The 71,502-nt window shown below is 46.2% G+C and overlaps 1 protein-coding gene and 2 long non-coding RNA genes across 7 annotated transcripts; 1 reads left to right on the forward strand and 2 right to left on the reverse strand.

Annotated features, from left to right (window-relative positions):
• Positions 1-13,874: 13,874 nt before the first annotated feature.
• Positions 13,875-16,194, reverse strand: LOC117438961 (anillin-like). Of its 4 annotated transcripts, none has more exons than XR_004551110.1 (4): positions 15,675-15,792; positions 15,550-15,598; positions 15,414-15,464; positions 13,875-14,140 (listed from the first exon to the last, which is right to left on the reverse strand). XR_004551110.1 is itself a non-coding variant. In XM_034074309.1 (4 exons), exons 1-4 carry the CDS (start codon positions 16,026-16,028, stop codon positions 14,078-14,080), a joined length of 255 nt encoding a protein of 84 aa, XP_033930200.1. In that variant the 5' UTR covers positions 16,029-16,194; the 3' UTR covers positions 13,875-14,077. The 4 variants fall into 4 exon arrangements, 1 of the variants encoding a protein (XP_033930200.1); XR_004551109.1 differs by having other exon boundaries at positions 15,414-15,470; XM_034074309.1 differs by lacking the exon at positions 15,675-15,792 and adding an exon at positions 15,943-16,194 and having other exon boundaries at positions 15,414-15,470.
• A 7,573-nt stretch (positions 16,195-23,767) lies between these two features.
• On the forward strand, positions 23,768-29,956 carry LOC117438962 (uncharacterized). 2 transcript variants are annotated; one of them, XR_004551112.1, is made up of 4 exons: positions 23,768-24,553; positions 27,486-28,906; positions 29,554-29,614; positions 29,740-29,956. It is a non-coding gene; the product is annotated as an uncharacterized lncRNA (long non-coding RNA). The 2 variants fall into 2 exon arrangements; XR_004551111.1 differs by lacking the exon at positions 29,740-29,956 and having other exon boundaries at positions 29,554-29,716.
• A 20,441-nt stretch (positions 29,957-50,397) lies between these two features.
• LOC117438963 (uncharacterized) lies at positions 50,398-52,545 on the reverse strand. The gene is made up of 3 exons (XR_004551113.1): positions 51,264-52,545; positions 50,556-50,616; positions 50,398-50,430 (listed from the first exon to the last, which is right to left on the reverse strand). It is a non-coding gene; the product is annotated as an uncharacterized lncRNA (long non-coding RNA).
• Between the last annotated feature and the right edge of the window lie 18,957 nt (positions 52,546-71,502).

Below are 71,502 nucleotides of genomic sequence, written 5' to 3' on the forward strand. Positions count from 1 at the left end.
TTCTATTAGTTTCTCTGTTATTAAAGTGTACAGTGGCAGATCTTTTACTTTGTGATTTTAAAGAACAGCTGTTGTCACTCTGTCTGCTCAGGGAGTATTGTCTCTATTTTGACCACATTTAGGTTTGACCAGGTGCTCTGAATCAGTTCATTTTCTTGCAGCCAGGTGACTTGCTGTACTTCTGAAGAGGGACTATTCACTGAGCTGACACTCCTCCTGGGATCTCCTATTCTACACATGTGACCATCAGTACCTACCAAAACAAGTAAGTGTTCTTTAGCCTTTTTCTAGTATGGCTTTTCTGAAATGGTTTTCTGCCAGGTAATGTGTGTGCATAGTACAGACCTGAAATCAGTGCTTCTGAAATGTTCTGTTTCTTAAAATGAAAACCCCCTTATAATGAGCTCTGCTTAGCTCTTCCCTGTGTTCATTCTATTTAGCCCTTGTGGGGTTTGTTTTTCTGTAACACGGGGATAGGGCATGTTGCCTTTGCCCCAGAGATGTAAGGATACGAATATATGTTGGTACCCCCCATTACGTATGTGCCCTGGTGTTGGTTACAGAAGCTAAGCTAGTGTTCAGGTAGCAGTAATTGAAGGTTTGGCATTTGGGAGAAGGAGGGGTTTGTTTGAAGCCACCTGTTTACCAGGTTTGTTGTGCCACAAGCTCGATTGCGTTTTAATTTGATATTTGATGATTTACCAGAGGCAGACTTTAATGTGGCAGGTGATGTTACACCTGCAAACTCAACTGGTGTGTTTAAAAACCAACCAGCCCTCTAAAGTAGCATGCTGGAAATGGAGAGTGCTGAGAGAGGGCAAGAGCAGAGAGTGAAGCATGTGTTGGAGAACCTTGTCAAGCCAGTCCCTTCTCCCTTCCTTGTCAGGCCAGTCCCTTCTCTCTGTGCCACTGACCTGGAGCTAGTGAGAATGCACATACAGTTTAGAGTGAGCTACTGCATGGGGCTACAGAGTGGTAATGGAAGGGCTAGAAGCATGAAGCAGATTTGGAATTGGAGCCCTGTGTTTCCAGCCCTTGACATCAGTTGTCTGTTTTATTTCAGTGCAACTATTTCAGTAATTTTTTTTTTTTTATTAATTCCTGTCCTTCACCTCTTGGGGAGTTTACTTACTGGATGCACTTCCTGGCCTTGTGTTTGACACAGCAAAAGAAGATGTGGCACTGCGGACGAGCATACTGAGGAAGCTGCTTATGGTAAGTAGGTGGAACTAGAGAGAATAACAGTGCATTCAGCTGGAACTTCAGCACTGAGGCAAGCATGTATCTTGTTGATCTGCTTTGACAGCTCAGGGCAAAGGCACTACCTTGTCCAGCAGCACAATCACATTGACTCTTCAGAGGTCTGCTCCATCTGAAGCATTGTCTGCTTTTTTGCACTGCCTTTCTTTTGTATCACAGTGTCCTTGAATAGGTTGCTTCCTTATAAATGTAGTGGTGTTTGCTTTGGTTGCTTCCTTATAAATGTAATGGTGTTTGCTTTGGAACAGTCAGACAAGCTTAGCTCCTGTTGGGCCAAGCTTTTGCATCTTTAAAAGTCAGCTGAGCTGTAAATTGTTCTGCGATTTCCTTGTGATAGTCTGGTTGTGCTGCCGGTCAGCACACAAGTCTTTTAGCACAGCAGGGAGCTGTGGAGCAGGAGAAAATGAACGTCGGGTTTGGTGCGTGAATAGCTCTTGGGGAATGGGTAGAAGAAAGGGTTGTGTTGGGAGTAAATGTTAGGCTCTGCAAAGCTGAGGAATGTCCAGGTTTTTGCTGCGATACTGAACCTCTTTCTCTTTAGGCTAATCTATTTAGCTTGAATTCATGTGGGTAACTCTGTGCATGTTTAGCAGGTGAATGTAGCTGACTCAAGGAGAAAGCTGAGCAACCTTGGATGCTGAGCTCTAATTGGTGAGTCTAGAGGTTACTACTGTTTACAAAGCTAACGTTTATAACTTGTTTGTCCTTGTATTTGTAAAATTGCATTTGTGTATTTTGTAATACTGTATTTGTAAAAACACAGTGGGAAACTACAGCCTTGGCAGAGATCATTCTCTGCACGAAAACATGGGAAATTACAGAAGCATAACAAGACAATTGACCTTGCTTGTGCCTGCCAAGAATCTTCTTATGGTCCAGTAACAAGGCTCAGGGTATTGGGATGGCTCAGTACGTGGCCTTGGCTCTGCAAGAATTGCACGAGTACGGACTTGTAGAAATGCTTTTTGTTGTGTTAATAAAAAAATGGAGAGGGTGAGGGTGGATGGGAGGGACTATTGATTTTGTACTTGTATGGGTTGTTTCTGTACCCCTATGATGTTTTCCTCCCCGAATATAACTTGTTATAATTGTTGTCTTAACTGAAAAAGGAGAGGGAGAGGGTGGATGGGATGAATTATTGATCTTGTATGGGTTGTTTCTGTACCTCTATGATGTTTTCCTCCCTGACTATAACTTGTAATTGTTGTCTGAACTGAAAAAGGAGAGGGTGAGGGTGGATGGGATGAACTATTGATCTTGTATTGGTTGTTTCTGTACCCCTCTGGTGTTTTCCTCCCTGACTATAATTGTTATAATTGTCTCAATAAAAAAGGAGAGGGTAGGGGTGGATGGGACTGACTATTGATCTTGTACTTGTATGGGTTGTTTCTGTACCCCTATGATGTTTTCCTCCCTGGCTGTAACTTGTAATAATTGTTGTCTTAATAAAAAAAATTGAGTGGGTGTCTTATTCTTGTGAGGCTGTGTATGGTTTGGATATTGTTTCTGTTTTGCAGGTAAGTATTGCAGGTAAGTCGATTAGCTAGGTAGACAAATAGGCAGACAGATGTCATAGACAGACAGGTGATAGACAGATAATGATACATAGCTAGACAGATACATGACAGGTAGGTAGACAGCTGATAGATATGGAAACAAATAGGTAGATAGGTAGACAGATAGATGCTAGATGACAGATATATGATAGATGATAGATCTGATAGACAGATAGATGATAGACTGATAGATAATGATAGGTAGATGATAGATAGATAAGTAGACAGGTAGATGATAGATGATAGGTAGACAGATGATATCTGTGGAAACATATAGATAAGTAGATAGATGATAACTGAGTCCATGATGGATGATTGATAGCTGAGTCCAGGATAGATGATGATGATAGATGATGATGATGATAGATGAGTCCATGATAGATGCTGATGATAGCTGATGATAGCTGATGATAGCTGATGATAGCTGATGATAGCTGATGATAGCTGATGATAGATGATGATAGATGATAGATGGGTACACGATAGCTGATAGATGATAGATGGGTACACAATAGCTGACAGATAGATGATAGATGAGTCCATGATAGGTACACGATAGATGAGTCCATGATATATGATAGGTACATGATAGATATGGAGACAGACAGGTAGATGATAGATGACAGACATAGGTAGACAAATAGATGATAGATCTGATAGGTAGATTATAGATAGGTAGATTATAGATAAGTAGACAGATGAGGCAAGTATATAGTATATTATATAGTATATAGTGGTGTATATAATAGTATATATGGTATATATACTAGTAGTATATACAGTATAGTATATTTTTAGTAGTATATATAGTACAGTATATACTAGCATATAGTATACAGTAGTATATAGTATAGTAGTATACATACTACTATATATGTACTAGGAGAGAAGGTGAGGCGACGAGAGGCCACTTCAATTTTGGGGCGGTTCTAGGTTAGACTGCGAGTGCTGCGGACGGGGTCACATGGATTTTTGGGGCGGTTCTAGGTTTTGGGGCGGTTCTAGGTTTTTGGGGCGGTTCTAGGTTTGGGGGCGGTTCTAGATTTTGGGCTGGTTCTAGGTTGGACAGCGGACGGGGGCACTTGGATTTAGGGGCGGTTCTAGGTTTTGGGGCGGTTCTAGATTAGACCACGGACCGGGGCGCTTGGATTTTGGGGCGGTTCTAGGTTTTGGGGCGGTTCCAGGTTAGACCGCGGGGGCCACAGATGGGGGACACTTGGGTTTTGGGACGGTTCTAGGTTTTGGGGCGGTTCTAGGTTAGACCGGGAGGCCGGTTGGATTTTGGGGCTGTTCTAGGTTAGACTGCGAGGGGCCACGGACCTGGGCACTTGGATTTGGGGGGGTTCTATATAGGGAGGGCCTCAGATATCATGAGAAGTGTGGAAGATCAGAATGTGCTTGGTTTTCTGTGCCTTGCATATTTTCACGTTACGTTGCAGTGTTGGTGTACGGAGACTTTGAGCGATTGAAAGCATCTTTTTTATTGTGAGTCACAAAACATCAGTATTTAGTTTTAATAATTATTTAATAATTGTATTTATTATATTTTAATGATTTTTAATTAATATTGGAAAAAGCTTTATGAAAAAAACTCTATCATCTGTCTATCATCTATCTGTCTACCCATCTATCATCTCTCATCTATCTGTCTACCCATCTATCATCTCTATCATCTACCTATCATCTATCTGTTTAATTATCATCTATCTATTGATCATCTATCTGTCTACCTATCAATCACCTATCATTTATCTCTCTACCTATCTCTCTACCTACTTATCTGTTTACCTATCTATCATCTATCTCTGTATCAGATCTCTCTACCTATCAGTCTATATATCATCTGTCTACCTATCGTCTATCATCCATCTATCATCTATCTACCTGTCTACCTATCTGTCATCTACCTATCATCTATCTATCTACCTATCATCTGTCATCTATCATCTGTCATCTATCATCCCTCATCTATCTACCTACCTATCTGTCTACCTATCATCTATCATCTGTCACCTATCTATCATCTATGTATCATCAGTCATCTACCTATCATCTATCTATCATTTATCATCTATCTACCTATCATCTATCATTTATCATCTATATATCTATCAACTATCTCTCTACCTATCATCTATCTAGGTATCATCTATCTGTCTTCCTCTCTATCTACCCATCTATCATCTGTCTACCTATCTGTATACCTATCATTTATCTATTATCTCTCTACCTATTATCTATCATCTTCCTACCTATCATCTATCTGTCTACCTATCTACTCATCTGTCTACCTGTCTCCCTATCTGTTTACCTATCATCTGTCTACCTATCATCTAGCTATCTGTCTACCTGTCTCCATATCTATCATCTCTGTATCATCTGTCTACCTATCTCCATACCTATCATCTACCTGTTATCTATCATCTATCTATCATCTATCATTTATCTGTCTACCTATCATCTATCATAAATCCATATATCTGTCTAGCTAGTTATCATCTATCTTTCTATCATCTGTCTACCTATCATCTATCTGTCTACCTGTCTACTTATCTATCTGTCTCCATATCTATCTATCATCTACCTGTCATCTATCTATCATCTATCATTTATCTGTCTACCTATCATCTATCATAAACCTATCTATCATAAATCTATCTACCATCTATCTGTCTAGCTATCATCTATCAACTATCATCTATCTGTCTACCTATCATCTGTCTACCTGTCTATCAATCTATCATCTATCTATCATCTAGCAATCATCTACCTACCTATCATCTATCTGTCTACCTATCTATCTATCATTTGTCTATCATCTATCGTTTGTCTACCTATCATCTATCTGTCAACCTATCTGTCTCCATATCTATCATCTCTCATCTATCTACCTATCATCCGTCTGTCTACCCATCTATCATCTATCTGTCTACCTATTTGTCTGCCTACCTATCTGTCTCCATATCTATCATCTACCTGTCTATCTATCTATCATCTGTCTACCTATCTATCTACCTATCATCTTTTTATCATCTGTCTACCTACCCATCTGTCTCCATATCTATCTATCTATGATCTATCTATGTATCTATCATCTATCTATCATCTATCTGTTGGGCCTGAAACCCAAAGTAAAGCTCTTGGATCTGCCCAGTGGAATTGCTCTGTGCTTGGCAAAGGGTGCCTTAGGGACAATAAGAAAGAACAGGCTCGCCCCTGGCCAAAGGAACACAGACACAGCTTGTCCTCACACCTTGGAGGCTTTGCAGGAGCTTGATTTACCAATGCAGGAACTACGCACAAGTAAAGATGAATTTTGGGCATATTAAGCCATCAGCTTTTACAACCACTGCATCTCTTTAGTGCCTAAAGGGGCTGCAGGAAACCTGGAGAGGGGCTTGGGACAAGGGCCTGTAGGGACAGGCCAAGGGGAATGGCTTGAACCTGCCAGAACAGGGGAGACTGAGCTGAGCTCTTAGGCAGAAGCTGTTCCCTGGGAGGGTGCTGAAGCGCTGGCACAGGGTGCCCAGAGAAGCTGTGGCTGCCCCATCCCTGGCAGTGCTCTAGGCCAGGTTGGACACAGGGGCTTGGAGCAGCTGCTCCAGTGGAAGGGGTCCCTGCCCGTGGCAGGGGTTGGAGCTGGATGAGTTTTGAGGTGCCTTCCAACTCAGACCACTGAGGTATTTAAGTCACCTTTGACTTACTATTCAGGATTACAAACTGTTCAGCTGTTCTACAGGACAGTCAGGAGGCCAATCAGTTTAAAAGAAATCAGAAATGGATTTTAAAACATCTCTGGTGTGTGATTCTATGATGCTGTTTCAAAGAAAACAGAATTCAGCTGCAAAACCCAGCTGAATTTCTGCACCACAACCATCAATCATGTCCCAGTACCACTCTAAATATATAAGTCCTATACGTAAAGAAATGCCTCCAAAAACACTTATTATTATAAAAAGCAGCAACAAGCTCTGAATCCTGGTCTATGCCATTAGTTTTAAATGGCTCCTGGTGCTCAGACTGGTTGAAGTCAAACAAGGTTTTATGAAAGTCAAACATTGAGCAGTACAGATTTGTAGAAGGAATGGTATATGAGGGCCTTCCAGTTAGAGCAGGCGGATAAGTGAGGGATTATGTCACTGGCTGGTTCCAATGCACTGCACATGGGAGGGTTGTTTTATGCCATCCTGCTCATAGTCTTTTCCCAGACTGAAAGCTTGGTTTGAAATCACATGCTAAGAACTGTTTTTGAGGTATTGAGCATCTATAGGCACCTGAAGCTATGCAGTAGGATCTCTTTGAAGCCTCCACGTCAAAGTTTAAATAAGTGGGCAGTGTGCCCTGTATCCACTGTCCATGTTGTATTGCTGCTCCCAAGGCATCACATTTCCTTCACAATCAAGTAGTAGTTTTGAGTTTCACATTCTGAATGGGAGAGTCCTTTCTTAAACATTGTTTGGAGCCCAGCTTTTCTTCTTCAGCCTACCAATTAATAACCCAAATGCACAGAAGAAAGTGTCTTCTTTATTTGAGATGAATAAATCTCAATACGTAGGTTGGAAATATTTAAAGACATCAGAAAAAGTGAACTAAATGTAAGAGAAATGACATAAGTGGCAGGATGAAAACAGTAGAAGCAAACAGAGTTTAGTGTTTCAAGTGTGAATACATGACAGCAATAGCAATTATAAGTATTGCACTATTGCATTTGCAATTAATGAACTGGTATTTCACACAGCCCAGTGAAAAGCTGTGAAAATCCTAAGTTTTAACTGAGAAGTTCTGTTATTTTATGGATGCTCTGAAGTACTGCTGTTATCTGCGTTTATGGACGTGTCTGCGAGGGGGGAGAAGAGCCATCCTTCCACCCAGCAGAGCATTAGTTGGTATATAGCAGCTTTGTAGTGTCTCATAGTAAGAGAAAGCACTTTTACAACCTACTCCTGGTTCTCATATGGAGAACTCTAATTTGTAAAAGCCATAAGTCCCAGGAAATGTTGACATATACAACCCTAATATTATTTTTCTCTTTTTAATATAGCAGTCCTAACAAAAATAATCAAGACCTTTCGTTTTTATCAAAGTGCAATATAATGCATACATAATTCCACACCTGTAAACCACATAGTATACAAGCCATGCACCTTATGCTTGTCCTAGTTCACTAGTCCGGTCTAATGTCCTGTCCTGTCCTAATGGGTAAACCAAAAGAGTTCAAACCCAAGTTGCTAAATGTAACATAAAATGCAATTCCCGTAACTCCGAGAATAAAGGGTTTCCAATAACCAAGCCATACAGAAAATGAGAATTCTGCACTCAGTTCTGCTTAAGAACAACATTTATGCTGAAGAGCAAAGCAGGTACTTCTGAAGTTCATGCAGTCAAAGAGCAGGGCAATGCAACTGATAAGTTCTGCAAACTGTTCCAATAATCAAGTCTGCTTCTATCCACAAAAAGCAAAGCTTGTAAAAAGCAAACTGGGATTATTGTGATGTTTCTAATCTTATGCACAAGCAGCCAATTTGTTTTATGTCATCACTCAGCAAAAGCTATAACTGCAATACTACTATCATCACAATAAAACTTAACTGGCCAAGGAAAAAGTTTATTCTGCTGCTGTTTGGATAAACCTGTAATTTAGTACCACCGTAAGATGTAGTAGCTTCTGAATTTAAGTTAGCTTAAGATAGTTGCTGGTGTAAACACCTATTAAAATAGGTTTCAGGTATAAGATATTACATGGTCAGAGACTGTAATGGACATAAGATTGTATGTGTTTTTAATTTCCGATGGTAGAAGCCAAGAAGCATATGCTGTTCAGACAAGGAACTAATAGCATAAAACACAGTAACAGCTCTCAAGAATGAAAATAATTTGCTTCTACAAATTGAATTAGGATATGAAAGGAAACTCTTACTCCTCAGTATATTCAAATGGCAATTTTTAAGTAAATTAAATGCAGTCAATTTCAAATACTTCATTATCATTAAAATACAATGTCTTATTTAGGAGTAACTGCAAGACCAAGAGCAAGAAACAATGCGAAGACCCCATACAGGGACACCAACTGCATACAACAATTTTTCTTGTCAGTGAAAGGAAATCAGTAAATAAATGCCTTCTTTGTCTTTGCATAACCATACCTTACGTGGAGCTACAGAAAACCCCTGGCTTAATACATTAGTTTTCTTTTGTACCTCAAAATTACATTTCAGTCATATGAAATGAAATATGAACAATTAGACATAAATTCTATATATAAACAACATTTATATAAACTTATGTTTTAGTTCTAGGATGGTAATTTCACCTGAAAAATGTGAACCAGACTCATAGCTGTTATTCCAATAACATGCAATTACATTTGGATCACTAGCCAATAATTTCCCTTACCTTGTCCAATGCAAATTTGGCATTTCCTACAGAAGACAGTGACAGCTTGTGGGGTGAAATTAGTCCTGCGTATAGCATTAGGGCCACCTGGACACAAGTCAGGACACAACACGCAAGCAGGATGCTGCAAGGCATTGTAAAATGTTTTCTTGGTCCTGCTCAGCACTCCAGGAGGAGCACTCTTGCAGTGCGAGCCCAGCAGCACATCCAGGCAGGAGCTCAATGCACACCATTCCTCCTCAGTACATCCCTTCTTTCCGGAAGCAGTTTTGAATACTCACAAATGGAGAAGACAAAGCATTTCAAGAGGTTGCAGGGGAACAGAGAGCACTCTGGGTCACACTACAAAGTGCCTGTGCCCTGCGGTGGAAATGTGACTTGGAAATCTCTTAACCTCTTCTCATGGGAATGCTGCAGTCTTCCAGAATTTGTATGCAGAGGAATACAGGCACTTATATCAATAGAAACAAGCACGATAGCTCAGGCACAGGAGTCTGACTAGTTGCAGCAGCATGGTAAACATTACAGAGTCAATTTATGAGCCCCTTATTGGTGCACTTAAGTAGTAAGTACTTAAAGTAGCTCAAGTATCTCCCATTGTAGTCAGACAACTGTATAACACATTTCTATATAGTTAGAAAACACACTCAGGAATGCTGTTCTTCTCCCCCAAGAGTCAGAAATACATAAACATGTTAAAAATACTACACTAAAGCAATCCTCCAGAACCTGTTTGCATTTGCAAGTTTCCGTATTACTTTGTTGACATCAGACTCTGGTTTCAAACCTTAACATTCATGTGGGTTTACCTTCTCAGGAAAAGCACATCAACTACAGGCATCTGATGTAAGATACTAGGTTTGATTTTGTGAAGAGATCTTCCATTAAGCAGAATGATAACTCAGGTATAAACAGAATGGCAGTTTCTGAGCTGGAAAGCTGACATAATTCTGTATTTATTACTCCCAAATTATCATCTGTTACAACTATTACTTATTGATAGACCGCTTTAGAGAGCAAATATCAAGACAAACAAACTACACAAGATGTTTAGTTTTATCCTTACCTGGAGTAAGAAGCATGCTTTTCTACAAGGAGAGAGAGAAATAAAAGCTCAGTGGAGGAAGTCATTTCTGCACATCTCTACATAAGATTAAGCAGGTTAAAAAACCCTCATCTGAGGTAGTTTAAAAAGTGAACACATCTTGAAAGAAAGTCCCACTAAATATGCAGCAACTGCATGTTTCCAGCATTACATATTTAATGTAATGTTATGCCGTGGAAAGGAGTCAGTCAGAGACCGATGTGATCAGACAAAAAGCCATTTATTGCAAAACATTAACTCCTTATACACTATTGCTTACACACACCTACAGCAATTTGGCATATCATAATTGGATACTTGTCTTGAAGACCCTTAGTGACTAACATAGAATTGGTTAAGCACAGGTGTGAGAACTTGACCTCGAATGCTTGCCAACAGTCCACAGTTCTCATCAGTCAGTGAATTCCAGCTGCTTCTTACCTTGCTTGCTTAAGCTTCCTCAGGCCTCCCACAGCCCTGCTGTATCCCTCGGAGTTATACCAAATATCCATTCTCCTGTGAGAACACTGTCTCCACATCTCCCCCTTTTTAATTTTACTAAAAGTTTTTTACAATTTGGTGTGTCTGCTCTATCACTGCTGGACTTGCGTAACATAACAACCCACTGCTCTAGGCAGCATTATTTCAGTAAGACTGGTCTGATTTGAAGTCACTCGAACCTTTATAACATGTGGCACGCAGGTGGTTTTATACACAAAATCACAACCTCTAATAATAGCTACTTTACAAGCACGCATATTCAAGCTGTTACTTTTCAGTTGCCCCCAAGCGATGTTTTGCAATCATTCGCTTCTCTTTATTTCATTCTCCTTGGGGTGTTCACGGTCAGCTCCTGTAGCTGATGCATCGAGTTCTTCCACTCATCTGTCCAGCTCATGGCAAGGCTTGACAAACTTTGCAGGCAGCTGCCACGGACCTGTAGGTAGGAGGACAGAAATACACTCCCTATCCCAGGTTATCAGTTCTTGAGAAGCAGACAGGTTAAAGCAATTCCTTAAAGCAGAAGCATTCTGATGCAAACAGAATGTGAAGCAGCTGCAGAAATAGACTGCACAGTGTTAACAGCCAAAGGGGTTTGCTCCATCATTACACTCCCCCCCCCTTTTTTTTCTCACACAAGCAGAATCAAAAGCAATACTTCCTAATCCCTATGGCTCAGACCACATTGTAACATTATAAGGGGGGGGCTTCCTTGAACCCTTTCTATTTGATCAGCCTGTCAGTGTCCCAAGAAAGACGAGACCCTTGTGTCTGACCAGCCTGTCTGCATCCCATTGTGGGAACCATACTGGACAGCTGACTGTATCGGAGGGTGATTCGACCAACCTGTTCAGGGACCCACGCTGACAGCATTACTGAATCAAATCCCTTACATGCTGTTGATAGTACACTGGCTGGAAAACAAGCTTGAAGCAATACACAACAAAACTACAGTCACTAATAACAGCTAAAATTAGTTAATTATTTAGCATGCATAAAATTCTTACCCAACAGGTGTCCCTATGGGGACCAGGCAGGGTCAGCCCATCAGCTGATCCCAGAAGTTCCAATGAACTTCTCCACTCTTTTTTTACCAGTCGCTCACCCTCCTTTGCACAGCCTGCCTGCCTTCTCAGCAGCAACAACCATAAATCCCTGCTGCACTTTTGCATTAACCCTTTCTTGCCCCAAATGTTAAACTGCTACCCATTAAAAACTTCTACATGAAACCAACAACACAAAATATACAGAACACTCCGCCCTCATCACACACATACACACGTATGGGATACCACAAGCACACTCCACACAACTACAATATTTGAAACACAAAATCCAGACAATCATTACTCCCACTACATGGTCCCACATACAGAACATGGTGCAAGGAGCTTGTGAAGACTATCAGGAAACCAGCTCCGAGAAGCATCATTGCAGGGCGAGGTGGCAGGCTCAACCTTAGCGGGCATCCCCACAGAGGCTCTGCCTCCCTCACATTGCATGAGGCTTGGGCTTTTATACTGACCAAAATGCACACTCATTCCGACACAGGTGGCCAGCCTATGTTGGAAGAAGTGGCCAGCAGTATCTATAAAGGTTTCCAAGGGTTGATAGAAACATGGACATGCTTATATTTACCAACTTCTAGTTCATGAGTATCACAGAGACTATACCAAAGGAGTTGTATATAGGGTCCCAAATCTATGGTCTGACACATTCTGCCCAATACCCCTGATAAGAGCATACAAGAGACCATCCCATCTTGGGTGGGAAGCACACATACCAGCACACACACCACGGGAAACTGTGCAATACATCCACATCCCTCACCTGTCTCCCTTCTCCCTTTACAGCTGCCCATTTATCAGGAGGATCTGGGGGATATAAATCAGGCTTCTTTTTGGATGAATAGGCTCCAGGTCAGAAGTACCATCCAGGTCAGCATTGGCATTATCAGGCGTCAGAATCTCAGGATCACAACAGCAAACTGATGAACGTGCACAGGCTCCTTCTCAGGGTCAATAGGAGATGGGTCGAAAGGGTCATCTTCATCCCCATCCTCAGTCTTCGCTGCCGCAGCGGCAACCGGCGGAGGTTCAGGGGGGAGCCCACTGGTCTCCATGATCTCATTTTTTGACTTTAAGGTCTCTAAAACAGTTCTCCAAATGACTAACAAACTTTTCACAGCATCATTGCCTTTCGTGGCTGCATTCCACAGTTTAACTCCTGCCCCATTCCACAAAGGGATCTCAAGTCTGACAGACTCATCAATCTCTGGGTAATGAGTCTTCAACCATTTCAGCACCAAATTTAAGTCTGTCTCTTTCAAGGTTGCTCCCTTCATCTTGAGAAGGGCTGAAAACATCCATAAATCAGAGGCTTCTTTCTTAGTAATTTTCTCCCAAGTCTCGAGATTAAAAGCTTCACCAACTCCCACAATTAACTCCTTACTCCAGAGCAACAATCTTTTTAGCATAGCTTCATCATAGTCTGTCCCTCTCACAGAGAGGATATGTTGGAAGAGCTTAAGTATTACTTTTTCTTCTTTACTTAACTGTTTTCCCATCCTTAAGCCCCCTTCCAACCATCCGGCTGCTCACCTTATTTGCACTGTGCAGTGTCTTCCGGGCTCACAAGGCTCCGATCCGAGGATTCCCTCCTCCGAGGCTTCTGCCTCCCAGTCTTGGTCCAGCCAGATCGATGCCAGCCAATTTCTTCATGGCCCAGCGATTCACACCCTCTTCCATTTCAATGTGAACTTATAGAGGGTCCCTGTTCGGGCACCATTTGCTGCAGAAAAGACTCAGTCAGAGACCAATATGATCAGACAAAAAGCCATTTATTGCAAAGCATTAACTCCTTATACACACCTACAGCAATTTGGCATATCATGATAGGATACTTGTCTTGAAGACCCTTAGTGACTAACATAGAATTGGTTAAGCACAGGTGTGAGAACTTGACCTCGAACGCTTGCCAACAGTCCACAGTTCTCATCAGTCAGTGAATTCCAGCTGCTTCTTACCTTGCTTGCTTAAGCTTCCTCAGGCCTCCCACAGCCCTGCTGTATCCCTCGGAGGTATTCAGAGCTCATGTACCAAATATCCATTCTCCTGTGAGAACACTGTCTCCACAATGTTACCTATTTCTTGAGCTGATGGCTGAAGAATTTTGCAGAAAGCTGGACAGTTACAGAGTTCTAAGAGATACAAGAGCCTGCTATGGGCACAGCCTTTTTCAGGGTGAGAATATGGCCTTGGGAAGAGGTCATAACCATGTCTTGTTACAATATTACATTCATACTTACAGAGGTAATAGATGTTAATAATCTCTTTGGAGTAATCACCTATGAAAGAATAAGATGGTAAGTGCATTGTAAAAATTAGAGAAACTAAGGAAGGCTGATCTAAATAAGTTTTGAATGGATACTAGTTGTTGTAATGAGCAGGTCTTGGGGTTTTTGATTGGATGTAACATTTCAGTTGGAGGAATGCTATGCATCAAATAAATATTTACTGCAGAAACCTTTAAGTATGCATTACCTTGGGATGCTTAATCTTAAGTGCTTATTAAAGGTAAGAGTTACCAATACAAATACAGGGATGTTCAGTATGCTACCGTTGTACATCATCTGTAGCTCCACGTGAAAATATCAAAGTTTATGTGAGACTGTATATTAATATGAACTGGAATTATGTGCTCATCTAATCTTGAAGCTGAAATACAAGTTTAAGAATCTTGTCAAAAAGCAGATGCAATATGCTGTCAGCAAACCTATAACTCCACATCAGCAACTTACCTACAGGGACACAAAACCATTAGGTTTTAAGTAAAGATTCCCCTAAACTACAGCACAGGAGAGAAAGAAACCCTGGACTTCAAACTGGTTTTACTGGGGGATAGGTGGAAGCATGCTTTCACTCTGCCAAATGAAAGTTACGATTAAGAGAAATTCCTATCTGTTTGCAGAGACAGGATTTAAGTACTCACTGCAGCTGTTCTAAAAGACACTGAAGTTTCTTAGTTTTATTAAGCTAGCATCTCCAGAAAGCCCCTGGCTTGTCTGGGGTCACAAAGCCTTAATAAAGCACAAGCACTTGAAACATGAACCCTGTCCCAGCTGAAAAGTTTTAGTAACTCCTTGGACATAAAAGTTTGCTTGAAAAAACCCACCAACATCTAGTGCTTTTAGTTAAGGCTAGGAAGAAAGACAGATGTGTTGCAATTGATCAACAGAACCTTTAAGACAAATCAAACTGCAAGGTAGGGCGTATTGACTGATGGTCTTTAAGTAAAGTGGAGAACACAGGCACTAAATCACAAGTAGAGGCACAATACCCAACAGAAGTTTGCAAAGCATATAATCTTGCTGAACTAGTAAGACTTCTCCTTTCCCTCCAATATATTTTAGACTCAAGCAAGTGCTGCAGGTCCAGTCTACTAATAGCTGCAGGATTCCATAACCCATCTGTCACTGCAGATGCTCCAATAAATAACAAGAAGAATAAAAGCAAGCAACAAATTGTCTAAGACCATTAGTCAGCTCTCCCTGGACACTGCAGTCTTCCTGGAGTACCGGCTGTTGAAATACAACATACTGATTTTGTTGTTTCATTTACCTTAGATTTATTTGCCTCTTTCCTTTTATCAGTGCTCAGAACTTCTTTTCTCTGTACCTGTAAGGCAAGAAGGTATTCAGAAAGTACACCACCATATTCTCCTTTACACATCCTGTTAGCAAGAACTGATACATACCAAACTGTAAACTTCTATGTTTATTTCAAAGTCCTTTGACACATCGTGCCTAAAAGGGAGAAGAAGGGAAAAATGAGTTAACAGACTGAAGCAAAGAGGTGGCCCTTTTAAATTATACTACTTACTTCTTTCCTCTTTCTACTCCTTAAACTCCCGTTTCCCCTGCGGCACCGAAAAAGGGAGCGTGTGCTGCCACCGTGTGTCCGAACGGCGGTACTGCAGGTGCTGGAGGTGGGGGGGGGCGGAGCGGCTCCGGAAGCCGCTCGCTACTGCCGTCATGTGTCGGTGCTGAAGGGAGGGGGGGGGGGGGGGGGGGCAGCTCTGTCGAAAATTCAGCATTGAAATGGGGGGCGACGGGGGAGAAAGCGGCTGGGGGCCACTGTCCGGTACTACCGTGTGTCCTTCGGGCGGCAATCCACGGCAAACCGGGTCGGGAAAGCGGAGGTGCGGCGCCAAGAGACGACTGGTGCTGCCATCATGTGGCCAATGTTCGGTACTGCACACGGTGAAGAAAGGCGGCTGCGCGGGCGGCGCCTCAGCTAATCAGAGGAGTGGGGGGGCGCCGCCGGAGCCGGGCGGGACTAAGCGTGATTGACAAGCGCCGCAGCCAATCAGAGGAGTAGGGGGGCGCTGCCGGTGCCCGGCGGGCCTAGGAGTGATTGACAAGCGCCGCAGCCAATCAGAGGAGTGGGGGGGGGGGGGCCGTGTAGAAGCCGAACGGAAGCGGGGCGGGACTAAGAGTGACTGACAGGAGTCCCAGCCAATCGGGGTGTGGAGGGGTGCCGCCGAACCGGGGCGGGACCGTACCGGACCGAGCCGAGGCGAATCATGGCAGGTAACGGGACTCGGCGGAGGCACACGGGGGGGCAATGGCAGCTGTCGGCTCCCCGGGGACCACATGGAAGCCACTCCGGTCCCTCCGGGCGGCTCCATCCCCCTCAGGCGGCTTCGGCTGCGTTTGGTTCTCTTCGGGGACCTCAGCTGCTGAGTGGGGACAGTTTGCAATATTGGAGCTGTAGCAAAGTTGCTCAGGGAACTTTTATTCGAGTCTCTTTCAGACTTTTATTGCTTTGTGGGGATTTATAATCACATGCTTCTCTTTTGCTTTTTATTTTCTTTACGCGTTTTATTTATTTCCTTTTTCATTCATGTTTCTTCCAGCTGTCCTTGTCTTTTATTCTCTTTCAGTAACTTTTTTTAGGCGTCCCATACCTAAAATGAGGTAAGAAATGGGCAAACATGGGTTAGAAAATAAAAAAAAATGGTTCAAAACACCTTACAAATGGTACAAAGTGGAACACAAGTGGCCCAAAATGGATTAAAACAAGCAAGAAATGGGTAAAAATGGGTTAGAAGTGAGCAAAAATGGCTTACAATACGGGAGATGTGGATAAATATGGGACAGAAACAGCCACAGACTGGTCAGAAATAGCCCCAAAAAAAGCTTTAAAGGGGTTAGAAATGGGAAAGATGGGTTAGAAATTGCCAAAACCGGCTTAAAACTGGTAAGAAATGGGCAAAACTGGGATAGAAATGGCCATGAATTGTTTAGAAATAGACTAAAATGGCTTAAAACAGGGTAGAAATGGGGAAAAATGGCTTAAACCAGGTTCAGAAATGAGCAAAAATGTGTTTGAAGTGGCAAAAAAAATTGGTTAGAAGAAAAAATAGTTTAGAAATGGACAAAATGGCTTAAACCAGGTTAGAATTGGACACATAAGGGTTGCAAATGGCTAAAAATGGGTTTAAATCTAGTTAGAAGTGGCCACAATTGTGTTAGAAATGGTCAAAAATTGCTTAAAGCTGCTGACAAATGGGAAAAAATGGGTTAGAAAAATAAAAAAGTGGCTTAAACAGAGTGAGAAAAGGACCAAAAAAAAGAGGAAAATTTTAAGAAATGGCTTTAAAAGGGTTAGAAGTGACCAAACACGGGTTACAAATGGCAGAAAGAATTTAGAAATAGCAAATAAAACAGTTTAGAAGTGGTCATAAATGAGTTAGAAACAGCCATGTTACGGCATCTTCTTGGAATCAGGTGCTAAGTACACACCTCATACATACAGGAGTTAAACCAAGCTAGGAAAGGGCAAGACAAGGCTAGAAATGGGTAGGAAATGGACCAAAATGGTTTGGAAACTGCCAGAATGGCTTCAGAAGAATTAGAAATGGGCATCAAGAGGTTAGAAATAGCCTGAAGCACATTAGAAATAGGCAAGAGCAGCTTAAAACAGCCCAGAAATGACCACAAATACTAAAAAGGAGCCAAAACCAGCTTAAAACTAGTAAGGAATGGGCAGAACAAGATGGAAAAGCCTCTCCATTGTTTACAATGTGCCAAAAGAATCTAAAAAAGGTTTAGAAATGCAGAAGAGTAAGATAAAAATGACCATACAGGAGTTAAACCAAGCTAGGAAAGGGCAAGACCAGGCTAGAAATGGGTAGGAAATGGACCAAAATGGTTTGGAAACTGCCAGAATGGCTTCAGAAGAATTAGAAATGGGCATCAAGAGGTTAGAAATGGCCTGAAGCACATTAGAAATAGGCAAGAGCAGCTTAAAACAGGCCAGAAATGACCACAAATATTAAAGAAGTAGCCAAAACCTGCTTAAAACTAGTAAGGAATGGGCAGAACAAGATGGAAAAGCCTCTCCATTGTTTACAATGTGCCAAAAGAATCTAAAAAAGGTTTAGAAATGGAGAAGAGTAAAATAAAAATGACCATACAGGAGTTAAACCAAGCTAGGAAAGGGCAAGACCAGGCTAGAAATGGGTAGGAAATGGACCAAAATGGTTTGGAAACTGCCAGAATGGCTTCAGAAGAATTAGAAATGGGCATCAAGAGGTTAGAAATAGCCTGAAGCACATTAGAAATAGGCAATAGCAGCTTAAAACAGCCAAGAAATGACCACAAATACTAAAGAAGGAGCCAAAAACAGCTTAAAACTAGTAAGGATTGGGCAGAATAAGATGGAAAAGCCTCTCCATTGTTTACAATGTGCCAAAAGAATCTAAAAAAGGTTTAGAAATGGAGAAGAGTAAAATAAAAATGACCATACAGGAGTTAAACCAAGCTAGGAAAGGGCAAGACCAGGCTAGAAATGGACCAAAATGGTTTGGAAACTGCCAGAATGGCTTCAGAAGAATTAGAAATGGGCATCAAGAGGTTAGAAATAGCCTGAAGCACATTAGAAATAGGCAAGAGCAGCTTAAAACAGCCCAGAAATGACCACAAATACTAAAGAAGGAGCCAAAACCAGCTTAAAACTAGTAAGGATTGGGCAGAACAAGATGGAAAAGCCTCTCCATTGTTTACAATTTGCCAAAAGAATCTAAAAAAGGTTTAGAAATGCAGAAGAGTAAGATAAAAATGACCATACAGGAGTTAAACCAAGCTAGGAAAGGGCAAGACCAGGCTAGAAATGGGTAGGAAATGGACCAAAATGGTTTGGAAACTGCCAGAATGGCTTCAGAAGAATTAGAAATGGGCATCAAGAGGTTAGAAATAGCCTGAAGCACATTAGAAATAGGCAAGAGCAGCTTAAAACAGGCCAGAAATGACCATAAATACTTAAGTAACCAAAAATAGCTTAGAACTAGTCAGGAATGGGATGAAGTAAAATGGAAATGCCTGTTAATTGTTTAGAATTAGTCTTACTGAGGCTTACCTGAACCTAGCGACCGTTTCTCACTGTGCAGCTTCTCAGACAGCCAACATGCAAGATCCATTCCCTGGGCATGATGCTCCAGCTTCTCAGCTGTTGGGACTCTGCTCTGGGAGGGGCAGTTTCTGCCTGACCTGGATACTGCTGGTTCTCTTTCTCCCTGCCATCTGGGCTTGCTTCTTCCCCGTGCTCTTCTTTATCTATCTCTGCCACGGATTCTGCTGCTTCCTGCTCTCACAGCCAAGCAGTGGAGAAAAGAGAACAGTGAGGGATTTTTTTATGGACAAATCCCATGCAAGCATTTCACAGGAGAGACAATCCCCTACAAAAATTCTTACCTATTAAACCCAACAGCCGCAGCCACTGCAGCCATTAGCGAGGGCCTGTGCTTGAGCTGCCTCTGCATCTGGAATAGGAAGCATTTATGAAGAAGCCTGATGGCTTTACTGGAGCTAAGCAGTTGTCCAAAGACGGGCGAAAGCAGGAGAGCAACAGCAGCAACTGAAGTACTTAACAGAAAGGCTGGGATGAGCTGGCCTCCCCCAGGGCTCAGCCCAGCAAGGTCTGTGTGCAGAACAAAAGGAGGGCAATGCACCCTTCCCCCTTCTCATTTCTCCGAGAATCCCAGTCTCCAGATCCTTCAGCACCTTAAAGCTACAGTCAACAGTCTCATTTCCCAACTAAGCACAAGATTAGATCAGAGAAAACAAGCAGGGAACGCCTTGGCTGCTTTAGAAACAGCTATTTCAACCCTGGCCCCTTTCCCTCCCAGTGCAGGTACAGTGTGAATTACGGACCTCCAGGTAACCGCCCCCCCCCCCGTGCCTTCACTCCCCTCAGTACCGAGCACCGAGAGGCTTCCCGTGCCGAGCGGCCAGCAGGCAGGAGAGGCCCCTCTGCGCACGCCCAAGGCACGGCCGGGCCCGCTCCCCTCCCCGGTAAGCCCGGCCCCGCGGTGGGCTCGGCTCTCACCTGCTGCTGCCGGGACCCGGACCCTGCCCGCCGCCATGCTGCTCCCGGGGGCTGCGCCTGCCACACCGAAACGGCGCGGAGGGACCGGAACCGGCGAGCGGCCACCAGACTGCGGCCGCATGGAGCGGCGCTTGCTACAGCCCGCCGGAAACCGGCGGGCACCACGTGACACCAGCCACTTCCGGGGACAGGGAGCACCACGGCTCATGCGCGGAGGCAGGGCTGCAGTACCTAACCTGGACACAAGATGGCAACAGCGAACGGCGCCCGCCGCCAAAACGCCCGCCACCCCCCCCCTTCCAGCCCCCCCGATCATTGTCTTGTCATCCTTATGGGATCACTGTCGCGGCTGCAAGAGTGTCTGCCGGCTGCTCTGCATCTCTGCCACAGAGCCTTGCTTCAAGCCTGCTTTCATCACGTTGACAACTGCTTCAGAGCAGAGATCTGAACAAAAACACTGGCCAAATTATCACCGAGTTGCTAAACAACTACTATGTTAATACCCACACAGCTTTTATGTCTAGAGACCATTGCTGAGCCCAGAACCTGTAACCTCCATCCCAAGGAAATGCTCAAGATCTGCCTCTGATCATAATACACACAGACTTGCACTACAGATGCTGCACCTGGCCCAAATACACACCATGAGTAGAGCAGCTCCAAGGCAAACACACACACACAAAACACTACACATGCTGTGACACCAACAAACAGAGAATAACCTACGCAGGCACAGTACCTCCCAGACGGAGCAGCACATCTGCCCGGATCACATGCACAGACCCAAGAGCAAAGCAACCGGGCTCCTGAGGAGCCTGAGAACCAGGTCTGACAAAACCAAATCATTCCAAACACAAACACAAATAAGATAAAAATAACCATACAGGAGTTAAACCAAGTTAGGAAAGGGCAAGACCAGGCTAGAAATGGGTAGGAAATGGACCAAAATGGTTTGGAAACTGCCAGAATGGCTTCAGAAGAATTAGAAATGGGCATCAAGAGGTTAGAAATAGCCTGAAGCACATTAGAAATAGGCAAGAGCAGCTTAAAACAGCCCAGAAATGACCACAAATATTGAAGAAGTAGCCAAAACCAGCTTAAAACTAGTAAGGATTGGGCAGAATAAGATGGAAAAGCCTCTCCATTGTTTACAATGTGCCAAAAGAATCTAAAAAAGGTTTAGAAATGCAGAAGAGTAAGATAAAAATGACCATACAGGAGTTAAACCAAGCTAGGAAAGGGCAAGACCAGGTTAGAAATGGGTAGCCTGAAGCAGATTAGAAATAGGCAAGAGTAGCTTAAAACATTACAGAAAAGACCATAAATATGTAAGAGGTAACCAAAACCAGTTTAAGACTAGTAAGGAATGGGTAGAATAAAAATTCTGCCTTAAATGTCTATTCAGATCTGAATGGAAAGTGAACACCTTACTTCATTGTAGGGTGAAATTAATGTGGAATAAACAGTACAGGGGCTATTAGGAACTGCCCATTCAGAATGGTGTGTGCCTTCCTGAGGGTTGTGTTTATGTACCCACTCTTCCAAAGTCTCCCAGAACTGAACAGAATCAGAAAGTCTCCAAGAGAATTTACTGAATCACACACAAATGAAGTGGTTGCGTGGTTGTGTCTTCTCATGCACAGAACATTCATTTGATAGAATGTCTCTGGGGCTAGGTGAGGAAGAAGACCAACCAGCTAACAGATGGAACAAAACCCCATCCCAACACTGCAATCACACCTCACTCTGTGGGCCCTGTAGATAGAACTAGAATTTTCCATTGTTCTCAGGTGCCTCGTTAAGGCACTGACGTCATTAGTAAGCCTTAATGACCCTAAACAGCCTCACCTGTGCACCAGACCACACCCAGGAGCCCTATTTAAACCGAGCTCTGTGCCTCAGTTTTCCTTAGAACTCTGTTGGAGGAATGCTGCTCTTCTGCTCTGTCCGTGCCTGTGAAGATTCTTAACCTGGACTTCAGATTGACTGCCCGGCTTGATCTTCTCTATGATTATAGAGCAGCTTGGCAATTGCTGGACCTGATGGTGATTTGTGGTCTGGATTGCTGCTTGTTCACAAGCCTGATAGACTCCTGGCTCCTCCCCTCAAGGGGGGAGGTCAGAGCCGTCGTTTTGGTGGGGAAGGGTCTGTTATTGCCTCAAGGGGAGGGGGGTCAGTGCCCTCGTTTTGCTGGGGAGGGTCTTTAATTGCCTCAAGGGGGGGGGTCTGTAATTGCCTGAATGGGGGTGAGGTCGGTGCCATTGTCTTGCTGGGGAAGGGTCTGTAATTGCCTACAAGGGGGGGCGGTCGGTGCCGTCGTTTTGGTGGGGAAGGGTCTGTAATTGCCTCAAGGGGGGGGGGTCGGTGCCGTCGTTTTGGTGGGGAGGGTCTGTAATTGCCTCAAGGGGGGGGGGGTCGGTGCCGTGGTTTTGGTGGTGAGGGTTTGTAATTGCCTCAAAAGGGGGGGGTCGGTGCCGTCGTTCTGGTGGGGAAGGGTCTGTAATTATCTCAAGGGGGGGGGGTCGTTGCCGTTGTCTTGGTGGGGAAGGGTCTGTAATTTCCTCAAGGGGGGAGGTCAGAGCCGTCGTTTTGGTGGGGAAGGGTCTGTTATTGCCTCGGGGGGGGGGGGTTGGTGCCGTCGTTTTGGTGGGGAGGGTCTGTAATTGCCTCAAGGGGGGGGGGGGTCGGTGCCATTGTCTTGCTGGGGAAGGGTCTGTAATTGCCTTCAAGGGGGGGGGGGGTCGGTGCCGTCTTTTTGGTGGGGAAGGTTCTGTAATTATCTCAAGGGGGGTGAGGTCGTAGCCGTTGTCTTGGTGGGGAAGGGTCTGTAATTGCCTCAAGGAGGGGGGTCCGTAATTACCTCAAAGGGAGGGGGGGGTCGGTGCCGTCCTTTTGGTGGGGAAGGGTCTGTAATTGCCTCGGGGGGGGGGTCGGTGCCGTCGTTGTGGTGGGGAAGGGTCTGTAATTGCCTCAAGGGGCGGGTTCGGTGCTGTTGTCTTGGTGGGGAAGGGTCTGTAATTACCTCAAGGGGGGGGGGGGGGTCGGTGCCGTTGTCTTGGTGGGGAAGGGTCTGTAATTGCTTCAAGGGGGGGGTCAGTGCCGTCGTTTTGGTGGGGAAGGGTCTGTAATTGCCTCAACGGGGGGGGGGGTGGGTCGGTGCCATCGTTTTGGTGGGAAAGGGTCTGTAATTGCCTCAAGGGGAGGGGGTCGGTGCCGTCGTTTTGGTGGGGAAGGGTCTGTGATTGCCGCGGGGGGGGTCGCTACCGTCGTTTTGGTGGGGAAGGGTTTGTAATTGCCTCAAGCTGGGGGGGGGGTCTGTGCAGTCGTTTTGGTGGGGAGGGTCTGGTATTGCTTCAAGGGGAAGAGTCTGTTATTGCCTGAAGGGGGGGGGGGGGGGTTCTTTGCTGTCGTTTTGGTTGGGAAGGGTCTGTAATTGCCTCAAGGGGGGGGTCGGTGCCGTCGTTTTCGTCGGGAAGGGTCTGTAATTGCCTCAAGGGTAGGGGGTCAGTGCCGTCGTTTTCTTGGGGAAGGGTCTGTAATTGCCTAAACGGGGGAGGGGGGGGGGGGTGGTCGGTGCCGTCTTTTTGGTCACAAGCCTGATAGACTCTTGGCTGGACTTGGCTGCTGCTGGACCTTCTCTTCTTGGATACCTTGAAATTGGGCCTAGGCTGGCAGAGGTCTCTTCTCCTGCTGTGGGAACCCAGAGGTGGCCTGGTCTGCTCTTGTTTCCTGAGGCCTGTGGAGATCCCTGCAAGGTTTGTGGGCAGTGTGGAGAATACGGCTCTGAGGGTGGGCCTGTGCTGCAGCACCAGAGGGGCCTCCTTCCAGGGAGCCGGGAGTGCTGTGTGCTCTGCCTTACCAACTGCCTTATCCACAGAGAACAGCTGGGCTTCTCTGGGCCTTTTGCATGGATTTCTTTGCCTTGAGCAAAATATTTGGCTGCTGAGTTATGAACTAACTCCTTAGACCTGTTTGAGGCACTACAGTGAAGAGCTGCAGGTAAAGGCCTGTAGTCTGAGGAGCAAATTATGTTTGTTTTCCAAGTGCCATGAAGTGCTGCCCCAGAAGTACCACTGCAAGGCAAAGTATGTGGGGTTGGTGTGCCCTTTCTCTGCTGTATGTGTGGACTCTGAAATGGCTTTTAATTGCAATGTTTCATATCAAGCTTGTGGGGGGAGTCTTGCTGAGGCTGACACAACTCCCAGTTTGACTGAGTTAACTGGCTAATTGGAGAGACATGGGAAGATGTACATCGAAAGAGAGTAAGAGGCTTCTGAAACAGGAGGTGGAGAAAGAGAACTCCATTCAAAATCCATTACCAGGAGCTTCAGCCAGCCTCAAGCAGTCATCTGTAATGCAGCTAAACCAAGGTAAGTGTTGAGCCTTACTACTTTTACTGATAAGACTTTACTTTTTAAAGCAGTGTGCTGAACATGTTTAAGTGTTTCTATGTATATTTGCAAACATAACTTCTATTGATGTGTCTCAAATGCATTTGGAAGCTAGTTTGTGTGTTTGTGTGCTCTAGTGCTCCTCAGGGTTGCTACAACTACCAGGTGCTAAAAGCCCTTCAGAATAAGACTAAGCAGGAGCTGCAAGGATATTAAAAGCAAACATTCAGATACTAATCAAACTTCCTACATGTCTCAATAACTGAACAAGTACTATTGTGTGTGCACAGCTACGCAATAGTGCACTTTCTGGGTTTGGCTAGGAAAAGATGTCTTAGCATGGTGTTTGCTCTCTCAGGTAAATTAAAGGCCTGCTAGAGCTGATTGAACCAGTGATGCAGGTGTTGGTCCATCTTATTCAGCCTGGTGAGGTTTCTGTTACTTTGCTTCAGGGCAGTGAGTGAATCATTTTGTTTGGGAGGCTGCAGCTGTGTCTAACCCTGTTTCTATGCTGGCTGGGGAAGGAATGCCTTATGGAAAGGAAGTATACGTGTGTGGTGGTAATGATTACATTGCTGAAGAGATGTTTAAGGCTATACAGCAGTGGTGCTAGATTTAATGCATTGAGACCCTTTGTTATATGTATATTATGTAGTTAAAAAGTGTCTTGTGATTATTTGTATATGTACAGTTGTATAAAGTTAGTCCTTGTTACAATAGCCTATTTTGTGCTTCTGCATTGGCTCTAGGTAACTTGGACCTTCTATCAAATTGATTTTGGCCCAGGTTCACAGGGTTAGTCATAAAACTGAGTTCTTCATAGGACTGGGGCTCCTGAGATATTTTTGAGTCTTTGTGCCCTCTAAGTGAGCATAACCTGCACACATCATGGTATTCTCAGCTTCTAGAAACAAGTGCTGGGGAGAGAGAGGAAAACAGTACCAAGTGCTAGCTCTTGTTACATTTGGTTCTAACTGTGCATGTCATTAGAAATTAGAAATAACAAAAAGCTTCTTTTTTTTTCCCCTGCCAAGATGGCCAGAAGCAGAGAGCAATTTTCTTGGATTTAGTACTTGTCAGACTTTTACCCAATTCAGTATTTGATCCTTTCTTAATCCATGGAGGGGAGCTGAGCAGTTTTGTTGGCATTCAGCTTCTGAGCTGCTCTTTTCTTCATCAGGAGAAAACCTTTAAATCACTCACAGACTAATAGAAAATAAACACAGGGTTTAATTTTTGTACTTAACTGCTGCACATCTCACTTGAAAAGTTCATGATCTCGTTTTAAGAGACTTGCTCATCTCTGGGGGGGTGGCCATTTTCCTCCCTGCATGGAGAGGTTCCCTTAGGGTGAAAAGAGGGGAAATTTTAATGGGTTACAGAATGATCTTTCGAAGTTCTTGATTACTGTCAATTTTGGGTATGTAATATCTACTGGAGTTCTTAATCAATTGGTGTTTCTAGGTCTTTATTGAAGCTAGAGAGCTGAGTTAGTTTTTTTGTGCGATGTCATGCTAACTGTTGGGTGATGGCTTTTCATAGACGTGTGAGTTAGCTGTCTGCATAGTGGCTGCCTAGTTTCTCCCATAGGGCAATGCAATGAAGTGTAGTATGTTCTAGAAAGCCTACGTGTAGGATGTATGGATTTTGATGGCTGCTGCAGGAGAGGAGTATTTGTTGTTATTGTGGAAATTTGTTGCTGGGTTTTATACTTGCTTGAGTTTGGTGTGTTTTCATCTGGAAAAAGCAGGTTGTATGCTTGGAATAAGAATTTAGCAAAGCTTGGAGAGACAGAAGTGCAAATGCTAAATGAAAAAAGCAGAACCTGATGGGTGGTACCTGTTAAATAATGTTCTGTACTGGTGCCAATCAGAGCAGTGTAATAATCAGGGCTTCTATGCATGAGCTTCCTAGGATGTAACATGCTCTATCTGTGCTCTCCTGGCAATATGTTCTACTTTGCTCTTAAAGTCTTCAATTTTTACATGAGTACTTTTTTGACTTTTTTTTACCCCATTGAAGTGGATGATTAAATAAAAGCTGTTGTCACTTATCAGCAGTCTTAACCTCTCAACACCCTTGTGGTAATAGCACTACTATAAGACTTAATCCTCTTGTTTCATGCCAGCTTCGTGTTGGAGGAGTTACTGTCCCAGAGTCTGTACTCAGTTTATACCAGAGCACAGAGCTCTAAGCTACTAGTAGTAGTCACAGAAACTGAAATCATGAACACTTCCCAGTGATGCTTAATCAAATCTGTGTTAAGGAAGCTGTGGTAGAAAAATGTTTGAGAGCAAAATTTAACAATGATGGTTTCTGAGGTGTATGGGTAGGTTTAAGTTTTGGTTACTGTAAAATGAAATACATAAATCCATGTATCTATCAGCCTTTCTATAAGGAGTGTAATTAGATCCTTGCCTAGTTAATTGAAGTACTTGTGTGCCAAAGCTTTGTTGTGAAACTGGGAGAAGGTTCTTTCTGTGTGTCAGGCAGTGGCCTTTAACATGGAACTTGCCATTTTAGTATGGAAATTGGAGGCAGCAATCTTAAATTTGCTTTCAGATGGCATTTATGAGCTAAACTCAATCATTTATTTGTGGTAAGCTGACACTGAGAGAACTTGTCTTTAGACTAGAGTGGATACTTGGGAAACTTTTTTTCCATTAGAATACCTCTATTTATCGGATGGGTTTACATGGGGAACCTGGAAAATTGCTTCAGAAGTACAAATCACTGGAATTATGGTCATTTTATGCATATCTTCTCACTTGAACATCATATCTATAAGATATTGACTATAATAGGGGACCTGGTTATTTATAAATGTATAGCCACATTTTAAGGGATTTTAAGGTTTATTTCTTTCTTGAAGAAGCAAAGAACTTTTATTTTTGTGTAATTTTGCATGCAGCCTGACCTTGGAAGATCAAAAAAGAAGAGGCTGCGTGTCAAGAGAAGAGAGAAGAGGCGGCGTGTGGAATGGCGAGGCGAGGAGCGGTGTCGGGCAGAAGAGGGGGCACGAGAAAGGCACCCTGGGCAAAGGGAATCCCTGTGGGCACAGGGTGAGGTCACGTAAGAGCATGATGGCACCTCTGGGGGGCCCTGAGGAACGTTGTGTGCTGGGTGACCTTCCTGTAAGCAGGGCTCAGGTCTTTGCTACTGTTGGTTTTGGCCTTTGGCCGTCTTGCTCCTTTGGCTGCCCGGAGAGCGTGGCAACCCTGTAAGGAGGGTGAGAGCCAGCGTTTCCGCACCCTAGGGGGAAATAGAGCTCTCTTGGACCCCCAGGCCACCCTGTAAGCAGGGGAGGGCCATTTCCCTGCCCCTCTCCTCTGCCCCAGCAGCTCTCTGCCTGCTGGTGGCCTACCCAGCGTGACCCCCTGTTGTCAGGGCGTGTCACAGCATTTGGCCTTTGGCCTGTTGAAGCTCTCTGGCTTCCATGCAGCCCTGGGCATGGTCTGAGGCTCTCCTCTCTTGCTTGGTGAGTAGGGTGACTCCCCGGACAGTGGCTGCACAGAGACCGTCTCCCTTTTTGGGACGTTTTGTTTTGTGTTTGTCTTGTCCTTGTCTATCAATGTGAGGGAGTGAGTGAGCTTGTCCTTTAGGCGCCTGTTAAAATTGCTGCAGCTTAGCTTAAGCCTCCCTGGAAGGAGAGCAGGTCTCTGTGCAGTAACAGGGGGGTCTTCCCTAAGTCCACGAGCGGAGGGATGGTCTGGACTCGCCCCTTCTTTCCAAAGACGGCGCCAAGCCACTTAGTCGTGGTGCAGGCAATGCGACCTGCCTGTAGTCAGGATCTGGGTCTCTGCCTGCATGGCTGCCTGTGCTGCTGGTGACCTGGCAGCGTGACCCCCTGTTGTCAGGGCGTGTCACAGTATTTTCCCCTTTGTGGAAGCCGGAGAGCTTCAATACACCGTCACCCTAATGAGAACAAACCAGACCTTGTCAAGCCCCAGTCCCTTCCCTCTGTACCACTGACCTGGAGCCTAGTGAGAATGCACGTACAGTTTAGAGTGAGCTACTGCGTGGGGCATGGAAGGGCTAAAGGCATGAAGTGGTAAGGCATGAAGTGGTAATGGAAGGGCTAAAGGCATGAAGTGGTAATGGAAGGGCTAAAGGCATGAAGCAGATTTGGGATTGGAGCACTGTGTTTCCAGCTTTGACATCAGTTTTCTGTTTTACTTCAGTGCAACTATTTTAGTAATTTTTTTTTTTTATTAATTCCTGTCCTTCACCTCCTGGGGAGTTTACTTACTGGATGCACTTCCTGGCCTTGTGTTTGACGCAGCAAAAGAAGATGTGGCACTGCGGACGAGCATACCGAGGAAGCTGCTTCTGGTAAGTAGGTGGAAGTAGAGAGAATAACAGTGCATTCAGCTGGAACTTCAGCACTGAGGCAAGCATGTATCTTGCTGATCTGCTTTGAAAGCTCAGGGCAAAGGCACTACCTTGTCCAGCAGCACAATCACTTCTTTTGAAGTCATTGACTCTTCAGAGGTTTGCTCCATCTGAAGCATTGTCTGCTTTTTTGCACTGCCTTTCTTTGGTATCACAGTGTCCTTGGATAGGTTGCTTCCTTATAAATGTAATGGTGTTTGCTTTGGAACAGTCAGACAAGCTTAGCTCCTGTTGGGCCAAGCTCTTGAATCTTTAAAAGTCAGCTAAGCTGTAAATTGTTCTGCGATTTCCTTGCGATAGTCTGGTTGTGCTGCCGGTCAGCACACAGAAAGAACAGGTCCCTTTTTCAGCTACACTAGCAAGTCTTTTAGCACAGCAGGGAGCTGTGGAGCAGGAGAAAATGAACGTCGGGTTTGGTGCGTGAATAGCTCTTGGGGAATGGGTAGAAGAAAGGGTTGTGTTGGGAGTAAATGTTAGGCTCTGCAAAGCTGAGGAATGTCCAGGTTTTTGCTGCGATACTGAACCTCTTTCTCTTTAGGCTAATCTATTTAGCTTGAATTCATGTGGGTAACTCTGTGCATGTTTAGCAGGTGGATGTAGCTGACTCAAGGGGAAAGCTGAGCAACCTTGGATACTGAGCTCTAATTGGTGAGTCTAGAGGTTACTACTGTTTACAAAGCTAACGTTTATAACTTGTTTGTCCTTGTATTTGTAAAATTGCATTTGTGTATTTTGTAATACTGTATTTGTAAAAACACCGTGGGAAACTACAGCCTTGGCAGAGATCATTTTCTGCACGAAAACATGGGAAATTACAGAAGCATAACAAGACAATTGACCTTGCTTATGCCTGCCAAGAATCTTCTTATTGTCCAGTAACAAGGCTCAGGGTATTGGGATCGCTCACTGCGTGGCCTTGGCTCCGCAACAATTGCACGAGTGCGGACTTGTAGAAATGCTTTTTGTTGTGTTAATAAAAAAATGGAGAGGGTGAGGGTGGATGAGAGGGACTATTGATTTTGTACTTGTATGGGTTGTTTCTGTACCTCTATGATGTTTTCCTCCCTGACTGTAACTTGTTAGAATAGTTGCCTTAACTGAAAAAGGAGAGGGTGAGGCTGGATGGGAGGGACTATTGATCTTGTATGGTGCCGCGGCCAGGTGGAGGGGAGAAAACACTGATACGATGTAGGTTCACAAAATGCTCCGTTTATTGATTACAAAGCTGCTCTTAATATACTGTCTTACACGCGATCACGCATTACTTGATTGGCTGCTTCACTTTGCCCACGAGGGATACACGCTCCCCTTTACCTCTCCTGATTGGTTTCACACCTTCGCTTCAGCTTAGCGTTACATCATGCTTCTGCAATTACTGGCATCCTGTTATGGCATTCCTGTTTTGCTGATCTTGACACTTCTTCTTCTTTTAACCTGGGGTCATAAGTTCACTTTCTCACAGCTTGCTGTAGGCCTGTTCAAGCGCCCATGCTCGACCCCCAACAGTATGGGTTGTTTCTGTACCACTATGATGTTTTTCTCCCAGAATATAACTTGTTGTACTTGTTGTCTGAACTGAAAAAGGAGAGGGTGAGGGTGGATGGGACTGGCCATTGATGTTGTACTTGTATGGGTTGTTTCTGTACCCCTATGATGTTTTCCTGCCTGATTATAACTTGTTATAATTGTTGCCTTAAAAAGGGAGAGGGTGAGGGTGGATGGGATGGACTATTGATCTTGTATGGGTTGCTTCTGTACCCCTATGATTTTTTCCTCCCTGACTGTAACTTGTTGTAATTGTTGTGTTAATTGAAAAAGGAGAGGGTGAGGGTGGATGGGATGGACTATTGATCTTGTACTTGTATTGGTTGTTCCTGTACCCCTATGATTTTTTCCTCCCTGACTGTAAGTTGTTGTAATTGTTGCCTTAACTGAAAAAGCAGAGGGTGGGGGTGGATGGGAGGGGCTATTGATCTTGTACTTGTATGGGTTGTTTCTGTACCCCTATGATGTTTTGGCAGGTAAGTCAATTTTGCAGGTAAGTCAATGCTAGATGATAAATGATAGATGATGATAGATGAGTACATGATCGATGGTAGATGATAGATGATGACAGATGTATACATGATACATGGCAGATGATAGATGGCAGATGAGAAATGATAGATGACGGCAAGGCAAATTAGGCGCTAGGTAGATCCGTCCCGGGTCGCCGCTAGGGCTAGGGTCGTCACTAGGGTTTGGATGCACTCTTCCTCACATTAGGGTTAGGGTACACTCTTCCTGACATTGGGGTTAGGCTGCACTCTTTCTGAAATAAGTGTTAGGGTACAGACTTCCTGACATTAGGGTTAGGCCGCGCTTTTCCTGACATTAGGATTAGGCCGCACTCTTCCTGACATTGGGGTTAGGGTGCACTCTTCCCCACATGAGGGTTAGGGTACCCACTTTCCCACATGAGGGTTAGGGTGCACTCTTCCCCCCATGAGGGTTAGGGTACCCACTTTCCCACATGAGGCTTAGGGTGCACTCTTCCCCACATGAGGGTTAGGGTGCACTCTTCCCCACATGAGGGTTAGGGTACCCACTTTCCCACATGAGGGTTAGGGTGCACTCTTCCCCACATGAGGGTTAGGGTACCGACTTTCCCACATGAGGGTTAGGGTACCGACTTTCCCACATAAGGGTTAGGGTGCACTCTTCCCCACATGAGGGTTAGGGTACCCGCTTCCCCACATGAGGGTTAGGGTGCACGCTTCCACACATGAGGGTTAGGGTACCCGCTTCCCCACATGAGGGTTAGGGTGCCCGCTTCCCCACATGAGGGTTAGGGTACCCGCTTTCCCACATGAGGGTTAGGGTACCCGCTTTCCCACATGAGGGTTAGGGTGCCTGCTTCCCCACATGAGGGTTAGGGTACCCACTTCCCCACATGAGAGTTAGGGTGCCCACTTTCCCACATGAGGGTTAGGGTGCACTCTTTTCCACATGAGGGTTAGGGTATCCAGTTTCTCACATGAGGGTTAGCGTACACTCTTCCCCACATGAGGGTTAGGGTACCCACTTTCCCACATGAGGGTTAGGGTGCACTCTTCCGCACATGAGGGTTAGGGTACCCACTTTCCCACATTAGGGTTAGGGTACCCACTTCCCCACATGAAGGTTGGTTACGGTGCACTCTTCCCCACATGAGGGCTAGGGTACCCCCTTCCCCACATGAGGGTTGGTTAGGGTGCACTCACCCCCACATGAGGGCTGGCTAGGGTACCCCCTACCCCACATGAGGGTTGGTTAGGGTGCACTCTTCCCCACATGAGGGCTGGCTAGGGTACCCCCTTCCCCACATAAGGGTTGGTTAGGGTGCACTCTTTCCCACATGAGGGCTGGCTAGAGTACCCCCTTCCCCACATGTGGGTTGGTTAGGCTGCACTCTTCCCCACTTAAGGGCTGGTTAGGGTACCCCCTTCCCCACATGAGGGTTGGTTTGGGTGCACTCTTCCCCACGTGAGGGTTGGTTAGGGTGCATTCTTCCCCACATGAGGGTTAGGGTACCCTCTTTCCGACTTCAGGGTTAGGGTGCACTCTTTCCGACATAAGGGTTAGGGTACCCACTTTCCGTCATTAGGGTTAGAGTACCCACTTTCTAACATTTCTCACTGCACTTCTCACTTCGTTTCTCACTTCACTTGTCATTTTATCTCTCACTTCAGTTCTCACTTCATATTAAGGTTAGGGTGCACTCTTCCTGACATTAGAGTTAGGGTGCACTCTTCCCGACATTAGGGTTAGGGTACCCACTTTCCCACATGAGGGTTACGGTGAACTCTTCCCGACATTAGGGTTAGGGTACCCACTTTCCGGCATTAGGTTTAGGGTGCACTCTTCCCCACATGAGGGTTAGGGTACCCACTTTCCCACATGAGGCTTAGGGTGCACTCTTCCCCACATGAGGGTTAGGGTGCACTCTTCCCCACATGAGGGTTAGGGTACCCATTTTCCCACATGAGGCTTAGGGTGCACTCTTCCCCACATGAGTGTTAGGGTGCCCACTTTCCCACATGAGGGTTAGGGTGCACTCTTCCCCACATGAGGGTTAGGGTGCACTCTTCCCCACATGAGGGTTAGGGTACCCACTTTCCCACATGAGGGTTAGGGTGCACTCTTCCCCACATGAGGGTTAGTGTGCCCTCTTCCCCACATGAGGGTTAGGGTACCCGCTTCCCCACATGAGGGTTAGGGTACCCACTTTCCCACATGAGGCTTAGGGTGCACTCTTCCCCACATGAGGCTTAGGGTGCACTCTTCCCCACATGAGGGTTAGGGTACCCGCTTCCCCACATGAGGGTTAGGGTCCACTCTTCCCCACATGAGTGTTAGGGTACCCGCTTCCCCACATGAGGGTTAGGGTACCCACTTCCCCACATTAGGGTTAGGGTGCACTCTTCCCCACATGAGAGTTAGGGTGCCCACTTTCCCACATGAGGGTTAGGGTGCGCTCTTTTCCACATGAGGGTTAGGGTATCCAGTTTCTCACATGAGGGTTAGCGTACACTCTTCCCCACATGAGGGTTAGGGTACCCACTTTCCCACATGAGGGTTAGGGTACCCACTTTCCCACATTAGGGTTTGGGTGCACTCTTCCCGACATTAGGGTTAGGGTACCCACTTTCCCACATTAGGGTTAGGGTACCCACTTCCCCACATGAAGGTTGGTTAGGGTGCACTCTTCCCCACATGAGGGCTAGGGTACCCCCTTCCCCACATGAGGGTTGGTTAGGGTGCACTCTTCCCGACATTATGGTTAGCGTACCCACTTTCCCACATTAGGGTTAGGGTGCACTTTTCCCCACATTAGGGTTAGGGTACCCATTTTCCCACATTAGGGTTAGGGTGCACTCTTCCCGATATTAGGGTTAGGGTACCCACTTTCCCACATTAGGGTTAGGGTGCACTCTTCCCGACATTAGGGTTAGGGTACCCACTTTCCCACATTAGGGTTAGGGTACCCATTTTCCCACATTAGGGTTAGGGTGCACTCTTCCCGACATTAGGGATAGGGTACCCACTTTCCCACATTAGGGTTAGGGTGCATTCTTCCCCACATGAGGGCTGGTTAGGGTGCACTCTTCCCTACATGAGGGCTAAGGTACCCCCTTCCCCACATAAGGGTTGGTTAGGGTGCGCTCTTCCCCACATGAGGGCTGGTTAGGGTACCCCCTTCCCCACATGAGGGCTGTTTAGGGTGCACTCTTTCCCACATGAGGGCTGGTTAGGGTACCCCCTTCCCCACATGAGGGTTGGTTAGGGTACCCCCTTCCCCACTTGAGGGTTGGTTAGGGTGCACTCTTCCCCACATGAGGGCTAGGGTACCCCCTTCCCCACATGAGGGTTGGTTAGGGTGCACTCTTCCCCACATGAGGGTTGGTTAGGGTGCACTCTTCCCGACATGAGGGCTAGGGTACCCCCTTCCCCACATGAGGGTTTGTTAGGGTGCACTCTTTCCCACATGAGGGCTGGTTAGGGTACCCCCTTCCCCACATGAGGGCTGGTTAGGGTACCCCCTTCCCCGTATGAGGGTTGGTTAGGGTACCCCCTTCCCCACATGAGCGTTGGTTAGGGTGCACTCTTCCCCACATGAGGGCTAGGGTACCCCCTTCCCCCCATGAGGGTTGGTTAGGGTGCACTCTTCCCCACATGAGGGCTGGCTAGGGTACCCCCTTCCCCACATGAGGGTTGGTTAGGGTGCACTCTTCTCCACATGAGGGCTAAGGAACCCCTTCCCCACATGAGGGCTGGTTAGGGTACCCCCTTCCCCACATGCGGGTTGGTTAGGGTGCACTCTTCCCCACATGAGGGCTGGCTAGGGTACCCCCTTCCCCACATGAGGGTTGGTTAGGGTGCACTCTTCTCCACATGAGGGCTAAGGTACCCCCTTCCCCACATGAGGGTTGGTTAGGGTGTACTCTTCCCCACATGAGGGTTGGTTAGGGTGCACTGTTCCCCACATGAGGGCTGGCTAGGGTACCCCCTTCCCCACATAAGGGTTGGTTAGGGTGCACTCTTCCCCACGTGAGGGCTGGCTAGAGTGCCCCCTTCCTCACATGAGGGTTGGTTAGGGTGCACTCTTCTCCACGTGAGGGTTGGTTAGGGTGCACTCTTCTCCACGTGAGGGTTGGTTAGGGTGCACTCTTCCCCACATGAGGGCTGGCTAGGGTGCACTCTTCCCCACATGAGGGTTGGTTAGGGTGCAATCACCCCCACATGAGGGCTGGCTAGGGTACCCCCTTCCCCACATGAGGGTTCGTTAGGGTGCACTTTTCCCCACGTGAGGGTTGTTTAGGGTGCACTCTTCCGCACATGAGGGTTAGGGTACCCTCTTTCCAACTTCAGGGTTAGGGTGCACTCTTTCCGACTTAAGGGTTAGGGTACCCACTTTCCGTCATTAGTGTTAGAGTACCCACTTTCTAACATTTCTCACTGCACTTCTCACTTCTTTTCTCACTTCATTTGTCATTTTATCTCTCACTTCAGTTCTCACTTCATATTAGGGTTAGGGTGCACTCTTCCCGACATTAGGGTTAGGGTACCCACTTTCCCACATGAGGCTTAGGGTGCACTCTTCCCCACATGAGGGTTAGGGTACCCACTTTCCCACATGAGGCTTAGGGTGCACTCTTCCCCACATGAGGGTTAGGGTGCCCACTTTCCCACATGAGGGTTAGGGTGCACTCTTCCGCACATGAGGGTTAGGGTACCCACTTTCCCACATTAGGGTTAGGGTGCACTCTTCCTGACATTAGGGTTAGGGTACCCACTTTCCCACATGAGGGTTAGGGTACCCACTTCCCCACTTGAAGGTTGGTTAGGGTGCATTCTTCCCCACATGAGGGCTAGGGTACCCCCTTCCCCACATGAGGGTTGGTTAGGGTGCACTCTTCCCCACATGAGGGCTAGGGTACCCCCTTCCCCACATGAGGGTTGGTTAGGGTGCACTCTTCCCGACATTAGGGTTAGGGTACCCACTTTCCCACCTTAGGGTTAGGGTGCACTCTTCCCCACATGAGGGTTAGCGTACCCACTTTCCCACATTAGGGTTAGGGTGCACTCTTCCCGATATTAGGGTTAGGGTACCCACTTTCCCACATTAGGTTTAGGGTGCACTCTTCCCGACATTAGGGTTAGGGTACCCACTTTCCCACATTAGGGTTTGGGTGCATTCTTCCCGACATTAGGGTTAGGGTACCCACTTTCCCACATTAGGGTTAGGGTGCACTCTTCCTGACATTACGGTTAGGGTACCCACTTTCCCACATTAGGGTTAGGGTACCCACTTTCCCACATTAGGGTTAGGGTGCACTCTTCCCCACATGAGGGCTGGCTAGGGTACCCCCTTCCCCCCATGAGGGTTGGTTAGGGTGCACTCTTCCCCACATGAGGGCTGGTTAGGGTGCACTCTTCCCCACATGAGGGCTAGGGTACCCCCTTCCCCACATGAGGGTTGGTTAGGGTGCACTCTTCCCCACATGAGGGCTGGTTAGGGTGCCCCCTTCCCCACATGAGGGCTGGTTAGGGTGCACTCTTCCCCACATGAGGGCTGCATAGGGTACCCCCTTCCCCACATGAGGGTTGGTTAGGGTGCACTCTTCCCCACATGAGGGTTGGTTAGGGTGCCCTCTTCCCCACATGAGAGCTAGGGTACCCCCTTCCTCAAATGAGGGTTGGTTAGGGTGCACTCTTCCCCACATGAGGGTTAGGGTATCCACTTTCCCACATTAGGGTTAGGGTGCACTCTTCCCCACGTTAGGGTTAGGGTACCCACTTTCCCACATTAGGGTTAGGGTGCACTCCTCCCGACATTAGGGTTAGGGTACCCACTTTCCCACATTAGGGTTAGGGTGCACTCTTCCCGACATTAGGGTTAGGGTACCCACTTTCCCACATTAGGGTTAGGGTGCACTCTTCCCCACATGAGGGCTAGGGTACCCCCTTCCCCCCATGAGGGTTGGTTAGGGTGCACTCTTCCCCACATGAGGGCTGGCTAGGGTACCCCCTTCCCCACATGAGGGTTGGTTAGGGTGTACTCTTCCCCACATGAGGGTTGGTTAGGGTGCACTGTTCCCCACATGAGGGCTGGCTAGGGTACCCCCTTCCCCACATGAGGGTTGGTTAGGGTGCACTCTTCCCCACATGAGGGCGGGCTAGGGTACCCCCTTCCCCACATGAGGGTTGGTTAGGGTGCACTCACCCCCACATGAGGGCTGGCTAGGGTACCCCCTTCCCCACATGAGGGTTGGTTAGGGTGCACTCTTCCCCACGTGAGGGCTGGCTAGAGTGCCCCCTTCCCCACATGAGGGTTGGTTAGGGTGCACTCTTCTCCACGTGAGGGTTGGTTAGGGTGCACTCTTCCCCACATGAGGGCTAGGGTACCCCCTTCCCTCCATGAGGGTTTGTTACGGTACCCCCTTCCCCACATTAGGGTTGGTTAGTTTGCACTCTTCCCTACATGAGGGCTGGCTAGGGTACCCCCTTCCCCACATGAGGGCTGGTTAGGGTGCACTCTTCCCCACATGAGGGTTGGTTAGGGTGCACTCTTCCCCACATGAGGGCTGGCTAGGGTACCCCCTTCCCCACATGAGGGCTGGTTAGGGTGCACTCTTCCCCACATGAGGGTTGGTTAGGGTGCAATCACCCCCACATGAGGGCTGGCTAGGGTACCCCCTTCCCCACATGAGGGTTGGTTAGGGTGCACTCTTCCCCACATGAGGGCTGGCTAGGGTACCCCCTTCCCCACATGAGGGTTCGTTAGGGTGCACTTTTCCCCACGTGAGGGTTGTTTAGGGTGCACTCTTCCGCACATGAGGGTTAGGGTACCCTCTTTCCAACTTCAGGGTTAGGGTGCACTCTTTCCGACATAAGTGTTAGGGTACCCACTTTCCGTCATTAGTGTTAGAGTACCCACTTTCTAACATTTCTCACTGCACTTCTCACTTCTTTTCTCACTTCATTTGTCATTTTATCTCTCACTTCAGTTCTCACTTCATATTAGGGTTAGGGTGCACTCTTCCTGACATTAGAGTTAGGGTGCACTCTTCCCCCCATGAGGGTTAGGGTACCCATTTTGCCACATGAGGGTTAGGGTGCCCACTTTCCCACATGGGCGTTAGGGTGCACTCTTCCCCACATGAGGGTTAGGGTACCCACTTTCCCACATGAGGCTTAGGGTGCACTCTTCCCCACATGAGGGTTAGGGTACCCACTTTCCCACATGAGGCTTAGGGTGCACTCTTCCCCACATGAGGGTTAGGGTGCCCACTTTCCCACATGGGCGTTAGGGTGCACTCTTCCCCACATGAGAGTTAGGGTGCCCACTTTCCCACATGAGGGTTAGGGTGCCCTCTTTTCCACATGAGGGTTAGGGTACCCACTTTCCCACATGAGGGTTAGGGTGCACTCTTCCGCACATGAGGGTTAGGGTACCCACTTTCCCACATTAGGGTTAGGGTGCACTCTTCCCGACATTAGGGTTAGGGTACCCACTTTTCCACATGAGGGTTAGGGTACCCACTTTCCCACATGAGGGTTAGGGTACCCACTTCCCCACTTGAAGGTTGGTTAGGGTGCATTCTTCCCCACATGAGGGCTAGGGTACCCCCTTCCCCACATGAGGGTTGGTTAGGGTGCACTCTTTTCCACATGAGGGCTAGGGTACCCCCTTCCCCACATGAGGGTTGGTTAGGGTGCACTCTTCCCGACATTAGGGTTAGGGTACCCACTTTCCCACATTAGGGTTAGGGTGCACTCTTCCCCACATGAGGGTTAGCGTACCCACTTTCCCACATTAGGGTTAGGGTGCACTCTTCCCGATATTAGGGTTAGGGTACCCACTTTCCCACATTAGGGTTGGGGTGCACTCTTCCCGACATTAGGGTTAGGGTACCCACTTTCCCACATTAGGGTTAGGGTGCACTCTTCCCCACATGAGGGCTAGGGTACCCCCTTCCCCCCATGAGGGTTGGTTAGGGTGCACTCTTCTCCACATGAGGGCTAAGGTACCCGCTTCCCCACATGAGGGTTGGTTAGGGTGCACTCTTCCCCACATGAGGGCTGGTTAGGGTGCACTCTTCCACACATGAGGGCTGGATAGTGTAACCCCTTCCCCACATGAGGGCTGGATAGGGTACCCCCTTCCCCACATGAGGGTTGGTTAGGGTGCACTCTTCCCCACATGAGGGTAAGGGTATCCACTTTCCCACATTAGGGTTAGGGTGCACTCTTCCCCACATTAGGGTTAGGGTACCCATTTTCCCACATTAAGGTTAGGGTGCACTCTTCCCGATATTAGGGTTAGGGTACCCACTTTCCCACATTAGGGTTAGGGTGCACTCCTCCCGCCATTAGGGTACCCACTTTCCCACATGAGGGTTAGGGTGAACTCTTCCCGACATTAGGGTTAGGGTACCCACTTTCCGACATTAGGTTTAGGGTGCACTGTTCCCGACATTAGGGTTAGGGTACCCACTTTCCGACATTAGGGATAGGGTGCACTCTTCCCGATATTAGGGTGAGGGTACCCACTTTCCGACATTAGGGTTAGGGAACCCACTTTCCGACATTAGGGTTAGGGTGCACTCTTCTCGACATTATGTTTAGGAGTAATCGTTAGGGTTAGGGTTAGCAGCAGGGAGAGATGGTGCTGAGAATCATCAGCACACAGTATTTGCAAAGTGACACTGCCTTTGCTGTCACAACTAACTTTTCCACCTACATGAGCCTTTTGAATCGAACCTCTGCTGGAAAGCAGGTCTGCTGCCATGCTGCACACTAGCATCAATGTCAGGACTGTGTTCCACAACCCAGTTGCCTGCACTCAAAGATGTTGCTCGGATCCGTGAATGAACATGTAAGCTTCGAAATAAAGTCATTGCCCTTGATGTCACAATTAATTTTACTAGTAAATGCAGCCCGCGCTGTGGAATCAAATCCTGACCTGCTCTGCACATGTAGAAACGTTTAAACAGTGCTGCACACCTGATATAGCACCAAGGAGAAATGTTGCTGGGAGTAATCAGCACACACTATTTGTAAAACTGACACTGTCTTTTCTGTCACAACTAAATTTTACACCTACATGACCCTCTGGATTGAACCTGTGCTGGAAAACAGGTCTGCTAACATGCTGCACAAAAGCATCAATGTCAGAACTCTGCTCCACAGCAGAATTGCCTTCACTCAGAGATGGTGTTGGGGGTCATTAGCACACACCCTTTAGAAAGGTGGCACAGCCTTTCCTGTCACAACTAACTTATACACCTAAATCAGCCTCTGGATCGATCCTGTGCTACACAACCAAATTGCCAGCACTCAGAGATGGTGCTGAGAACCGTCAGTACGCATGTAAGCATCGAAATAATGGCACTGCCCTTGATGCCACAAATAAATTTTAGTACTAAAAGTACATTGAAAAGCAGCCTGGGCTGTGAAATCAAATCCTGACCAGCTCTGCACATGTAAAAACTTTTAAACAGTGCTGCACACCCGACATAGCAGCACGGAGAAATGGTGCTGGGAGTCATTACCACAAACAATTTGCAAAGGTCCCAGTGCCTTTGCTGTCACAACGAACAATAACATGTGGCTCTGGATCGAACCTGTGCTGGAAAACAGGTCTGCTGACATGCTGCAGAAAAGCATCCATGTCAGAACTCTGCTCCACAATCGAATTGCCTGAACACAGAGATGTGGCAGAAAACCGTCGGTATTCATGTAAGCTTAGAAATATAGACACTGCCCTTGATGTCAAAGATAAATTTAACTTCTAAAAGTTCATAGCAAAGAAGCCTGTGCTGTGAAATCAAATCCTGACCGGGTTTACACATGTAAAAACGTTTAAACAGTATTGCACTACCGACATAATAGCACGGAGGGATGGTGCTGGAAGTCATCAGGACACACTATTTGCAAAGATCGCACTGCCTTTCTGTCACAACTAACTTTTACAACTACATGACCCTCTATATCGAACCTGTGCTGGAAAACAGGTCTGCTGACAGGCTCCACACAAGCAGCAATGTCAGAAATCTGCTCCACAACCTAATTGCCAGCTGTTGTGGTTTAAATCAAGTCTCCCTACTCCCGGAGAGTTAGGAAGAAGAATCCAAAGGAATGTAGCCCCCACGGATTGAGATAAAAACGGTTTAAACTAAATCTGCACAGTTCCCCCTCTGTTCCCCTTCCCCCCCCTCTCCTTCCCACTCCCGGAGGGATGGGAAGGAGAGCCGGAGGGATACAACTCCCACGGATCGAGGTAAAATCAGTCCAGCAATCAAGGTATAACAGAAGTAAACTACCGATACCAATAACAAATCAAAGTTAGAGGAGACAAACAGAGAGAGAGAATACGATACCACCCGCCGCCACGAGGCCAGCAGCCGGAACCCCCCAGCCGGAAGCCACAGCCCGAGCTTCCCCTTTCCTTCCCGAGCTCAGCCCGGCGTGTTAACTCCTTCCCTCCCAGCTAGCTTCCAGTCCCCTCCCCAAGCAGGACGTGCTGTGGTATGGAATACCTCCCCGACTAGCCCAGACCAGGCGCCCTATCTCTCCCTCCTCACTGGCAGAGCATGAGCTACTGCTGAACCCATGACACCAGCACTCAGAGATGGTGCTGGGAACCGTCAGTACGCATGTAAACTTCGAAATAATGGCACTGCCCTTGATGCCACAAATAAATTTTAGTACTAAATGTTCATAGCAAAGCAGCCTGTGCTGTGAATCCAAAACCTGACCTTGTCTGCACATGTATAAACTTTTAAACAGTGTTGCACACCAGACATACCACCAAGCAGAAATGTTGCTGGGAGTCATCTGCTCATACTATTTCCACTGTCAGCAGACTTGTTTTCCAGCACAGGTCCAATATAGTGGGTAATGTAGGTGTAAAATTAGTTGTGACAGCAAAGTCAGGGCGACCTTTGCAAATAGTGTGTCCTGATAACTTCCAGCACTATCCCTCCGTGCTATTATGTCGGGTGTTCAACACTGTTTAAACGTTTTTACATGTGCAGCCCCGGTCAGGATTTGATTTCACAGCACAGGCTTCTTTGCTATGAAGTTTTCGTAGTAAAATTTAGTTGTGGCATCAAGCGCAGTGTCTGTATTTCAAAGCTTATATGTGTGGTGACGGTTCCCAGGACCGTTTCAGAGTGTTGGCAATTCCGTTGTGGAGCAGAGTTCTGACATTGCTGCGTGTGTGGAGCCTGTCAGCAGACCAGTTTTCCAGCACAGGTTCAATCCGGAGCCACATGTAATTGTAAAAGTTAGTTCTGACAGGAAATGCAGTGCCACCTTTGCAAATGGTGTGTGCTGATGACCCCCAGCACATTCTCTGAGTGAAGGCAATTGGGTTGCGGAGCAGAGTTCTGACATGGATGCTTACGTGCAGCATGTCAGCAGCCCTGTTTTCCAGCACAGGTTCAATCCAGAAGGTCATGTTTGTGTAAAAGTTAGTTGTGACAGGAAAGGCAGTGCCGCCTTTGGAAATAGTGTGTGCAGATGACTCCCAGCAACATTTCTGCTTGGTGGTATGTCTGGTGTGCAACACTGTTTAAAAGTTTATACATGTGCAGACAAGGTCAGGTTTTGAATTCACAGCACAGGCTGCTTTGCTATGAACATTTAGTACTAAAATTTATTTGTGGCATCAAGGGCAGTGCCATTATTTCGAAGTTTACATGCGTACTGACGGTTCCCAGCACCATCTCTGAGTGCTGGCAATTCGGTTGTGGAGCAGATTTCTGACATTGCTGCTTCTGTGGAGCCTGTCAGCAGACCTGTTTTCCAGCACAGGTTCGATATAGAGGGTCATGTAGGTGTAAAAGTTGTGGCAACAAAGGCAGTGCGACCTTTGCAAACAGCACGGAAAGATGGTGCAGGGAGACATCAGAACACACTATTATGTCGGGAGTGCAACACTGTTTAAACGTTTTTACATGTGCAGCCCCGGTCAGGATTTGATTTCACAGCACAGGCTTCTTTGCTATGAAGTTTTCGAAGTAATATTTAGTTGTGGCATCAAGCGCAGTGTCTGTATTTCAAAGCTTACATGTGTAGGGAAGGTTCCCAGGACCGTCTCAGAGTGTTGGCAATTCCGTTGTGGTGCAGAGTTCTGAAACGATGCTTTTCTGCAGCATGTCTGCAGACCTGTTTTCCAGCACAGGTTAGATCCAGAAGGTCATGCTGGTGTAAAAATTAGTTGTGACAGGAAAGGCAATGCCGCCTTTGGAAATAGTTTGAGCACATGACTCCCAGCAACATTTCTGTTTGTTGGAATGTCTGGTGTGCAACACTGTTTAAAAGTTTTTACATGGGCAGACCAGATCAGGATTTGATTTCACAGCCCAGGCTGCTTTTCAATGAACTTTTAGTACTAAAATTTATTTGTGGCATCAAGGGCAGTGCCATTATTACGAAGCTTACATGCGTACTGATGGTTCCCAGCACCATCTCTGAGTGCTGGCAATTCGGTTGTGGAGCAGATTTCTAACATTGCTGCTTGTGTGGAGTCTGTCAGCAGACCTGTTTTCCAGCACAGGTTCGATATAGAGGGGCATGTAGGTGTAAAAGTTAGTTGTTACAGCAAAGACAGTGCGACCTTTGCAAATAGTGTGTCCTGATGACTTCCAGCACCATCCCTCCGTGCTATTATGTCGAGTGTGCAACACTGTTTAAACGTTTTTACATGTGTAAACCCGGTCAGGATTTGATTTCACAGCACAGGCTTCTTTGCTATGAACTTTTAGTAGTAAAATTTATCTTTGGCATCAAGGGCAGTTTCTATATTTCACAGCTTACATCAGTACTGACGGTTACCAGCCACATCTCTGTGTTCAGGCAGTTCGGTTGTGGAGCAGAGTTCTGACATTGCTGCTTTTCAGCAGCATGTCAGCAGCCCTGTTTGCCAGCACAGGTTCGATCCAGAGCCACATGTAATTGTAAAAGTTAGTTGTGACAGTAAAGGCAGTGCCACCTTTGCAAATGGTGTGTGCTGATGACCACCAGCACATTCTCTGAGTGAAGGCAATTGGGTTGTGGAGCACAGTTTTGACATAGATATTTGCGTGCAGCATGTCAGCAGACTGCTTTCCAGCACAGGTTCGATATAGAGGGTCATGTAGTTGTAAAAGTTAGTTGTGACAGCAAAGGCATTGCGACCTTTCCAAACAGTGTGTCCTGATGTCTCCCTGCACCATCTTTCCGTGCTATTATGTCGAGTGTGCAACACTGTTTAAACGTTTTTACATGTGCAGCCCCGGTCAGGATTTGATTTCACAGCACAGGCTTCTTTGCTATGAAGTTTTCGTAGTAAAATTTAGTTGTGGCATCAAGCGCAGTGTCTGTATTTCAAAGCTTATATGTGTGGTGACGGTTCCCAGGACCGTTTCAGAGTGTTGGCAATTCCGTTGTGGAGCAGAGTTCTGACATTGCTGCGTGTGTGGAGCCTGTCAGCAGCCCTGTTTTCCAGCACAGGTTCAATCCAGAAGGTCATGTTTGTGTAAAAGTTAGTTGTGACAGGAAAGGCAGTGCCGCCTTTGGAAATAGTGTGTGCAGATGACTCCCAGCAACATTTCTGCTTGGTGGTATGTCTGGTGTGCAACACTGTTTAAAAGTTTATACATGTGCAGACAAGATCAGGTTTTGGATTCACAGCACAGGCTGCTTTGCTATGAACATTTAGTACTAAAATTTATTTGTGGCATCAAGGGCAGTGCCATTATTTCGAAGTTTACATGCGTACTGACGGTTCCCAGCACCATCTCTGAGTGCTGGTGTCATGGGTTCAGCAGTAGCTCATGCTCTGCCAGTGAGGAGGGAGAGATAGGGCGCCTGGTCTGGGCTAGTCGGGGAGGTATTCCATACCACAGCACGTCCTGCTTGGGGAGGGGACTGGAAGCTAGCTGGGAGGGAAGGAGTTAACACGCCGGGCTGAGCTCGGGAAGGAAAGGGGAAGCTCGGGCTGTGGCTTCCGGCTGGGGGTTCCGGCTGCTGGCCTCGTGGCGGCGGGTGGTATCGTATTCTCTCTCTCTGTTTGTCTCCTCTAACTTTGATTTGTTATTGGTATCGGTAGTTTACTTCTGTTATACCTTGATTGCTGGACTGATTTTACCTCGATCCGTGGGAGTTGTATCCCTCCGGCTCTCCTTCCCATCCCTCCGGGAGTGGGAAGGAGAGGGGGGGGAAGGGGAACAGAGGGGGAACTGTGCAGATTTAGTTTAAACCGTTTTTATCTCAATCCGTGGGGGCTACATTCCTTTGGATTCTTCTTCCTAACTCTCCGGGAGTAGGGAGACTTGATTTAAACCACAACAGCTGGCAATTAGGTTGTGGAGCAGATTTCTGACATTGCTGCTTGTGTGGAGCCTGTCAGCAGACCTGTTTTCCAGCACAGGTTCGATATAGAGGGTCATGTAGTTGTAAAAGTTAGTTGTGACAGAAAGGCAGTGCGATCTTTGCAAATAGTGTGTCCTGATGACTTCCAGCACCATCCCTCCGTGCTATTATGTCGGTAGTGCAATACTGTTTAAACGTTTTTACATGTGTAAACCCGGTCAGGATTTGATTTCACAGCACAGGCTTCTTTGCTATGAACTTTTAGAAGTTAAATTTATCTTTGACATCAAGGGCAGTGTCTATATTTCTAAGCTTACATGAATACCGACGGTTTTCTGCCACATCTCTGTGTTCAGGCAATTCGATTGTGGAGCAGAGTTCTGACATGGATGCTTTTCTGCAGCATGTCAGCAGACCTGTTTTCCAGCACAGGTTCGATCCAGAGCCACATGTTATTGTTCGTTGTGACAGCAAAGGCACTGGGACCTTTGCAAATTGTTTGTGGTAATGACTCCCAGCACCATTTCTCCGTGCTGCTATGTCGGGTGTGCAGCACTGTTTAAAAGTTTTTACATGTGCAGAGCTGGTCAGGATTTGATTTCACAGCCCAGGCTGCTTTTCAATGTACTTTTAGTACTAAAATTTATTTGTGGCATCAAGGGCAGTGCCATTATTTCGATGCTTACATGCGTACTGACGGTTCTCAGCACCATCTCTGAGTGCTGGCAATTTGGTTGTGTAGCACAGGATCGATCCAGAGGCTGATTTAGGTGTATAAGTTAGTTGTGACAGGAAAGGCTGTGCCACCTTTCTAAAGGGTGTGTGCTAATGACCCCCAACACCATCTCTGAGTGAAGGCAATTCTGCTGTGGAGCAGAGTTCTGACATTGATGCTTTTGTGCAGCATGTTAGCAGACCTGTTTTCCAGCACAGGTTCAATCCAGAGGGTCATGTAGGTGTAAAATTTAGTTGTGACAGAAAAGATAGTGTCAGTTTTACAAATAGTGTGTGCTGATTACTCCCAGCAACATTTCTCCTTGGTGCTATATCAGGTGTGCAGCACTGTTTAAACGTTTCTACATGTGCAGAGCAGGTCAGGATTTGATTCCACAGCGCGGGCTGCATTTACTAGTAAAATTAATTGTGACATCAAGGGCAATGACTTTATTTCGAAGCTTACATGTTCATTCACGGATCCGAGCAACATCTCTGAGTGCAGGCAACTGGGTTGTGGAACACAGTCCTGACATTGATGCTAGTGTGCAGCATGGCAGCAGACCTGCTTTCCAGCAGAGGTTCGATTCAAAAGGCTCATGTAGGTGGAAAAGTTAGTTGTGACAGCAACGGCAGTGTCACTTCGCAAATACTGTGTGCTGATGATTCTCAGCACCATCTCTCCCTGCTGCTAACCCTAACCCTAACGATTACTCCTAAACAAAACGTCGGGAAGAGTGCACCCTAACCCTAATGTCAGAAAGTGGGTTCCCTAACCCTAATGTCGGAAAGTGGGTACCCTCACCCTAATATCGGGAAGAGTGCACCCGATCCCTAATGTCGGAAAGTGGGTACCCTAACCCTAATGTCGGGAAGAGTTCACCATAACCCTCATGTGGGAAAGTGGGTACCCTAACCCTAATGTCGGGAAGAGTGCACCCTAACCCTAATATGAAGTGAGAACTGAAGCGAGAGATAAAATGACAAGTGAAGTGAGAAATGAAGTGAGAAGTGCAGTGAGAAATGTTAGAAAGTGGGTACTCTAACCCTAATGACGGAAAGCGGGTACCCTAACCCTTATGTCGGAAAGAGTGCACCCTAACCCTGAAGTCGGAAACAGGGTACCCTAACCCTCACGTGGGGAAGAGTGCACCCTAACCAACCCTCATGTGGGGAAGGGGGTACTCTAGCCAGCCCTCATGTGGGAAAGAGTGCACCCTAACCAACCCTCATGTGGGGAAGGGGGTACCCTAGCCCTCATGTGGGGAAGAGTGCACCCTAACCAACCCTCATGTGGGGAAGGGGGTACCCTAACCAGCCCTCATGTGGGGAAGAGTGCACCCTAACCAACCCTCATGTGGGGAAGGGGGTACCCTAGCCAACCCTCAGGTGGGGAAGAGTGCACCCTAACCAACCCTCATGTGGGGAAGAGTGCACCCTAAGCAACCCACATGTGGGAAAGGAGGTACCCTAGCCCTCATGTGCGAAAGAGTACACCCTAACCAACCCTCATGTGGGGAAAGGGGTACCCTAGCCAGCCCTCATGTGGGAAAGAGTGCACCCTAACCAACCCTCATGTGGGGAAGGGGGTACCCTAGCCAGCGCTCATGTGGGGAAGAGTGCACCCTAACCAACCCTCATGTGGGGAAGGGGGTACCCTAGCCAGCCCTCATGTGGGGGTGAGTGCACCCTAACCAACCCTCATGTGGGGAAGGGGGTACCCTAGCCAGCCCTCATGTGGGGAAGAGTGCACCCTAACCAACCCTCATGTGGGGAAGAGTGCACCCTAACCAACCCTCATGTGGGGAAGAGTGCACCCTAACCAACCCTCATGAGGGGAAGGGGGTACCCTAACCAGCCCTCATGTGGGGAAGGGGGTACCCTAGCCAGCCCTCATGTGGAGAGGAGTGCACCCTAACCAACCCTCATGTGGGGAAGGGGGTACCCTAGCCAGCCCTCATGTGGGAAAGAGTGCACCCTAACAAACCCTCATGTGGGGAAGGGGGTACCCTATCCAGCCCTCATGTGGGGAAGAGTGCACCCTAACCAACCCTCATGTGGGGAAGGGGGTACCCTAGCCAGCCCTCATGTGGGGGTGAGTGCACCCTAACCAACCCTCATGTGGGGAAGGGGGTACCCTAACCAGCCCTCATGTGGGGAAGGGGGTACCCTAACCAGCCCTCATGTGGGGAAGGGGGTACCCTAGCCCTCATGTGGGGAAGAGTGCACCCTAACCAACCCTCATGTAGGGAAGAGTGCACCCTAACCAACCCTCATGTGGGGAAGAGTGCACCCTAACCAACCCTCATGTGGGGAAGAGTGCACCCTAACCAACCCTCATGTGGGGAAGAGTGCACCCTAACCAACCCTCATGTGGGGAAGAGTGCACCCTAACCACCCCTCATGTGGGGAAGGGGGTACCCTAACCAACCCTCATGTGGGGAAGGGGGTACCCTAGCCCTCATGTGGGGAAGAGTGCACCCTAACCAACCCTCATGTGGGGAAGGGGGTACCCTAGCCCTCATGTGGGGAAGAGTGCACCCTAACCAACCCTCATGTGGGGAAGGGGGTACCCTAGCCCTCATGTGGGGAAGAGTGCACCCTAACCAACCCTCATGTGGGGAAGGGGGTACCCTAGCCCTCATGTGAGGAAGAGTGCACCCAAACCCTAGTGACGACCCTAGCCCTAGCGGCGACCCGGGACAGATCTACCTAGCGCCTAATTTGCCTTGCCGTCATCTATCATTTCTCATCTGCCATCTATCATCTGCCATGTATCATGTATACATCTGTCATCATCTATCATCTACCATCGATCATGTACTCATCTATCATCATCTATCATTTATCATCTAGCATTGACTTACCTGCAAAATTGACTTACCTGCCAAAACATCATAGGGATACAGAAACAACCCATACAAGTACAAGATCAATAGCCCCTCCCATCCACCCCCACCCTCTGCTTTTTCAGTTAAGGCAACAATTACAACAACTTACAGTCAGGGAGGAAAAAATCATAGGGGTACAGGAACAACCAATACAAGTACAAGATCAATAGTCCATCCCATCCACCCTCACCCTCTCCTTTTTCAATTAACACAACAATTACAACAAGTTACAGTCAGGGAGGAAAAAATCATAGGGGTACAGAAGCAACCAATACAAGTACAAGATCAATAGTCCCTCCCATCCACCCTCACCCTCTGCTTTTTCAATTAACACAACAATTATAACAAGTTATATTCAGGGAGAAAAACATCATAGTGGTACAGAAACAATCCATACAAGATTAATAGTCCATCCCATCCACCCTCACCCTCTTTTTCAATTAACACAACAATCATAACAAGTTACAGTCAGGAAGGAAAACATCATAGGGGTACAGAAACAACCCATACAAGATCAATAGTCCATCCCATCCACCCTCACCCTCTCCCTTTTTAAGGCAACAATTATAACAAGTTATAATCAGGCAGGAAAACATCATAGGGGTACAGAAACAACCCATACAAGTACAACATCAATGGCCAGTCCCATCCACCCTCACCCTCTCCTTTTTCAGTTCAGACAACAAGTACAACAAGTTATATTCTGGGAGAAAAACATCATAGTGGTACAGAAACAACCCATACTGTTGGGGGTCGAGCATGGGCGCTTGAACAGGCCTACAGCAAGCTGTGAGAAAGTGAACTTATGACCCCAGGTTAAAAGAAGAAGAAGTGTCAAGATCAGCAAAACAGGAATGCCATAACAGGATGCCAGTAATTGCAGAAGCATGATGTAACGCTAAGCTGAAGCGAAGGTGTGAAACCAATCAGGAGAGGTAAAGGGGAGCGTGTATCCCTCGTGGGCAAAGTGAAGCAGCCAATCAAGTAATGCGTGATCGCGTGTAAGACAGTATATTAAGAGCAGCTTTGTAATCAATAAACGGAGCATTTTGTGAACCTACATCGTATCAGTGTTTTCTCCCCTCCACCTGGCCGCGGCACCATACAAGATCAATAGTCCCTCCCATCCAGCCTCACCCTCTCCTTTTTCAGTTAAGGCAACTATTCTAACAAGTTACAGTCAGGGAGGAAAACATCATAGAGGTACAGAAACAACCCATACAAGTACAAAATCAATAGTCCCTCTCATCCACCCTCACCCTCTCCATTTTTTTATTAACACAACAAAAAGCATTTCTACAAGTCCGCACTCGTGCAATTGTTGCAGAGCCAAGGCCACGCAGTGAGCGATCCCAATACCCTGAGCCTTGTTACTGGACAATAAGAAGATTCTTGGCAGGCATAAGCAAGGTCAATTGTCTTGTTATGCTTCTGTAATTTCCCATGTTTTCGTGCAGAAAATGATCTCTGCCAAGGCTGTAGTTTCCCACGGTGTTTTTACAAATACAGTATTACAAAATACACAAATGCAATTTTACAAATACAAGGACAAACAAGTTATAAACGTTAGCTTTGTAAACAGTAGTAACCTCTAGACTCACCAATTAGAGCTCAGTATCCAAGGTTGCTCAGCTTTCCCCTTGAGTCAGCTACATCCACCTGCTAAACATGCACAGAGTTACCCACATGAATTCAAGCTAAATAGATTAGCCTAAAGAGAAAGAGGTTCAGTATCGCAGCAAAAACCTGGACATTCCTCAGCTTTGCAGAGCCTAACATTTACTCCCAACACAACCCTTTCTTCTACCCATTCCCCAAGAGCTATTCACGCACCAAACCCGACGTTCATTTTCTCCTGCTCCACAGCTCCCTGCTGTGCTAAAAGACTTGCTAGTGTAGCTGAAAAAGGGACCTGTTCTTTCTGTGTGCTGACCGGCAGCACAACCAGACTATCGCAAGGAAATCGCAGAACAATTTACAGCTTAGCTGACTTTTAAAGATTCAAGAGCTTGGCCCAACAGGAGCTAAGCTTGTCTGACTGTTCCAAAGCAAACACCATTACATTTATAAGGAAGCAACCTATCCAAGGACACTGTGATACCAAAGAAAGGCAGTGCAAAAAAGCAGACAATGCTTCAGATGGAGCAAACCTCTGAAGAGTCAATGACTTCAAAAGAAGTGATTGTGCTGCTGGACAAGGTAGTGCCTTTGCCCTGAGCTTTCAAAGCAGATCAGCAAGATACATGCTTGCCTCAGTGCTGAAGTTCCAGCTGAATGCACTGTTATTCTCTCTACTTCCACCTACTTACCAGAAGCAGCTTCCTCGGTATGCTCGTCCGCAGTGCCACATCTTCTTTTGCTGCGTCAAACACAAGGCCAGGAAGTGCATCCAGTAAGTAAACTCCCCAGGAGGTGAAGGACAGGAATTAATAAAAAAAAAAATTACTAAAATAGTTGCACTGAAGTAAAACAGAAAACTGATGTCAAAGCTGGAAACACAGTGCTCCAATCCCAAATCTGCTTCATGCCTTTAGCCCTTCCATTACCACTTCATGCCTTTAGCCCTTCCATTACCACTTCATGCCTTACCACTTCATGCCTTTAGCCCTTCCATGCCCCACGCAGTAGCTCACTCTAAACTGTACGTGCATTCTCACTAGGCTCCAGGTCAGTGGTACAGAGGGAAGGGACTGGGGCTTGACAAGGTCTGGTTTGTTCTCATTAGGGTGACGGCGTATTGAAGCTCTCCGGCTTCCAGGCACAAAGGGGAAAATACTGTGACACGCCCTGACAACAGGGGGTCACACTGCCAGGTCACCAGCAGCACAGGCAGCCATGCAGGCAGAGACCCAGATCCTGACTACAGGCAGGTCGCATTGCCTGCACCACGACTAAGTGGCTTGGCGCCGTCTTTGGAAAGAAGGGGCGAGTCCAGACCATCCCTCCGCTCGTGGACTTAGGGAAGACCCCCCTGTTACTGCACAGAGACCTGCTCTCCTTCCAGGGAGGCTTAAGCTAAGCTGCAGCAATTTTAACAGGCGCCTAAAGGACAAGCTCACTCACTCCCTCACATTGATAGACAAGGACAAGACAAACACAAAACAAAACGTCCCAAAAAGGGAGACGGTCTCTGTGCAGCCACTGTCCGGGGAGTCACCCTACTCACCAAGCAAGAGAGGAGAGCCTCAGACCATGCCCAGGGCTGCATGGAAGCCAGAGAGCTTCAACAGGCCAAAGGCCAAATGCTGTGACACGCCCTGACAACAGGGGGTCAGGCTGGGTAGGCCACCAGCAGGCAGAGAGCTGCTGGGGCAGAGGAGAGGGGCAGGGAAATGGCCCTCCCCTGCTTACAGGGTGGCCTGGGGGTCCAAGAGAGCTCTATTTCCCCCTAGGGTGCGGAAACGCTGGCTCTCACCCTCCTTACAGGGTTGCCACGCTCTCCGGGCAGCCAAAGGAGCAAGACGGCCAAAGGCCAAAACCAACAGTAGCAAAGACCTGAGCCCTGCTTACAGGAAGGTCACCCAGCACACAACGTTCCTCAGGGCCCCCCAGAGGTGCCATCATGCTCTTACGTGACCTCGCCCTGTGCCCACAGGGATTCCCTTTGCCCAGGGTGCCTTTCTCGTGCCCCCTCTTCTGCCCGACACCGCTCCTCGCCTCGCCATTCCACACGCCGCCTCTTCTCTTGACACGCAGCCTCTTCTTTTTTGATCTTCTGTGAGAAACTATAGACTAGGGTATTGTTTATTTATGTTAAGTCCAATTTAAAGAACAGCCAACAGACACTGATAAGATCACTGCCAGATGCCCAGGAAATCGCTTATGCAAACAGCCACCTAACACCCTTGTGCAAGATAAGATAACCAGAGGCCCAGGAACCGACAGAAAAAAGAAGTAAATATGTATAAAAAGGGGCTGTTTGAACTGCTCAGCACGGCAGTTGGTGGAGCGCAGACTCCCCTGTCGTCCAGCGCTGTTTTTGCTCATATTCTACTTGCTATAATTAATAAAATTTTAATTGGATTATGATCCGTTGTGGTCTCAATTTATAACAATTTCTGGTGCCGTGACTCGGATAAGGAACGGTGGGCTTTGGTCCTCCGGGGAGGCGCCCCGCGACATTTCGCGGCCCCGCGACCAACAGCTTACCTCAACCTTACCGACGAACCTAAATTCTAGAATAATGAGCAAAGGAAAAACCGGTAAAATCCCATAAAAATTCTGTGCACGGGAGTCCGGACGAAGACTCAGGACGCGTAAGTATTTTGCGAAATTCGCAGAGCGGAATTGTCCGCGGCGAAATTGTTCGCAGGTTTGCCGTTCGGGCGGGATTGGGTTTCCTGGAATATAACGAATGAGAGGTTCGATATACTGAACCAAGCGAGTGTGGACCCTTAAGTACTGCGTTTTCCATCTCCCGCGAGGGACTGGGCCAGGAACAAGGGGGAGCGAGTGAGTGTATATTTGTGGATATTCCAGAAGATGGGGGGCGAAGGGAAGCAAGCCTTCGACTCACATGAATACCCCTCTGGCATATATCTTAGATAATTGGAGAGATTTCCCTGGAACCCTAGGGAAAGATAAGCAAAAAATGATAGAATATTGTACTAAGATATGGGGAGGGAAGACGGGTCCCAGTAGAGGTCCCAGTCCCGGGGGCCCAGGCAGAGGTCCCCGGAGTAAGACAATGGGTCAGAGTAAGAGTCGTAATTATAACCCAGAAAAGGATCCAAGGAGAGATCCTAAGAATAAAGCAGGGAGCAGCCCACCGGATGCACCACCGGACGGTCCCCTGGGGTTAATGATAAAGTACTGGGACATTCAGCCGTCTCAGGAAGGAAAAAAAAAAAAAGTAAGGAAAAAATGGTCCATTACTGTATGGAAGTATGGGGAAAAGAAAAAAATTCGACCCGATATTTGGGTCCGCAAGACACAGTGGGTGTCTTGTAGAACAGGTTTTGAGGATTTCAAAGGTATGTGCTGCATGAACGTAATCTGACCATTCTGAATCCATCCATACTAAGCTGGGAAAACTGCAGGAGAATATGCAAAAGCTTAAAATTGTTGGAAGTGGATTGGATGAGGAGTTACTGGATGGTTCAGAGATATACTTAACCAAGGCCTTCTCCAGGTAACATGGATAGGTCTGTCAAATAATAGAGTAAAAGAATTTACTCACTTTATAGAAAAAGGGGGGACTGATACACGGGTAACCAATGTACAGGGGGGTAATACAGAGAAATTGTACAAGGGAGTTAAAGGAATTCCTTTGCTTAAACAAAAGTATTGCCTGTCCTAAGTACCTGCCATTGCCACCTTGCCAAGGCATTGATTACTGCTGGAGGGGAAGAAGCAGATGCTAATTCTTCTGACAAAAGCAGATGAAAGGTTCTGCTGATAAGCCAGGGAGAGGCAGACTGGGCGATCAAGCCTTAAGACCATGACAAAAGCACAAATGTTTGGTCCTATTAATAAGCGGCAGGAGAAGCAGACTGGGCGCCGACTAACCCTAAGTCCATGTCTGAAGATTAAAAGGTGTAAAGGTTAAGAAGAGGGAGACTCATTTACTTCATCCTGAAACCCCTGCCCGTGATTAGAAGGGGCACTGCGCAAGTGCAAAGGACCTTCTGGCTCATTATAATACGAAGCGGGGATAGATAATAAATATGTATAGGCGGATCGGGTGAGCCCGGGTTTTCGCTGTATCCCAAGTTTTGGGAGCCAGGATGGACCTGCTAGGGGGGGCAGGTGAAGGGTAAGCGAACCCACCAGGTCTCTGCTGTATCTCAAATTCTGAGAACCGTGAGGAGAGTAAGCGGAACCATAGTCTGAGTGGGGGATCCCATGTGTAACTTTGTGTTTCTGTGTGACTGAGACGTAGCATAGCTACGAAGCGAGTGTGGAGTCCCAATCCGCGGTTCCGTATCTCCGCGAGGAGAGCGGCCGGAGACGGACGAAGCGTCTATATTTTTTTTTTGGACCTGTGTGTCCTGTCTGTGAGCGGGGGGCCTGGCTGCCCTCCCGCTGTCCTTTCCGTGTAACCCTGTGTGTGTCCTGTCTGTGAGCGGGGGGCCTGGCTGCCCTCCCGCTGTCCTTTCTGTGTAACCCTGTGTGTGTCCTGTCTGTGAGCAGCTTAGAAAAGGGCGGAGGGGGAGTGTCCGGCTGCCCCTCTCGCTGCTTTTTTTTTTTTTTCTGTCCTGTGTATCCTCTTGTGTGTGTACAGCCATTAAATTATAGATACCCAATCGGTAATTCTCTGAGAACAGAAATAAAATTATTATTTTGTGGAAAAAGCCACAAAAGTTCTGGAGGACCTCTGGGAGGTTAAAAAGAAAAACTGGGAAAGGGTTTGTAAAACAAAAAAAAGTATCAAATTTTGAAGAGGCATGATTGTAAAGGAAATTTTGCTGTAACCAAAACTATGATCTAACTACAGGGGAGCTGATCTTCAGAACCCAGAGATATTATTGTACTGACCCCCTTAAGAATATCATACAACTTGTGTGTAGGTGCTCTCATTTTCATAAGTGCATTTGCAGAGCACTGGGAAAGAGAAGCTATAGAGATCTGTAAAAGATTGGCTGAAATGGGAGCCGGTCAAGACAAGGAAATTCTGAAAAAAAGCCCATTGGGTTACATTTTGGCACATTGGAAAGAACTGAGAGGGTCTTTTGGGGCCTCTGTAAACAAGAAAACGTTGGTAAAATATTGTAACCAATGCTGACCTTCATATACTTTGGAAGATCAAGGAAAAATGACCTAAAATGGAACTTTGAATTATTATACATTGTTATAATTAATGTTGTTTTTGAGGTGACAAGGAAAATGGAATGAAGTAATGTATGCAGATATGACATAGTGCAAAATTAATATACCTCTTCCTGATCCCTTAATTTTGGCTTTGGAAAAGGACAGGAAAAACTAAAAAGCTAAAGAGATGTTGTTCAGATTGTGATTGGGGAAAGATGTTAAGAAGTTAAGATGTTAAAAGGAGGGAGCTCGAGCAGCTCCTGTGTTTGAGCATGGGATGGGTGCCGGGATAGGCAAACAAATGGAAACAGACATGTTGATAGATGGGACTGAAGAGTTGTTGGATAAATGTGGACTGGGAGTAAAGGAGGAAACATGGAAAGTGGATAAAAAGAAAGCGGTTGCTTTAAAACTGGTGGAGAAGGAATGTTGAACAGAGGTGGGGGAGTAGGCTCTTCTGTGGAACCGGATCTGTGTGTGTGTTATGAGGAATCTGGACCCTGGAAGTGAGACTGCCCTGGAGGGGAGTGCCATGGGGCGGCTGCAGTGAATGAATTAGAACTAGAATTACATAAAAGCTGAAAAGAAGAGAGTTTATCCCCTCGTTGGGAGGGACCATTTCTTGTTCTTTTAACTACAGAAACGGCGATAAGAGCTGCTGAAAAAAGGTGGACACATGCGTCTCGAGTAAAAGGACCCATAAAAAAAATGGAAAGTTGTGACTGAACCCAGAGACGCCAAGCTGACCCTCTAGAGGACTTGGATAAGTAACTGAGAGAATTCATATTGACTCCTGTAAATCTGATATGAGAAATGAAGATATAGTTGAAATTATTTTAAGAAACCATAGGATAAGGGCCAGTATTAGTCCATATCCTCCTATATGCAAACACTGCAATTTGTATATTAGACCTAAGTGTCCCAATTGTTTGAAGCATATTATTACTCATAGGAGAGACCATGAACAATTTTTGAGAAATCAATTACAGTTCTTTTTGCATTCAGTGTGAAATTACCACCTCGTTGGAACAGTTGTTGTGGGTCAAATACTACTGTCATAGTAGCCGACGGGGAATATACCTTTAACCTACCAGAGAGGGCAAGACCGGAGGGAGTCGGTGCTGCAGCTGAAAAGGTCTGCCGAGGGCTGCAACCCCTGGGGCTGTGACCGCTGAGCACTATGATCCTGACCGGACCTCTTTTGGTGTCGGTTCTGATAGGAACCATATGAGAAGATGCGGTGGCTTTTAAAAACATTCACAACAACTATAGTTGAATGTATTACCACAACTAGATGAAGGAGAATAACCTCTAAAACCTTGGTATATCACACTGTTTATGAATGCAAAGGAACAAAGATAGGCAGTTGCATATATAATCAAACCCAGTATGAATTGTGTCAGGAAAAACAAGCAAAACTGTGTGTTATGATCCAAAGGAACTTCCAACCTTGTATTGGGGTAGAAATGAGAACAAATTCAGAAGAAGGGAAATTAATTGGAACAAGTGAAGTTATAACCAATTTGAGTACCTCACTGCCAATGATTTTTGATGCATATGATATTATAGATGAGGATTTAGATACTAATTGTGGAAGTCTAGAATGGAGGCAGTACTACAGTAGCCAACCAAAATATATTTGCCCAGGTGGATACCAATGTCATATAAATCCTGATTATGTACCTAATCAAACAGCTAGGTATCAGTCATCACACCTCTGTGGAAGAAAAGGATGGTCTTGTGTATGCTGGGATACTGCAGGCTAGGGATGTGATTATCAATGTAAGACTTTACAAGCTTCAATAGCAAGAATACAAACAAACAATAACTGTACAACCCGTGCCTGCAATCCAATAAATTTAACTCTCATAGATTTAAAAAAAAAAAAAAAAAAAAAATGGAAACAGAAGCAAGTAACTAAAATTGGGCTTAAAATATATGGAACTGGGGAAGACCCAGCTGTGATTATTAGTATTAAGAAAAAAAAAAAACTGGAGTCCAATATGAAATTCTCACAGTTGCTAAAAATCTCCTTGTAAATCTTGCTGAAAATATATCTAAAGCATTGAATGTAACTAACTGCTATGTTTGTAGGGGAACTAACCAGGGAAAGAGATGGGCCTGGGAGGCAATGGAGAGTAATATAAGCGACCCTACAATCTGGAAAAATCGAAAAGGAAACAAAAGGAGACAACAATGGATCTTGCAAATGGGTATAATCGGAAAAAGTTGTTGGCAAAATTTAGAAAATGGTGTAAAACCAATAGGAAATTTACTTTGTGAAGGGGGTTATATGTGGAAGAGAGCAAAGAAAGACTGGGGAAGATGGGGAAATCCCATAGAAATAAATCACCAATTCAGTAACTGGACTAATGAAACTAACATACCAAACAGTTGGCCTACTCCAAATGGATATTATTGAATCTGTGGTAAAATAACTTTTGCATTTTTACCCCAAAATTGGACAGGTTCATGTATATTAGGAATGATCAGACCTAATTTCTTCTTATTAAGAAGAAAACAATATAAAAGAGAATTACAAAATGGAAAGACAATGAGTGGCCACCTGAATGAATAATCTATTATGATTTGGCAACTTGGGCAGAAGATGTATCCTGGGGATACAGAACTCCTATATGTATGTTGAATAGAATTATAAGATCACAAACTGTGGTAGAAATAGTAGTAAATAAAACAGAAAATGTATTAGGATTAATTGCAAAGCAAAATATTAAAATGAAAACTGCAATATATCAGAATCGTGTGGTTTTAGATTGCCTGTTGGCTCAAGAAGGAGTGGTCTGTGGGAAATTTAATCTTAGTGATTGCTGTTTAGGATTAGATCTATTGTTCTTAAAAGAAGGAGGGTTATGTGTAGCTCTCAATGAAGAATGTTGTTCTTTTGCTGACCATACTGGAGTAGTCCAGGACACCATGTCTGAACTCTGGAAAAGGTTAGATCAACGTAAGAAAGATCGTGAGGTGGGCAGGTCATGGTATGAAAACTGGTTTAATGTTTCACCTTGGCTAACCACTTTGTTGTCCACTTTAACAGGACCGCTTATTATGTTGATTTTGGGACTTATATTTGGGCCTTGTATATTATGCTATGTTTTACACTTTATTAGAGAACGGTTTGACATAGCTAAACTGCTCATTTTAACCATGGAAGCTGAAACAAAATATGAAAAGGTATCTACCAGTGAAAATGAGAGCTGTAATGAAGAAGAGGATTGTGACTGTATTAATCATGAATGTATTTGTAAGAAAACATCTTGTGAGTGTTGGGAACCATGTAATCAATGTTTAAATACGAAGTAGTATAAAAATAAACAATAATAGGATAAAAAGAAAAGGGGGGATTGTGAGAAACTATAGACTAGGGTATTGTTTATTTATGTTAAGTCCAATTTAAAGAACAGCCAACAGACACTGATAAGATCACTGCCAGATGCCCAGGAAATCGCTTATGCAAACAGCCACCTAACACCCTTGTGCAAGATAAGATAACCAGAGGCCCAGGAACCGACAGAAAAAAGAAGTAAATATGTATAAAAAGGGGCTGTTCGAACTGCTCAGCACGGCAGTTGGTGGAGCGCAGACTCCCCTGTCGTCCAGCGCTGTTTTTGCTCATATTCTACTTGCTATAATTAATAAAATTTTAATTGGATTATGATCCGTTGTGGTCTCAATTTATAACATCTTCCAAGGTCAGGCTGCATGCAAAATTACACAAAAATAAAAGTTCTTTGCTTCTTCAAGAAAGAAATAAACCTTAAAATCCCTTAAAATGTGGCTATACATTTATAAATAACCAGGTCCCCTATTATAGTCAATATCTTATAGATATGATGTTCAAGTGAGAAGATATGCATAAAATGACCATAATTCCAGTGATTTGTACTTCTGAAGCAATTTTCCAGGTTCCCCATGTAAACCCATCCGATAAATAGAGGTATTCTAATGGAAAAAAAGTTTCCCAAGTATCCACTCTAGTCTAAAGACAAGTTCTCTCAGTGTCAGCTTACCACAAATAAATGATTGAGTTTAGCTCATAAATGCCATCTGAAAGCAAATTTAAGATTGCTGCCTCCAATTTCCATACTAAAATGGCAAGTTCCATGTTAAAGGCCACTGCCTGACACACAGAAAGAACCTTCTCCCAGTTTCACAACAAAGCTTTGGCACACAAGTACTTCAATTAACTAGGCAAGGATCTAATTACACTCCTTATAGAAAGGCTGATAGATACATGGATTTATGTATTTCATTTTACAGTAACCAAAACTTAAACCTACCCATACACCTCAGAAACCATCATTGTTAAATTTTGCTCTCAAACATTTTTCTACCACAGCTTCCTTAACACAGATTTGATTAAGCATCACTGGGAAGTGTTCATGATTTCAGTTTCTGTGACTACTACTAGTAGCTTAGAGCTCTGTGCTCTGGTATAAACTGAGTACAGACTCTGGGACAGTAACTCCTCCAACACGAAGCTGGCATGAAACAAGAGGATTAAGTCTTATAGTAGTGCTATTACCACAAGGGTGTTGAGAGGTTAAGACTGCTGATAAGTGACAACAGCTTTTATTTAATCATCCACTTCAATGGGGTAAAAAAAGTCAAAAAAGTACTCATGTAAAAATTGAAGACTTTAAGAGCAAAGTAGAACATATTGCCAGGAGAGCACAGATAGAGCATGTTACATCCTAGGAAGCTCATGCATAGAAGCCCTGATTATTACACTGCTCTGATTGGCACCAGTACAGAACATTATTTAACAGGTACCACCCATCAGGTTCTGCTTTTTTCATTTAGCATTTGCACTTCTGTCTCTCCAAGCTTTGCTAAATTCTTATTCCAAGCATACAACCTGCTTTTTCCAGATGAAAACACACCAAACTCAAGCAAGTATAAAACCCAGCAACAAATTTCCACAATAACAACAAATACTCCTCTCCTGCAGCAGCCATCAAAATCCATACATCCTACACGTAGGCTTTCTAGAACATACTACACTTCATTGCATTGCCCTATGGGAGAAACTAGGCAGCCACTATGCAGACAGCTAACTCACACGTCTATGAAAAGCCATCACCCAACAGTTAGCATGACATCGCACAAAAAAACTAACTCAGCTCTCTAGCTTCAATAAAGACCTAGAAACACCAATTGATTAAGAACTCCAGTAGATATTACATACCCAAAATTGACAGTAATCAAGAACTTCGAAAGATCATTCTGTAACCCATTAAAATTTCCCCTCTTTTCACCCTAAGGGAACCTCTCCATGCAGGGAGGAAAATGGCCACCCCCCCAGAGATGAGCAAGTCTCTTAAAACGAGATCATGAACTTTTCAAGTGAGATGTGCAGCAGTTAAGTACAAAAATTAAACCCTGTGTTTATTTTCTATTAGTCTGTGAGTGATTTAAAGGTTTTCTCCTGATGAAGAAAAGAGCAGCTCAGAAGCTGAATGCCAACAAAACTGCTCAGCTCCCCTCCATGGATTAAGAAAGGATCAAATACTGAATTGGGTAAAAGTCTGACAAGTACTAAATCCAAGAAAATTGCTCTCTGCTTCTGGCCATCTTGGCAGGGGAAAAAAAAGAAGCTTTTTGTTATTTCTAATTTCTAATGACATGCACAGTTAGAACCAAATGTAACAAGAGCTAGCACTTGGTACTGTTTTCCTCTCTCTCCCCAGCACTTGTTTCTAGAAGCTGAGAATACCATGATGTGTGCAGGTTATGCTCACTTAGAGGGCACAAAGACTCAAAAATATCTCAGGAGCCCCAGTCCTATGAAGAACTCAGTTTTATGACTAACCCTGTGAACCTGGGCCAAAATCAATTTGATAGAAGGTCCAAGTTACCTAGAGCCAATGCAGAAGCACAAAATAGGCTATTGTAACAAGGACTAACTTTATACAACTGTACATATACAAATAATCACAAGACACTTTTTAACTACATAATATACATATAACAAAGGGTCTCAATGCATTAAATCTAGCACCACTGCTGTATAGCCTTAAACATCTCTTCAGCAATGTAATCATTACCACCACACACGTATACTTCCTTTCCATAAGGCATTCCTTCCCCAGCCAGCATAGAAACAGGGTTAGACACAGCTGCAGCCTCCCAAACAAAATGATTCACTCACTGCCCTGAAGCAAAGTAACAGAAACCTCACCAGGCTGAATAAGATGGACCAACACCTGCATCACTGGTTCAATCAGCTCTAGCAGGCCTTTAATTTACCTGAGAGAGCAAACACCATGCTAAGACATCTTTTCCTAGCCAAACCCAGAAAGTGCACTATTGCGTAGCTGTGCACACACAATAGTACTTGTTCAGTTATTGAGACATGTAGGAAGTTTGATTAGTATCTGAATGTTTGCTTTTAATATCCTTGCAGCTCCTGCTTAGTCTTATTCTGAAGGGCTTTTAGCACCTGGTAGTTGTAGCAACCCTGAGGAGCACTAGAGCACACAAACACACAAACTAGCTTCCAAATGCATTTGAGACACATCAATAGAAGTTATGTTTGCAAATATACATAGAAACACTTAAACATGTTCAGCACACTGCTTTAAAAAGTAAAGTCTTATCAGTAAAAGTAGTAAGGCTCAACACTTACCTTGGTTTAGCTGCATTACAGATGACTGCTTGAGGCTGGCTGAAGCTCCTGGTAATGGATTTTGAATGGAGTTCTCTTTCTCCACCTCCTGTTTCAGAAGCCTCTTACTCTCTTTCGATGTACATCTTCCCATGTCTCTCCAATTAGCCAGTTAACTCAGTCAAACTGGGAGTTGTGTCAGCCTCAGCAAGACTCCCCCCACAAGCTTGATATGAAACATTGCAATTAAAAGCCATTTCAGAGTCCACACATACAGCAGAGAAAGGGCACACCAACCCCACATACTTTGCCTTGCAGTGGTACTTCTGGGGCAGCACTTCATGGCACTTGGAAAACAAACATAATTTGCTCCTCAGACTACAGGCCTTTACCTGCAGCTCTTCACTGTAGTGCCTCAAACAGGTCTAAGGAGTTAGTTCATAACTCAGCAGCCAAATATTTTGCTCAAGGCAAAGAAATCCATGCAAAAGGCCCAGAGAAGCCCAGCTGTTCTCTGTGGATAAGGCAGTTGGTAAGGCAGAGCACACAGCACTCCCGGCTCCCTGGAAGGAGGCCCCTCTGGTGCTGCAGCACAGGCCCACCCTCAGAGCCGTATTCTCCACACTGCCCACAAACCTTGCAGGGATCTCCACAGGCCTCAGGAAACAAGAGCAGACCAGGCCACCTCTGGGTTCCCACAGCAGGAGAAGAGACCTCTGCCAGCCTAGGCCCAATTTCAAGGTATCCAAGAAGAGAAGGTCCAGCAGCAGCCAAGTCCAGCCAAGAGTCTATCAGGCTTGTGACCAAAAAGACGGCACCGACCACCCCCCCCCCCCTCCCCCGTTTAGGCAATTACAGACCCTTCCCCAAGAAAACGACGGCACTGACCCCCTACCCTTGAGGCAATTACAGACCCTTCCCGACGAAAACGACGGCACCGACCCCCCCCTTGAGGCAATTACAGACCCTTCCCAACCAAAACGACAGCAAAGAACCCCCCCCCCCCCCCTTCAGGCAATAACAGACTCTTCCCCTTGAAGCAATACCAGACCCTCCCCACCAAAACGACTGCACAGACCCCCCCCCCAGCTTGAGGCAATTACAAACCCTTCCCCACCAAAACGACGGTAGCGACCCCCCCCGAGGCAATCACAGACCCTTCCCCACCAAAACGACGGCACCGACCCCCTCCCCTTGAGGCAATTACAGACCCTTCCCCACCAAAACGATGGCACCGACCCACCCCCCCCCCCCGTTGAGGCAATTACAGACCCTTCCCCACCAAAACGACGGCACTGACCCCCCCCTTGAAGCAATTACAGACCCTTCCCCACCAAGACAACGGCACCGACCCCCCCCCCCCCCCTTGAGGTAATTACAGACCCTTCCCCACCAAGACAACAGCACCGAACCCGCCCCTTGAGGCAATTACAGACCCTTCCCCACCACAACGACGGCACCGACCCCCCCCCCGAGGCAATTACAGACCCTTCCCCACCAAAAGGACGGCACCGACCCCCCCCTCCCTTTGAGGTAATTACGGACCCCCCTCCTTGAGGCAATTACAGACCCTTCCCCACCAAGACAACGGCTACGACCTCACCCCCCTTGAGATAATTACAGAACCTTCCCCACCAAAAAGACGGCACCGACCCCCCCCCCCTTGAAGGCAATTACAGACCCTTCCCCAGCAAGACAATGGCACCGACCCCCCCCCCCTTGAGGCAATTACAGACCCTCCCCACCAAAACGACGGCACCAACCCCCCCCCCCGAGGCAATAACAGACCCTTCCCCACCAAAACGACGGCTCTGACCTCCCCCCTTGAGGAAATTACAGACCCTTCCCCACCAAGACAACGGCAACGACCCCCCCCCCCTTGAGATAATTACAGACCCTTCCCCACCAGAACGACGGCACCGACCCCCCCCTTTTGAGGCAATTACAAACCCTCACCACCAAAACCACGGCACCGACCCCCCCCCCCTTGAGGCAATTACACACCCTCCCCACCAAAACGACGGCACCGACCCCCCCCCCTTGAGGCAATTACAGACCCTTCCCCACCAAAACGACGGCACCGACCGCCCCCCCTTGTAGGCAATTACAGACCCTTCCCCAGCAAGACAATGGCACCGACCTCACCCCCATTCAGGCAATTACAGACCCCCCCCCTTGAGGCAATTAAAGACCCTCCCCAGCAAAACGAGGGCACTGACCCCCCTCCCCTTGAGGCAATAACAGACCCTTCCCCACCAAAACGACGGCTCTGACCTCCCCCCTTGAGGGGAGGAGCCAGGAGTCTATCAGGCTTGTGAACAAGCAGCAATCCAGACCACAAATCACCATCAGGTCCAGCAATTGCCAAGCTGCTCTATAATCATAGAGAAGATCAAGCCGGGCAGTCAATCTGAAGTCCAGGTTAAGAATCTTCACAGGCACGGACAGAGCAGAAGAGCAGCATTCCTCCAACAGAGTTCTAAGGAAAACTGAGGCACAGAGCTCGGTTTAAATAGGGCTCCTGGGTGTGGTCTGGTGCACAGGTGAGGCTGTTTAGGGTCATTAAGGCTTACTAATGACGTCAGTGCCTTAACGAGGCACCTGAGAACAATGGAAAATTCTAGTTCTATCTACAGGGCCCACAGAGTGAGGTGTGATTGCAGTGTTGGGATGGGGTTTTGTTCCATCTGTTAGCTGGTTGGTCTTCTTCCTCACCTAGCCCCAGAGACATTCTATCAAATGAATGTTCTGTGCATGAGAAGACACAACCACGCAACCACTTCATTTGTGTGTGATTCAGTAAATTCTCTTGGAGACTTTCTGATTCTGTTCAGTTCTGGGAGACTTTGGAAGAGTGGGTACATAAACACAACCCTCAGGAAGGCACACACCATTCTGAATGGGCAGTTCCTAATAGCCCCTGTACTGTTTATTCCACATTAATTTCACCCTACAATGAAGTAAGGTGTTCACTTTCCATTCAGATCTGAATAGACATTTAAGGCAGAATTTTTATTCTACCCATTCCTTACTAGTCTTAAACTGGTTTTGGTTACCTCTTACATATTTATGGTCTTTTCTGTAATGTTTTAAGCTACTCTTGCCTATTTCTAATCTGCTTCAGGCTACCCATTTCTAACCTGGTCTTGCCCTTTCCTAGCTTGGTTTAACTCCTGTATGGTCATTTTTATCTTACTCTTCTGCATTTCTAAACCTTTTTTAGATTCTTTTGGCACATTGTAAACAATGGAGAGGCTTTTCCATCTTATTCTGCCCAATCCTTACTAGTTTTAAGCTGGTTTTGGCTCCTTCTTCAATATTTGTGGTCATTTCTGGGCTGTTTTAAGCTGCTCTTGCCTATTTCTAATGTGCTTCAGGCTATTTCTAACCTCTTGATGCCCATTTCTAATTCTTCTGAAGCCATTCTGGCAGTTTCCAAACCATTTTGGTCCATTTCTAGCCTGGTCTTGCCCTTTCCTAGCTTGGTTTAACAACTGTATGGTCATTTTTATTTTACTCTTCTCCGTTTCTAAACCTTTTTTAGATTCTTTTGGCAAATTGTAAACAATGGAGAGGCTTTTCCATCTTATTCTGCCCAATTCTTACTAGTTTTAAGCTGGTTTTGGCTCCTTCTTTAGTATTTGTGGTCATTTCTGGCCTGTTTTAAGCTGCTCTTGCCTTTTTCTAATGTGCTTCAGGCTATTTCTAACCTCTTGATGCCCATTTCTAATTCTTCTGAAGCCATTCTGGCAGTTTCCGAACCATTTTGGTCCATTTCCTACCCATTTCTAACCTGGTCTTGCCCTTTCCTAGCTTGGTTTAACTCCTGTGTGGTCATTTTTATCTTACTCTTCTCCCTTTCTAAACCTTTTTTGGATTCTTTTGGCACATTGTAAACAATGGAGAGGCTTTTCCATCTTGTTCTGCCCATTCCTTACTAGTTTTAAGCAGGTTTTGGCTACTTCTTTAGTATTTGTGGTCATTTCTGGCCTGTTTTAAGCTGCTCTTGCCTATTTCTAATGTGCTTCAGGCTATTTCTAACCTCTTGATGCCCATTTCTAATTCTTCTGAAGCCATTCTGGCAGTTTCCAAACCATTTTGGTCCATTTCCTACCCATTTCTAGCCTGGTCTTGCCCTTTCCTAACTTGGTTTAACTTCTGTCTGGTCATTTTTCATCTTATTTGTGTTTGTGTTTGGAATGATTTGGTTTTGTCAGACCTGGTTCTCAGGCTCCTCAGGAGCCCGGTTGCTTTGCTCTTGGGTCTGTGCATGTGATCCGGGCAGATGTGCTGCTCCGTCTGGGAGGTACTGTGCCTGCGTAGGTTATTCTCTGTTTGTTGGTGTCATAGCATGTGTAGTGTTTTGTGTGTGTGTGTTTGCCTTGGAGCTGCTCTACTCATGGTGTGTATTTGGGCCAGGTGCAGCATCTGTAGTGCAAGTCTGTGTGTATTATGATCAGAGGCAGATCTTGAGCATTTCCTTGGGATGGAGGTTACAGGTTCTGGGCTCAGCAATGGTCTCTAGACATAAAAGCTGTGTGGGTATTAACATAGTAGTTGTTTAGCAACTCGGTGATAATTTGGCCAGTGTTTTTGTTCAGATCTCTGCTCTGAAGCAGTTGTCAACGTGATGAAAGCAGGCTTGAAGCAAGGCTCTGTGGCAGAGATGCAGAGCAGCCGGCAGACACTCTTGCAGCCGCGACAGTGATCCCATAAGGATGACAAGACAATGATCGGGGGGGCTGGAAGGGGGGGGGTGGCGGGCGTTTTGGCGGCGGGCGCCGTTCGCTGTTGCCATCTTGTGTCCAGGTTAGGTACTGCAGCCCTGCCTCCGCGCATGAGCCGTGGTGCTCCCTGTCCCCGGAAGTGGCTGGTGTCACGTGGTGCCCGCCGGTTTCCGGCGGGCTGTAGCAAGCGCCGCTCCATGCGGCCGCAGTCTGGTGGCCGCTCGCCGGTTCCGGTCCCTCCGCGCCGTTTCGGTGTGGCAGGCGCAGCCCCCGGGAGCAGCATGGCGGCGGGCAGGGTCCGGGTCCCGGCAGCAGCAGGTGAGAGCCGAGCCCACCGCGGGGCCGGGCTTACCGGGGAGGGGAGCGGGCCCGGCCGTGCCTTGGGCGTGCGCAGAGGGGCCTCTCCTGCCTGCTGGCCGCTCGGCACGGGAAGCCTCTCGGTGCTCGGTACTGAGGGGAGTGAAGGCACGGGGGGGGGGGCGGTTACCTGGAGGTCCGTAATTCACACTGTACCTGCACTGGGAGGGAAAGGGGCCAGGGTTGAAATAGCTGTTTCTAAAGCAGCCAAGGCGTTCCCTGCTTGTTTTCTCTGATCTAATCTTGTGCTTAGTTGGGAAATGAGACTGTTGACTGTAGCTTTAAGGTGCTGAAGGATCTGGAGACTGGGATTCTCGGAGAAATGAGAAGGGGGAAGGGTGCATTGCCCTCCTTTTGTTCTGCACACAGACCTTGCTGGGCTGAGCCCTGGGGGAGGCCAGCTCATCCCAGCCTTTCTGTTAAGTACTTCAGTTGCTGCTGTTGCTCTCCTGCTTTCGCCCGTCTTTGGACAACTGCTTAGCTCCAGTAAAGCCATCAGGCTTCTTCATAAATGCTTCCTATTCCAGATGCAGAGGCAGCTCAAGCACAGGCCCTCGCTAATGGCTGCAGTGGCTGCGGCTGTTGGGTTTAATAGGTAAGAATTTTTGTAGGGGATTGTCTCTCCTGTGAAATGCTTGCATGGGATTTGTCCATAAAAAAATCCCTCACTGTTCTCTTTTCTCCACTGCTTGGCTGTGAGAGCAGGAAGCAGCAGAATCCGTGGCAGAGATAGATAAAGAAGAGCACGGGGAAGAAGCAAGCCCAGATGGCAGGGAGAAAGAGAACCAGCAGTATCCAGGTCAGGCAGAAACTGCCCCTCCCAGAGCAGAGTCCCAACAGCTGAGAAGCTGGAGCATCATGCCCAGGGAATGGATCTTGCATGTTGGCTGTCTGAGAAGCTGCACAGTGAGAAACGGTCGCTAGGTTCAGGTAAGCCTCAGTAAGACTAATTCTAAACAATTAACAGGCATTTCCATTTTACTTCATCCCATTCCTGACTAGTTCTAAGCTATTTTTGGTTACTTAAGTATTTATGGTCATTTCTGGCCTGTTTTAAGCTGCTCTTGCCTATTTCTAATGTGCTTCAGGCTATTTCTAACCTCTTGATGCCCATTTCTAATTCTTCTGAAGCCATTCTGGCAGTTTCCAAACCATTTTGGTCCATTTCCTACCCGTTTCTAGCCTGGTCTTGCCCTTTCCTAGCTTGGTTTAACTCCTGTATGGTCATTTTTATCTTACTCTTCTCCATTTCTAAACCTTTTTTGGATTCTTTTGGCACATTGTAAACAATGGAGAGGCTTTTCCATCTTGTTCTGCCCATTCCTTACTAGTTTTAAGCAGGTTTTGGCTCCTTCTTTAGTATTTGTGGTCATTTCTGGCCTGTTTTAAGCTGCTGAAATACCCAGTTAACCTTGTGAATGGGATGGCTTGTAACAGCAGGCAGCGTCTACATCTGCAAGTATACTTCTTTTGTAGTATCTTTTCTAAACAGGACTACAAGGTTAGCCTTTACTTCTCAGTACTGAATTCTGAATGCCAACTTTAAGCCATGTTTTCAGTGGTTGTGATGGCCTCTGATGGGTGAATCTGAGACAACTGAAGTATCAAGGACATATGCTATCAAATACTGGTTTTGACCATGGGGTGCCTTGCAGGCTGGTAGGTGAAGTGTCAGAAATTTTCCCAGCAGTTCCCAGAAGAGACACTCTGGTGTGGCACAAAAAGTGACTGGGAGGTGTAGTTGAGGAAGCTGTGTGTAGGGAGAGCTGGTAAAAGGGAAGATGCTTCTTTCTGGAAGCAACAGGTATACTAACGATAGATACTACTGTGCATTTAGCTTTGGGACCAATTTGAGGCATCCAGACTGATGCAGCAGTCCTGACAAGTATCCCTTCCCTCTCCCTCCTTTCTGTGACTGTTTTCTTATGCAGTACATAGATTGGTCTGCTCCAGAGCTGAATCAGGGATAACTGTACAGGTACAGCATTATCCAAATGTACTACAATTATTCAACTGTACCACAACTGTAGTAAAACCAGTTTTTGTCCATAAGACTCTGTGCTTCACTTACTGCAAAGGGTGTAGTGAGGAACTGAATGTAGATGACTGAAGAAGAGATGGGACAATATGATGGTTAAAGGGTACTGACAGCTCTCAGAAAAAATAGATTCTTACTTTGTCTCTGTCGTAGAGCTCTACTGCTACTCAAGTCATTTAACCCAAGCCCTTCAGAGGTAGCCAATAGTTAGCATGCAATTTAGATTGTGCAGTGTGCAGATGGGTCAGGATTCTGTTGAAACATGCATGGCACTAAGGAGTGTGCTTCAGAAGCATTCTGAAAAATAGGGAATAGACATCTCAAATGAGATGTCAAGACCTAATAAGTGCCACCTGCAGCTTAACATCTCCTGGTAATCATCACCTTACAGGGATGTTCTGAGGATCTATTTATATTTTATGAAGAATTTAAGTTTTATACTGGTACTGGAAAAATGTGTTAGTTGTGTACTGGAAGAATCTCTCAGTTCTTCCTGAGCATGACTGGAAATAGATGTTATGGAGAAGGGAGTAATGTGGGTGTCATCAGGAGTGGTGGAGAAGGGTACATCCATCTGGATGTTTGCCTTCTTGTCAGGAGGTGGCTTGTGGGCTCGGGTAGTGGCAAATCAGAGCATGCAGAAATTTGTCAGTCTGGCCCTGCTCCCTTAACCTTTTTCCTGAGGAGAAAAGGAATCAAAAGATTCAAGGGATCTGTGAGCTTTACCCATGTTCCCTCTCACAATGGGTAGCAACAGGGGTAGATCTGCAGGTTGCCTTTCTCTCTTGGCAGAATCCAGCTAGGCGGGACATTATGCAGTCCCCTGCCTTCTGAAAGCCTGAGAGCAGGCTTATGAACTCCAGAGAGTGCTGGAGAAATGTTGGGGCCACTGGGGAAAAAGGTGCTGCTATGAGGATAACGAGGGTAAGATTACTGAATAACTGAGGACACTGTATCCTATGCACTGAGTAAGGCAGGATCCCATGGGGAAATAAATGTCCTGTGATTACGTTCTCTACAGATTGCATCTTAGTGCAACACGGATAAAAGAGCTAGAGGATGTACAGCAGTTTTAAGGAAGTGGTTTTTAATTCTGAGTACCCAGCCATTGTGGTCTTAATGTTCTTTTTAAACCAGTTAATTTTCCCCTAGGCTTTGCAGAGATGTTAAATAGGCTGCTATTTGTAATAGCTAGTTAGGAAACTTTTGTTCCTTTTTTTAATGTGAAAGGATAGTTTGTTTTCTAAAGGTGGATGTTTCCCCTAAGAAATATTTCTCTGTGGGGAAGAACTGTTAGCTGAGGGCAGTGCTTCATTTGATAGTAAAGCTCTAAGTTATCCTTCTAAGGCCAGCACTGCAGACTCTTCACATACTCATTACTCCAAATGTTCTTTTCCGAAATGTGCTTTGTGCATCTTATTCTTCCTGCATTTTAGGCAACCTTAAGATTTTACGTAAACACTCATTAATGTGCTCATGGTAGAAAAAGCAAAGGCATGGAAAACCCCACTGGTTTTGGGATACCAAAAAAAACACCACGAACCCAAACCCCAGGAAAAAAGAAAAGCTCATTATGGGTTTTAGCCAGTGAAGCATGCTTATATTTTGCACAAGTACTGTCCTTTCAGATTGGTTCTCTGTGGACATATAAGTTCAAAGAGTAATAACAGCCTCACATCTGGCACATATGGAATGTCATTGTTTGTTTTCTCAATTGCAAACAATGCACAGAAATGTTATAATTGTGTTCATCTAGAACTGCTTAGAAAATGCCCATCAAATCTTGAAACAAAAGAAACATTTGGGAGAAATTATTCATGGCTAGATTTTCCCAAACAGTATTTAAAACATTTAGGCAAGTTTAGGTATGTTGTAAAGAACTCCTGTGTCCTACTGCTTATTATGTTAATGGTCATATCATAATGTACAAAGTAACACAAGTTTGTAAATACATACTAATATGCTTTGCAGTAATACAAAAATCAGTTCGAATGGCTTTGAAGACCCACAGGCTGGGGAGTCTCATAAGGACAGGTTTCTTTTATTTTTCC

Source organism: Melopsittacus undulatus, unplaced genomic scaffold (genome assembly GCF_012275295.1).
Source record: "Melopsittacus undulatus isolate bMelUnd1 unplaced genomic scaffold, bMelUnd1.mat.Z mat_scaffold_95_arrow_ctg1, whole genome shotgun sequence".
Taxonomy (NCBI): domain Eukaryota; kingdom Metazoa; phylum Chordata; class Aves; order Psittaciformes; family Psittaculidae; genus Melopsittacus; species Melopsittacus undulatus.

What these genes read in the sequence shown, in the direction of transcription:
- LOC117438961 (XM_034074309.1), bottom strand. Translation starts at nt 16,028, where the DNA reads ATGATGGCAGCACCAGTCGTCTCTTGGCGCCGCACCTCCGCTTTCCCG. An exon ending in TGCCGCCCGAAGGACACACG is followed by an intron (nt 15,599 to 15,942) that starts GTAGTACCGGAC and finishes TCTCCCTTTTAG; the next exon opens with GCACGATGTGTCAAAGGACT. An exon ending in ACATAGAAGTTTACAGTTTG is followed by an intron (nt 15,471 to 15,549) that starts GTATGTATCAGT and finishes CTTGCCTTACAG; the next exon opens with GTACAGAGAAAAGAAGTTCT.